Below are 72,089 nucleotides of genomic sequence, written 5' to 3'. Positions count from 1 at the left end.
CTCTGTGACCTCCTATGAGCCCAGGTTAGTTGATTCTGTGGGGGGGTTGTGATGTCCTTGACTCTTCGGATTCCTGTAATCCTTTCTCCCTTTCTTTAGCAAGATTCCCAGAGCTCGTTCTAATGATTGGCTCTGGGCTGTGTATCTTTTTCCATCAGTGGCTGGATGAAGCCTCTCTAATAACCATTTGGCTAGGCAACGATATATGAGCATTCACACAATATTGTTAGGCATCACTTCATCGACTTTTTGCTTTGTTTTGTTTGCTCCAACTGTATTTGTTTCTATTGTAGGTCTTTGAACCATCCAGCCTCTGTTTTCTGGCCCTTCAGGCACTGTCGAGAGTGGATTCACTCTCATGGCATGGATGTGAACCTGGACCAGTTATTGGTTGGCCACTCCCACAATCTCTGTCCACCGTTACTCCAGCACAACCCTTCATCAGGACAGACTGCAGGTTGAAGGTTATATGGCTGGGCTGGTGTTCCACTAAGGCTTCTGGAAGTCTTGCCTGGTAACAGTTCATGCTATGCATCTCATATTGCTAGGAGTTTTAACTGGGGCCCTCCTCACAGATTCCTGGGAGTTCCTCTTTCAGGGATCACATACTTCAATTTTGTCCCTCTATTCTTCCATTGCTTTGTACTTTATTTTTACTTTGTTTACTTTTATTTGTACTTTATTTTGTAATTATTTTTTCTTTGTATCTCATGTCAACTACTCTGTGTCAGTCCACTTCAACCATCAAAAATTCTGCTGTTTGCTTACTGTTCAGCTGATTCACATGAAGGGTTGGGTTGTAGTAAATCTGCTGGTGGTCCTCCCCAGCACATTCATTTCTTTTATTGCTTGCTTTTGCCAGAACATCATATTTAATCCCTCTCATAGTTTGATTTCTCAGCCTTGGCCGGTCATTTGTATTCATATGGCATCCATTTCCACCAACCAAGTCCTTCACACATTAATCACAGATATTTTGCATTCTTTGCTTATTTCTTATCTACGGTAAAATTTACATTGGTTCATGTAACTGTTTTTGTTCCATCAGGATATATTTTCCTTGCATTGGGAATGCTTTATGCATTTTTTAAATAAAAGCTGAACATGATGCAATAGAGAATAAAAGTGGAGTTGTACACTATATCATGATAATATCTGCTTCGTGGGTACAATGGATTTAATTCTGTGTTACTGAGGAAATAAAATGGCAATAAAATGATAAAGATAACTTTCAATTTCCTATTTATAAGTGAATCATTGTATTGCCTAATTTGGATATTTCACTATTTCTATTATTTTTAAGTACTTAATGTCCTGATTTCTCCTAGTTTCTTCTGAGCCATCAGAAGACAGAAGCAGAAGTCCTATTTAATAACCTTTCAAATTACATCTTCCACCTAAGTGGAACAAGTTAGAGCCTCCTATCAGAATACAGCACACATTGCTCATACATGGACTTGTCATCCTTGCAAATACCTCCAAGCATGCACTTACTTTATCCTTCTTATTTGGCAATAACAATATTTAGCTTGCTTCATATCATCTGTAGTGATTTTTTTATTCGGAGATACATTTAAGAATCTTTAAAATGAATCTGACAATGCTGATATGTGCTTTCTCTCTTGAAAGTTGCTGAGGTATGTAATTGGACTCACAGGAATGGAATTTTGCTAATTTATCTTGATATTCTCAGTAGCTCTCACTGTCTCTTCAATGGATGATAAAATAACTAGGAAAAATGTCTTTTAAATTGAGTAGAATATGAAATGACTACTATATGGCACTGTTTCAACAAATCTTATTCTAAAGACACAGATGAACATAGAACAGATTTTCTTTGAGTAGACGGCAGAGAGTGAACATGTATTGAAAAAGTATGTATGAAAAATATCCAAGTGCAAGCAAGAAGGAGTCACATCCAGGCAATAAAAGTCTTGTGTACATCTATTGAGAAAGTTAAAATCAATCTATAGTTTGAGAGGTATGAAACATAAATAGATGCTGTAAGATAAAAAGTCACACAAAATAAAGTAAAACAAACACTGAAGGAACACATATGGAGGGAGAGATAATTTTTTCCCCATTTGGAAAAGGTAGTTCTAGAGGAGATGATAAAAACAATTTTAAATTGAAAACAAAGCTTTAATAAAAACATTTAAGAATGCAGTTCAAAATTCATGGCAAGCAAAACTGTCACTTAAAAAACTAGTAAAAATGAAAGGCTTTGGCCGAGTATACTAAAGATTTCAATGTATTAAATGACAAAGGCAGCATACCAGACACCTCAGGGTTACAAAGCCTCAATGGCCCCTAGTAGAACATTTTCCCAATAATGCAATGTCTGAGGACTTTTGAGAGATGTCAACAGATCCTGTTTTGTAGTTTTCTTCAGGTGAAAAATACACATCCTCCATCATTGGGCTTGTTGCCAAGAAAGGCAGGCAGATCAGACTTTAACTGGGCTTCTGAGTTCTCTTCTGAACGAAGGCTCATCCTTGGCTTACTAAGTGCAAGCCTCATCACTCATCACTGGCATCTGTGAAAGGTCAATCCTGACAAATGAATTCACTCTCTGTTCCAGCCAGAACTTCCCTATGGATATTCCACCTTACCTCCCAGATACATTTACTTAGAAAAATATATAATTTTGACCACTTCCTCTGCTTTCTGTAGGTCAATCTTCTGTAGCACAAAACTCTTCTCAGGGACTTTCCCTAGATCCTTTTGAAAGATGTTTTTGCCTCCCAATCTCCCCTCCATGAAAAAAGGCCTTTATTTCTTTGTTTGCCTATTTCCAAGCTTGAAAATGTCCTCTTGTCCTGGAACTCAGAGAATCCTGTTTCTCTTCTAGGTAACATTGATCAAATGCTGATGGCATAATCTTGGAGAACAGCCTCCTTCCCACTCTTGGCATTATCCATTTTCCTGATGGCTTGAGCCCTCCTGGCCAACACACACACACACACTCTGCTCCCTCTAAAATGGCTGGACACCTCTGCAAGGATGAGAAGTGAGCTGAGTTCTTCTGAAGCTCTTTCCCACTGCAGCAGTGCTAAGTAGAACCACTCTTACTTGACAGCATTCAGCTTTGTTTCTCCATGACACTGGATGCCATGTCACTACTGTAATAGCCTCTCCCTCCCCAAATGCATAAAACACGAAACTTAGTCAGATATGGTGGCTCATATTTCCAATTCCGTCACAGCAGAGTCTGAGGGAACAGTGTGTAAAAAATTACCACAATATAGAAGGTTAGAATGATTCTATATGCAATAATGCGCAGTTTCTGAGATCACAATAGTTTGACAAACCTTTCAGTACAACCTACAGGGACAGTACATGTGTAGAAAAGGTGGGGCCAGCATGCATAGCCATAGCTGCCATCATTGTAATAGCCACAAGTCTGTAGCCATAGTCAGAACCAGAGCAAGCACCCAGGTCACCAACACTACTATGAAATGTCACCACAGAAATGACCTTAGTAATTCACTATATTAGGGCTTGAAGATTATGGTAATTAGTGAAGAAAATGTCCTAAGGATGAAAACTGCTCCAAACCAGAGTGTTTTTCTCTCATTTCCACTCAAAATGTGGGACCCATCAAACCACAATAGCTTCATTTGATTTAGAAATCAATATCTGGAGAAAATCAGGACCATTCATTAGTCCATGTTTTTGTTACTTAAGGGTAGTTTTAGCCATGCACAAAGTGAATGTCTTCTTTGAATTTGAATTATTTGATTGTTGCAAGTGTAGACTTCAGCATGGATAATTAAATCTTACTTTCAGAGCTAATGACTACAAATTTCTACATTTAAATGCAGTATTCAAATCCCTTGCAGCTTAGCTCTGGAGATGCCTAGGATTTTGATTAAACAACTGATATTTCTTCCAATTTAGCTAAAACAAAGTTTCAATCTTTGCCAATTATCATGTTTTGTTTCTTTTCAGTTTTCAATAAATTAACATAAAATCATGAAAATATTATGCATACTTCTCTAAGTTAGAAAAAAAGACCGAATTTATTCAGAAGAAACATGTTATCATTCTGTTGCGAGTTCTATTCGAGCACCTTCTATCTCCCTACAGGCTACCATGTCAAATTATGATGAATTGTACTCAAGAAATATTTTAACACAACCTAACTTCCTGTCCTCTACTTTCCATGAAGACTCTGTCCTATTCAGAAGGAGCAGCCCAGTGTTTGAGAAACTGCAGTTTGAATTTAAATTCCTATCCTGTGCTTCTAGGATCCTACTAAATGGTCTTACATTTCATAGATATAGAAAATATTTTCTCTGCATTATTTCTATAAAATATTCTAGAGTTCAGTCACTACTAACTGAATTTTTCTTGAATAACAGATGATTTGTCATGTCATACTTTATAATAAGAAATAAATTATAGGTTCCTGAAAGCCTACTGATTCATTGTAGTTGCAAGTGTGAATGTGTGTATACACTTGCATCACTTTGTGGTGTGTGTGTGTGTGTGTGTGTGTGTGTGTGTGTGTAGGAGCTAAATTACACACACAAGTTCAAAGTGAAAATAAGCTCAAACAATTTATTTAGTTTTAATATATCATTATTAGTTTTTATAAGAGGAAGATCTATATTCAATGTTATCCAAAAATAGAAGTTTTACATAGGAGAATATGTAAAGCCATAACTGTACCACAAATAGTGAAAATTCAAGAGAAAAGAGGAGAGACCACGGGGGTGTTTTAACTAATTTTAAAGTGTAAGAATAGGAAAGATGTAAGTAAATGGAGGACACAAAACCCTCTGGAGAGAATCCTGAAGATTAAATATGTTGTTTTATATCCCAGATGGCTTTTGGAGATATCCAGTTATGATGAAACATTCTATGACTCATCCAAGGTACTATTACTAGAGTGCACCATATTGGTTACTTTCCATTGCTATGACAAAGAGCCATGACCAACAGCAGTTTAAGGAATGAAGCATTTATTTTGACTTAGGGATCCAGAGGTTAGAAATCTATGATGGCTGGAAGGACATGACATGCTAGCAGAGCAAGAGGCAGGGCAATCACAGTTTATTACTACACAGGAAGAGGAGATACTGGGGAAAGGTGGGTTAAGCTATAAACCCTCAACGCCCCTTTCCAGTGACTTACTTCTTGCACCAAGGCTGCGCATCCTAAAGGTGCTATAACATCCTAAATCAACTCTACCAATGGGGACCAAGTGTTCTAATGTGAGCCTACTGGGGACATTTTTAATCAAATCTGTCATAAAGTTCCTCTTATTTTTGTTTAGCCATTTGGTCAACTAAGACTGGTTCTGTGTGACCTAGAACTCAGCACGTATATGAGGCAGGAAAGAATAACACCTTAACAGTATTATTGTTATCAATTCACCTTTTAATCATGTTAGCTTTGTTCCAGGGAGCCATAAACAGTAGTGTCTGTAACTGTCAGTTTACTTTTAATTTGGCTTGCTTTGGGCCAGTCTAAGGTCCTGTCACTGTCTTGTCTTCAACACTGTCACATGCTGTAAGCAGTTTGTGAGTTGCATCCCATACCGAGGATTATTTTCAGGTTAATTTTTACTTGTACTGGAGGGTTGGGTCTTGCAAATAAGCTACAGGCAGGTAAGGGATTTTCTATTAGAGTTTGCAACTTGCCTCCACTGACCACTGATCCTGTCATTTGTCTCAGAGGGAGTCATCATACTCACAATCACGTCTTTTCTGGTGCTTGTAAAGAAATGGGCAGGAAAAGGCCCTTTGTTTGCTCTTTTTCCTTCTTAGCAACCCAATCCCAACCATAAAAGACATTTTATTTTTGTCATTACTATTTGATATCAGGATAACCTGTGTATAACAATCTTTAAAAGAAGCCCATTTCTTTTAAGTCATTATAAGTCATTTCTACTCCTGTAAGTAACTCCTCACATGTATTTCTGTGAGTAAATTCTCACCCATGATTTTGCATATAACCCCTCACCCATTCTCCTGTGAGTAACCCTTCATCCATACTCCTGTAAATAAAACCCTAATAAAACTCATCATCCCTGGACTTTGGTGGGTCCCTATCTAGGGTGAGTAGATGTGTGTAGTGTCTCCCCAGGAAAAGTTTGCTCACACAAAATTTGTACAAATGGAGTTTAATTTCATCTCAGCGTCACCGTGAGTACATTAAAAGGCTTTCTGGCTGCAAATGTGTATTAATAAAATGAGTAATTTTAGTGTATCAACCATCAGTCAATGAAACTTGAAATCACCTGTATAACTCACATACTGCTGACGATACATGTATGAACCGCTAAAGGATACCACTGCCAAGTGAACCTGGAGCTTTGTGAACAATAACAAGTATTGTATGAAGCTTCCTAATGATTTGTTATCTTGCATTTTTTTTGATAATAGTTAACAAAGACATCCAAGTTAACTGAAACTAAATTATAGCATATAAGAACAAATATTAATTCCCTTTGTTTACCAAGCATAATCTCCTCAGTTTTAACATATCTGCATAATTCCATCATCTTCTTAGAGAGAATAGTATCTGGTTTCAAACAAAACAATCTATGAAAACTTTATTTTATGTAAAGCTGACAATTTGTGGTGGTCAGGTCATCCAGTCAGAAATAATCAAAAACCCTATGGCAAAGGGTTTCTGAAAGGAAAAAATAACCTTCATGTATCAAAATACTTCAATTTTGAATGTAAAAATGCTGTTTGAATATTATTAACATGTAAGTAATAATCACATGGAATTATAAATGTAAAGTCAATGTCTGCAGATGCTGTTTTGATTGGGATCTCATGGACAGTGCCAATATGAACTGAATGAACTTTTCACATTTTTACTAAAGCCTGTTTCCACTTCTCACATATAGTTACAGCAGTTGCATCTTTATTCATGGTTTCCTCACTTTCAAAGTTTGGAGTTACCAAGCATTTCCTGTCCTTGTGGCTGGTGGTGTCAGCTCTAAGTCAGTGTGACCTATGTTTTCTTAAAATTCAGTTATTTAAGTGACAATCCAATAAAGGACACAGAATAAGATTTGGGATGTTATGAAATGTCAAGAAAACTTTGATAATGGTTTGGGGAAGAAATTCAAACTTAAAAATATATTTTATTCTGTTATCGCTTTTCTTATATACATTTTGCAAATGTCCAATTGGAAGTGTTATTTGTCAATCATCTGTCACCCCTAACTGTACTAACCCTGACAACTAACAATGGGAATTGCACTTGACTCCTATCCATTTCCCTCAGTGTCAGCAAGCACCCTTTCCACCCGGAGTATACTTATTCTGCTCACCTCACTCCCTGTGCCTTTCTTTGACCAGTAAGTTCAAATCTCCATCTTTTTGTGTAAAGTTTAGGTGTTCGTTCAGAATTTCTGCCTACAGTCCTTAACTGTAAGTGTGCAAATTCACACAAACAGCTTTTATCTTTGCTGCTGACATCTGCACTTTGGCTTAGAAAATGACACAAGTAGGACAACTTCAACAGAGCATTGGCCTTAACCCATCTGCAGCCATGAATGTGCTCTGGCAGATATCTTACACACTAGAGCCACATTCAGACCCTGTTTTTGCTGCTTGGAAAACAAGCTAGATAATATGTCATTTTAGCTGAGGGGTACCATCTTTTATTTCAAACTTTTATTAAGTAAATTGGTTCTTTTTAGAATTTCATGCAAATAGATATAGATATAGATATAGATATAGATTGCATTTTCTTTATCTAGCACCAAAATAAATACCAAGGTACATATGTATCAAAATTAATAGAATTATTTATACCATTGTCTTTCTCTATGCAACTAGAAAAGTAGATGCCATTTGGTAGAATCACTTTTCTCTAGGTAAATATTCAATATGTATAGTGGTGGGCTGCATAAAGACCCAGCAATCTTGTTCATATACTCAATAAAGTAAGGTCCCTTGCAAGTCAGTGGATCACTGTATGAATACTTGTTAGTGAATTGTTAGAACTCGAAACTGTGTATGGCATAAATGTGAATACTTTCTATATGAACACCTACTTCCTTTGTTAGTCAAAGCACCCCACTAATGAGAAACAACAATCACTGAGTTTGATGCCATTTGTAAATTTATTATGAGTGAAATTAATACTTTGGGGTCACTTCCTAAAATTAGAGTTTCAAAGTTGCATGCAGATATTGTTTATTTGAATTTAATTCAGTTTCCTTTCCTAAGGAAGAAGCTAAGCATAAAATAGCTGTTGCCCAATTCTCTTGTTTCATAAGTATATAGATTGAGCAGCATACATGGGTGGCATCCTGGTGATGTCCATACAGTAACCATATCTAAAGAGCAGACATGCTGAAATATTACCTTTTATTAGACACTGAATTCAAATGATAGAACATGAGAACAATAGTTATGTAGATGAAGGGCTCAGGCATTCGTCGGAATTAATGATGGCTAAGCATATTTTTGTTTTTCAGAATACCAAAGAGAGAGAGAGAGAGAGAGAGAGCACTAAACATTTATGACATGAAAAGATGGAACTACTGGACAAGGTTATATAAGCTCAGACTTAAAACAGTATACTCACAATGGAAGAAACGATTCACAAAGAAATACTTTATGCAATATGACAAAGTTTGGAATGAAATGTCTAATGAGAAAAAGATCAATGAAACAATAGAACAATGCTCACAATAGACGTTTATTGAGGTAGCATGCTGAGAAATATCACTAAAAGAACAAAGGGGAAATCTTCAGGACAGTAGGGTAATAGGAGCCATCGATTCTGGATGAGATTAGGGGATTACTGCAGACAGCATGTTTTTAGTAAAATCCTGAGAACCCGTATCTGCTATAGAAAGAGGGACGGAAGCAGCCATAGCCACCATAGCCCCCAAGGCCATAGCGGGAACCATAGCCATAGCCACCATAGCCCCCAAGGCCATAGCGGGAACCATAGCCATAGCCACCATAACCCCCAAGGCCATAGCTGGAACCATAGCCATAGCCCAGGCCACCAAAGCCACCAAGGCCATAGCCAAGGCCACCATAGTAGTTGCTGGAGTAGTAGCTCATTGTGTCTGAGATTTAGGACTTGGTGTGCAGTTGAAGGTGAGTTTCTGGAGAATGAACGTCACCTTTAGTGCTTGGGCTTTTATAGTGTTCTGGGGAAGGTGTGGCAGGCCACAACAAAGGAATGGCCTTCTCTTTGAAAATACACCTTTGCTGAAAAACAATACCATCAAGCCACATTCCACATGTTAGAGATCCTCCCAAACTAAATGATGGCATTTTCCCTTTGAACTGAGTTTTATTTTTACCCTCAAAATTAGGCTCTTTTACTGAACATCCTGTCAGATCGTACTCTTACTGTTTGCACTTCTGTGTTGGATATCAAGCTCCTTTAGTTCAGAAACCCTGGACTGTTACCATTGCTATGTTATCTCCATCTTACCTCTGATTGCAGTCTTCTTAAAAATGGCCTCCTTCTTGAATTAACAAATAAATAACCATAAAGAAATGCAGTTAGTTTAAAATCATGGAAAAGTAGAATTTCAGGCAGGGCCTGAGAGTAGCACTAGGCTTTTTTTTTTCTAGTAAGTTTGCATGCTTAATGTGTTAATTTTTAAAAACTTTTTATTTAGATTTTTATACAATATATATTGATTATATTCTTCTTCCACTCCCTCCAGACCCTCCCCACTTTTTAAAAAATAAAAAGAAGGAACAAAAAAAACAAACTAACCAAAGGAACAAAGACAAAGGAAGAAAGCAATATTTATTATAGATGCAGCTACAGTCTAGGGCATATATTCAAAGGGCTCTACATCTTACTACAGAGATACTTGCTTATCTATATCTATGCTACACTATTAGTGACAGTGAGAAATTGGAAACAGTCAAGATGTCCATCATTTTTTATGACAAAATTATACACACCTTGTCAGCAAACATGGTAACAAATAAAAACTCAGTTTTCAAGTGTCTTTATACAATGATTTATATGATACAGCCATTCTTGGGTGAGTTCTCTCTAATTGGTCTGTTAGTTTTATTCCATCTTACTTCTGACTTGGTCTTCGCTTTGATATGTCTCATCCCTGCTCTCTATAAAGCCTCCTTTCCCCTTTCTAGTATATGAATATCATCCCCAAACTGTTACACTTTTAAATCCACCCTGACACCTGCAGAATTAGAGTCATGTTGTCTACTGTTTTCCACTAGTCAGACGATCTGGCGGATAAACAAGAAATGGAGCTGCAGTCATATTCTTGTGACATATTTTAGAAGCAGCAACATATTCACTGGATATTAAAAGTTCTTTGCAAAAAATGTCAAATTAATATTTTAGAAGAGCCGCATAAGAAAAAGTATACAAAGCAACTTTCCACACTGAAGAGTTTTAAAATAGATCACCATTATTAAGACTAACATTAATTACAATAATCATAGTAACGTAAAGGCCCTGTTGCAGACCTTAGGACAGAAAGATGACTGATGGTGAGGGAAGCTTGGATAGCTTCCTGTCCTACAATGGTGTGAAAACATGCAGACCTCTCACGGTCCCCTCACATTCAAGAATCTTGCTTCTTAACCCTCTCACCAACTGAATAAATGCATAGACTATAATTCATGGCCCACCCTGGTCATAATCCACTATAACACCCGGCCATACTTCTTCCAGCTCTCATGTTCGGCTCATTCAGCACATGAATTGTCTCCATTTGATTTTAATAATGAACTAGAGCTCTGTAATTAGCTCATACCCTGTATTTTCACTTCATAAAATTATTTGCTGCCATCTCAATGCAGTTTGTGTTACACCCTCAGAATTCACTTACTGCCTATTCCAAACATTGCGTTAGTCACAGATATTTACTAGACATTTCTGTGGCAAGTATCATGATTTTTTCAGTATCATTTTATTGTTTTCCAATGACTTCTTTCTTTTTAATTAATTAATTTTTTTAAATTGAACTATACATTTTCCCCAGTCCCCCCTCCTGCCCTCTCCCCATCCATTTACTCAGGAAATCTTGTCTTTTTCCCCTGCCTAGGTGGGTCCCAATAATTTTCTTTAAGCATATTTTATCTCCATGTAACTGTTTATCATGGTTCATATTACATATTAAAATACTGTTATTTTTAAATATTTTATCTTTGAAATGTTCAATTTCATCATCACCTCCTTTCATCTTCCCATAGTCTCCCCACCCTGATCTCCTTGCAACTTCATGTCCTCCAGTTTTCTGTTGTTTATAACCCTAAGACTCCAATTAGTGTGGTATTATGTGTAGTGCTCGTGCAATAAGAATAAGCCACCCGCTACCAGCCATGATCCAAAGGAGAGTGACTCTTTCTCCTTCTGCACTGCACTTTCTCCTGTGCCAAGGGTGGAAACCGAGGCTCCTGCCCCATACTTGAACCATGGGTGCGGTGAGTTGATGAGTGCAAAAGCCATGCCATGTCCAGACATAAGCATCCCACTGCTCTTCTCCTTATTTTCCAGATCCTAATGCCAGTAAGCACACCCTTTGGTGGTGTCCCTGAGGCTTGCATGGGAAGACGGTAGTATATATGATTCCGTTGTTGCTGAGCACTCACAGTTACATACACTTGGCACTTTGACTATTATGAATCCCTGCATTAAGCATTTCCCACTCAGAAAAGAAACACTTTTCACCAAAGTGGAGACCAATGTGCATATAGGGCTATACACATAAATGTTCAGAAGGTAGTTTGACAGCATGAGTATTTAGTGTAAAGTTTATTGTTTAACTAGATCTATACACTGTTCAGTATGGCAATTCAAAATTAGCCCAGAAACATGGCTGTTTTTACCCTGGGGCATAATGGTTTCTGTTTTGTTTTACATAACAACACACACACACACACACACACACACACACACACATGCTACCTTTTCTTTTGCTATGTCATTCTCTAGTTTGTTTACTTCAAGGCAATGACAATAGAATGTTGAGAACAGACCTATACTTCAAAAAGAAACCCGAAAAATTACAATAAGAATTTAAACAAATTAGAAAAAAAAGCATAGCAAAAAGGAGTGCAAATACATTCTAATGGAAATAAGAAATTATTATTTACCAAATAAAGAAGCTATTATAGTTTACAGTCAGTTTTGGATCACTTTCAACACAGACACAAAAGACCTTAACATACTCAGTAAAAATACATTTTTTATATAGGAGCTATTTAGTTTTTATTTTCCATTTTCTGTAATCCTTCATTAAAATAAAGTCTCAAAAACATAATAACTTTTCTATTAATTTTGGTACCATTTGTTTTTAAATTTATATATGGTAATTATACATACTTATAATATGCCCATATTATTCAATGTATGCATACAATGTGCGATAATTAAATCAATGTGACTAGTTTTTCTTACCTCAATCATCAGCTGTCTCGTTGTGGTGAGAAGCTTCTACTTCCTTAAAAAAATATGTGAAAACAAAGTTAAACTTGATAAACAATAAACTTTAGTTTCCCAGTTTATCTGTTAACATCTGAAATCACTGCTTGTGTCTAAGTGAATATTGTTTGGGATCTAACCTTGCCTTCTCTATCACACCACCCCACTACTCTTCCTTAAGGCACAGATTTCTTTAAAGTGCTTAAAAGAAAATAATTGAAAGCCAAACAAAACAGTGCTGCAAAAACCCTGATACACAACAAAGTTTTCCCCAGTGAAACTCTGTGCCCGAGCCTGGCACAGAGAAGAGAAATGAGTACTTAGTGAAGACTCTATCTAGGAATTTCATGCAAGCTGATCATATGAGGGCTACATCTTGGGGAATGTAAGCCGCATTGTATTTTCAAGGCAAATGGCCAGAAAATGTTGTTGCTACTATTACCTTAAAAAAACAAGTAATTGTTATGCCTCTGAGTGTGATTTTAATGAGTTTGACTTCATATAATTTGCCTCTCTATCTGTCCAGCGATTGTCAAATGAATACACCTTGTGTACTCACTGCTAGTGTGTTTTCCTGTAGCTACATTATGCTGTAATTTCTGCTTCAATATCAATTACAGATACCAAAGTCAGTTCTGTTTTTCCTTTGCATAACTAATTATTGCACTTAAATTCAGAGTGAATGTATCTGTTTTACTTGCATTCTCCCACTGGACCAAATCCTGATGGAAACAATCTAAGCAGGAGGCATTTTATTTAGTTCAAAGTTTCACAAAGTTCAATCCATGGTCACTTGCTTCTGTATTTCTGGACCCGTTGAAAAAACAACACTGGGAGAGTAGGAGGGGGTGCTGGAGGAACGTTTTCATGGTGCACTTCATATTGATAAAAGGCAATAGAGATGAAAGTCAAGGAAGATGTAACCCCTAGGGACACTCCTGCCCATGGAGTTCATATAAGCTCTACTCATTGCCTTGCATCAGCTCTGAGCAATGGCACCAGATGATGAACCTGTTAAGTAACTAATTAGTTCATGACTTTGAGCCTTCTGTTAGTATTCAGGCATCTGTACTGGGCTGTCCTTTCGGTTCTGACAGGATACGCCCCCAGCTGCAGCCACTAAGAGCACCACTTGTGCATATTCACTGTGATCCCTTTTAAAAGTCCCTGCCCACATCCCATCCTTCTCTCTCTCTCTTTCTCTCCCTCTCTCTGTTGCCCTCTCTCTCCTTCTTTTCTCTCTCTCCTCTCCTTTCCTCTCTCCTGCTACTTCTGTCCCTCAAGGCTTGTCTCCCCCCTCCTCTTTCCCCTTTTATGATCCCTTTCTCTAATTAAAAAACAAAACTGCTTGAACCCTGTCCCATGATATCTTTCTCTTTCGTGCTGCTTTTCTTAAACTACAACACCTTCATCACCTGACTTTCTTTGGAAATAGTTCTTCATGTGAAGAAGTAAGTTTCTCTAATCTAATCGTGTCTTAATTCAATAAAGTCACCAAGGTTAACCAAAATCATGCTAAATGAAAACAAAATAAAACAAAGCATCTCCACTAGGATCAGAAATAACATGGAGTTCCCAGTCTTTCCAACCTACTTGACACAGTATTTGAAGTTTGTGCTAGAGAAATAGGGCAATAGATTGAGATAACATATATACAAAAAGGAAAAGAAGTCAACATGTAATACCATGAAATTTTATAGTGAAAATCATACCATAAGCCAGGAATGGTGAAATACAACTGCAAGCGTAATACCAGAATGGTAGAGGTAGTATGATCATGAGCTATGTCTATCCTCAGCTATATAAAAAGCTGGGACTAGCCTGAGCTATGTCATATTCTGTCTCAAAACTAAATTAAACTCAATAAATGAATGAGTAATTCAACACGGTGACATATGTTATTTAAAAGCAATGAGAAGATTCCAGAACAGAATCTGTGTCTTGGTGAGCAGTCTAAGATTGGAAGGAACTATCAAAAAGAATTCTGCAAACTCATCTCAAGATTAAAATGAGGACCAAATAGCAATGTTACATTTATCTTGGGGGAAAAAAGTGTAGGAATTTTGACTGAAGAATCAATTCTCTATTCTTAGTGTAAAAAGAAAAGGTGCCTAGAAGGAAAATGGTGCCTATTCAAATAATGATGGATAAGAAAGCAAAGGTCATAGTCAATCCTCCCCCTCATTTATAAAATATGGTCATGCGTGGTGCACAGGAAGGAGCAGGGGCCACCATCAGTCATTGAACACCCTGCCATCATTTCATCAGGACACTCAACACACTAGAGCAATAACACATAAACCACTCTGTCCTGTGAAACTCATAAAATAACCCTGTGTGTATTCAAATATATTCCAATATCTTCCATTATCTCATAAACTAGTATCATGGTATATGTTTCCATTAATTTCTAAATAGACAAAGTGTTAAAACACTTTATGAAATAAGAATGTCTGAATATAGCAATACAATGATCTCTTGGATTTAAACCTAAAGCAACACATGAGAATATATCTCATGAAACAGAGTTACTAGGTGAAAGTCTATTATTTGTTTTGAAATGCATCATTTATGGCCATTAACAACATAAATATTTATGAGGTAAAATGTCATGTTCCGATTAACATATACAATGAATAGTGATCAAATTGGGACAAGTATTGCTTTTATCATAAAGTTTTATTTTCTTCTTGTACTGAAATATATGATTATTTTAAAAATATGTTGCAATGAAGCATATCACTCATGTATGTCAAAATTATGCATAAAATTTTATTTGGATATAGAAACATAAGCAAAAGCAATATTTAGAATGTTCATAAAGGAATTTATTGGAATAGCATGCCTAGAAACAACTGAAAAATATAGATCTTCATGCCCACAGCACAGCAGGGTGAGGAGAGTCAACTTTTGTGATCAATTCTGGAAGAAACACCCCTTCACAGATGGCCAAGCTTTCAGTAAAATCCTGAGAACTGGTATCTGCCATAGAAAGAGGGACGGAAGAAGCCATAGCCACCATAGCCTCCAAGGCCATAGCTGGAACCATAGCCATAGCCACCATAGCCCCCAAGGCCATAGCTGGAACCATAGCCATAGCCCAGGCCACCAAAGCCACCAAGGCCATAGCCAAGGCCACCATAGTAGTTGCCGTAGTAGTAGTTCATTGTGTCTGAGACTTAGGACTTGGTGTGCTGTTGTAGGTGAGTTTCTGGAGAATAAAGGCCACTCTCTGCTCCTGGACTTTATAGTGTTCCTGTGAGGTGTGGCAAACCACAACAAAGAGTGCACTCTCTTTGAAAGTATGTCTTTGGAGAAACACAGTATTTCTTTATCATGCCTCCCTTACTAAAGGTGTTTCCAAAGATACATAGAATGTTCAATTTTGTGTTTAAATATTTTTAATTTTTATTGTACTTTGACAATTATTCAAATTTCATACATCTCTATAATTAAAATGTAATTATCAATCTTTCTTGAAATTGTTGGAGAATATAATTAAAGCAGATATGTTTGGGTATTGTTTCAGCATCCCTGATCTTTTTTTTCACATGCTACAAATATCCTCATCATCTTTTATTGTTCTAAAGTTTAACCCACATTAAATACCATGTTTTCTTTTGTTTTCCCAAACTTTGTAAACAACATTAATGCAAGAAATGAAGTCAGAATTTCATTACAAAATAGTGGAAATAATATTCCTTATCTTCATTTCATGTGTGTGTGTGTGTGTGTGTGTGTGTGTGTGTGTGTGTGTACACTAACTTTTCATATTTTATTTAAAATACAAAATATTTGATATAATATAACCAATAATGTTTATTATTAATCTTTGTGATGCTGCAGCCATCAGGATTCCTTACCAACAGAAATTCATGTTCTCAAAATCCTGATGTGCCAGTTTGGTGGGATGCCACATAAAAAAAAAAGCATTAATTCAGAAAATGTAAATCATCACAATGGGTTGCTTATTTGTGTTTATTTAGGGTTCATTTATAAGGAAACTTGGGCTTGATGAATGTACTGTAAAGAAATATTTTTCAATGTGAAAATATGGCTAAAGCTTTTCAAAAGCATAAATTAAACATCATGTACTTTTAATCTTTTACTCATTAAAATGTTATTAAAGTTCATATTCACAAATAATAGAAATAGAAAATTATTCTTTTAATTATAGAAAAGGATGAAACATAGGTCAGAGTCTAGAAAGGTTGTCTATATAAACTCTTGAGGTTCTGATCAGAAATGTGAACATCTGCTCATCTGAGGTCCCTGAACATAGTGATGACTTCTTCAATGAGGAAAGTGTTAGATGAACAAAACCCAATAACTATTTGAACTTTCAAAGTAATGACTTTCCCCTTTCACTAAAATTCAAGGAACTAGTATTTTGTACACTGTGGAAGCCAAAACCCTAACGACTATAGTCCCCAGGGCTATAGCTGGAACAATAGCCAGAGCCCAGTCCATGGACGCCTCCACGGTTATAGCCAAGACGCCGTAGCAGTTGCTGTCTTAGCATCCTGTTGTATCAGGGGTTGAGGTTGGCTTTGATGCTGAAGATAAAATTCTTGAAATGAAAAAAAAATTATTGAAATGATGGCTGCCTTGGTACTTGGGTTTTTATGCTTTTGTTTTAGATTTAGCAAGCCACAAAAAGGACTATCAGCCTCTCTGAAAATCCATCTTAACAGGAAAGCGGTCTTCTCATCCACATCTTTCTAGTTAATGGTAGTTTCAGACATATGTGACTAAATTTCCTTTTATTTCATACTAATTTCTCAGAACCTGTTTCTTAGAACAAATTGCTATTTCTATGTTTAATGCAAAAATTGGCTGTTTATGTCCATATCTTCATATTCTGGCTGACTAGTTGACATGTTTTCAAGTTATATCTCTCTCATTTTGTGTTAGACTGGGTTTTGGTTAAGTACTATGTCTTTATCTCTGTATTCAATAGATTAATGTAATTATTATGGGAGAAATGTGTATCAATATTCTTAATTTGAAAGTGGAGGATATATTTATGATACAAAACCCTAGAAACTGCACACTGGAAACTTGTCTCAGAAATTAAGAACACTTGTTGCTCTTCCCAAGGATTTGGGTTTAATTCCCAGATCCCACATGGTGGCTCACGTGTAACTCCAGTCCCCTCATCTGGCCTCCATGAACACCAGACAAACACATGATATACAGACATGCTTATAAGCAAAACACTCATACACATAAAATAATAAAATAGGTAATTCTAAAATATTTTAAGATGAGAAACCATTACTGTCCCTTCTTGTCTATGGGCAAATTTGGTAGTCTTCTATGTGTCTCCATTTTAAGAATTGGAATTCAAGTCCCATGAAAACATAAAACAAACCTAAACTTCTGTTCCAGATAACACCTTACATTAATGTCCACTTTCCCTAGGCAGTCTTACCAATTTGTCTCATAAAATATCAGTTGGCTTTATCGCTGTAAACCTTCAGCTCAAAACATTTTACTCACATTGAGCTAATCTCAACCCTCTCTACCTTATAACTCTCTTCAACTATCTCCCTTCTTATATTCTTCATATCTTTCCTGATTAATCATTTTACCACTGTGAGAATTAAGTGTCCCAGTCTCTAAACTATTACTTACAAATTTGTTGAGTTGGAATGTTTAATCTTTATAGTCCTGTAGATTGATGGAAAACCTGATAAAACTACACAAAGTGGGTGTATGGTGATGCTGTTGAGCCTGTTAAACCTATACTGTTGTTCTCCAGAGGATAATGTACTTACCTGAGGGAATGTCAGATTTCAAGTTCAAAGGAGAGAAAGATGATGAAAATGACATTTGAACCATAGCACAAATCCCACATTGAATTATGATTATAGAAAAATTATTTTAATGGGCATTTGTGCCAGGAAATGGTCCATGGCAAATAATACTAATTACTAACACATGACTAAGGTGAGGCCACTATAATGCTGTATAAAAATATGTGAGTCTCTATGATCTGTGCTTGAGAATATTGATGTGTGTATATGTTTCTGTTTAAGCTCCGTAGGGTAGTACAAATGCAAAGTAATGGTATTTGCTTTAATTTTGGAAATTACAAGAGTAAACTCTTTTGATGGGACTTGATTATAACCACAAAGTAAGGGTGCACATGAAAAATATACTATTATGAGTAGAAATATGAGAGTGGGGGGGCATCTGACGTATTCAACGGTTTTTTGTTTGTTTATTGTTTGTTTTTGGTTTTTCGAGACACAGTTTCTCTGTGGCTTTGGAGGCTGTCCTGCAACTAACTCTTGTAGACCAGCCTGGTCTCGAACTCACAGAGATCTGCCTGGATCTGCCTCCCGAGTGCTGGGATTAAAGGCATGCACCACCACCGCTTGCTGTATTCAATGGGTTAAACCTACATGTACATGCCCCTTTGTCTCTTCCCGTTTTACTACAAGGACCATAATCCCCTGTCCTCTCTCTTCTGCACCACTTCCTGTAGTTTTAGTTACCTACAGTTTACGAAGGTGTGAAATACAATGCAGCACAATAGAATTTTTTGAAAGATAGATCCCACCCACATGCATGTAGCATAAGAAAACTTTACTCTAATTATTCTATATTAACTACTATTGATAAATGACTGTATCTAATTTTAAATGAAATTTTGTTGTTGTAGTAGTTGTTGCGTGTACAGAAAATCCTGTAGTCTACAGAGAGTTAAGTATTTCCCACAGCTTGGCATCCACTAAAGACTTTGGAATGTCTCATTAATCACTTAAAAGAGTAATCTCTCTTTTGAATTATTTCACCGAATATTAGCTGCAAGATGTGGACTTTCAACAGGCTCATATTTTAAAGTTTTGAGACATTCCTGTATGTTTAAAGAATGTCATTCAACAATATATGCTTTTCCTTATTTACAGGTTCAAAGATTATGGGAGTAAGTCCGCTACCTGCACCCTTGATGGTGCAGAAGACATCTGACACTAAGGCATTCAGAACAATGAGTGACAGCTTGCTCACGAAGTGTGGAAAGATGAGGGCAGCTGCAGGCACCTGGAGTGTGAAGAAAGGTATCTTCCATATGCATTGCTGGTGGGCTCTTAATAATTCATGGGGATGTTAAATGCAGAGGAGATGCGCCTTAAAACGTATACTCTAAGGGATGCTATTATAAGTATCCTTAAATAATATGAAGGATTTTTTTCTCATAAGCATCAGAAAGTTGGAATCTTATTATTTCTGTGGGAAAAAAATCTTATCAGAAAAGAACATCAGCTACATAGCAAATACAGTCTTTTGACCCTACCACTCCTTGGATTTCTAAGAAAATAATTCCATGAGGATAAAGTTATCATGAAGCAATTGTAAAACATAAAAATCTATTACACCCAGTCTGTAAAAAGGGAAACCATGTCCATTAGATTCAAGGGGAAATTTTATTTTAAAATAACTCAGAAATGTCATGGAAAAGTCAAAAGCCAACACATCATAATCAAGAGTGGATGACAAAATACAATTTTAGTAATCTGACCCCTGTTCAGGGACTGGAGTGTCCACTGACTCAAACAGGGACACAGCATGGTGGTACCTTCTTTAGAAAATCATATGACTAGACAACAAATATTCAAAAAGTATTTAGAGCGATGATAACTTCCTCAGTAAAATCCAGAGGACAAATATCCTCCATAGAAAGAGGGACGGAAGTAGCCATATCCATAACCACCATAGCCCCCAAGGCCATAGTTGGAACCATAGCCATAGCCCAGGCCACTGAAGCCACCAAGGCCATAGTAGTTGCCATAGTAGTAGCTCATGGTTAGTAGCTAGGGACCAGGTATGATGTTGAAGGTGGAGTTCCTTAGAATGTCATCTGCTACCCTGGACTTTTATACTTTCACAGTGCAGGCTTCACAAACCACATGAAAGGAATTTCCATATTTTTGTAGGTTACTGCTGAAAATCAGTAAAAATTCCATCACACTTTATTATTAAATATAATTCCAAAGAAGCATACAAACATATTTTTGAATATGTTAATAGGTAATGCCTAGAACTTAGATTTAGGTTTACTTTAATTATGACAATATCTTTATTATTACTGTGCTTCTACATTAAAATAATCATGCAAGCTCTCTTTTGTCAACATTTTAGATTTTGAAGAGTGATTTTGGTTTTATTATTACTATATTTTAGTTAGCTACAATAATGTGGCTCATCATATTACCATGCATGCATATCAATGTACTTAGCTCATCATCTCTCCACCACTGACTAATTTTTTTTTTATCCTGCCTACTGTTGACCTTCCTTCTCTAAAAGTCCCTCTTCTGATTTTAGGTATAAAACATATCTGTGAGATGGGTTGTCACACACACACACACACACACACACACACACACACACACACACACACACACACAGAACTAGGGAGCATATATCTGCATGTGTACACATGAATATTTTTTTGAGATTTTGTGTATCATGAACTACTAGCTAGTTTTTGTCTTTCAACTTAGAATTAGTTTTGATCTTTTCCAAACATTCTGTTTTCCTTCTTTCAAAATTATTCATTCATTAACTTACAGAATTATGGAAATGTTTTGTAATAAGTTTGAATACAAAGATCTATTTATGAATAAATGGTTAACTTTAGATCCTCATATTCCTTGGAGCTCTGTGCCTAGAACTTTTAACTACGTTTGTGTTGGTCAATATCAAATTTCACAGAGTAAATCTGCTCAAACACAAGATGAGGTCATTTTTTTCTTTCTGTTCTTATCTTACTAAGGCCATTCTTCCTGGAAAAGGAAAATGTTGTTATTGTTCTTATACAATGTTCATCCATCACAGTCTAAAATTCTACTCACCTAGCAGAATAGCTCCCTTTCCAATTAGAGATGGTCAAAGGGATAATTGAGACTAAAGATGGCTCTGGACCTTACTGACTGTGCTGGGCATATGTGTCTAGATAATGTTGATTTTATAAATAGAGAGGTGAGCAGTTGTAACAATACATCTTAATAGTAGTTATGTGGCTGTGGTGTTTTGCTCTTGAAATTACTGGTACTTTTAGACCATGGTTAATCATAGATGAGAACACTTCAGTGAAGGAGGGACACTAGTATTGGTCAATATTCTTTGCCCAGTTGACACTGATAACTAGCTTGTCAATCAAATACACTCAATCTGCTGTTTATCTATTATACCTCATTCAAATATCATATTTTGGCTTTCTAAGGAACACTTAAATGGTTTGATGAGTGAAACAGGAGCAACACCACAAAGAAGAAAGAAAATTACAGAAGGGAAAATGAAACCATGACAGCCTGAAGTTGTCCTCACTAACTCTGCTCAAGTGGAAAGGATCTAGAGAGGAAAGATTGCATTTGCTAGAGCCTCATTGGACAACAGTGAGTGATATTTGGCCTGTCATGGGCTAGTGACTGTTTTGAGAAAAAGAGAGATTAAGGCTCCAATGCTAATGCCTCTTTATCATCCTTGCTGGCAATGGCTATCTACTGAGGTAATCCAAGGCAGTGTTGGGTTAGGGGTCGCCATAGAAACTGTCTCTATATGCATCACATCCTTCAGTTTGAATCAAACTGAAAACCATCCAATGTACAAAGAAAAACTACTCATGCTACTAACATAATAAAATGAAAGCACACAGACAGTGATAATGTTCCGGATAAGGAAAGCCAATCCCCAATGTTTGGAGCATTGATCTGCATGGTCACACCCTCTTCAGCATTCCACAAAAGGCTCTCATATATGGCTTAGATGAGGAAACAAAAAATACCATGAAATGTTATTTTAAAAATGGATGTTACCAAGCAAGCTGTGTTTTCAGTAAAATCCAAATGCCAGTATCTCCCAAAGAAAGAAAACTGTAACTACCTACAGCCATAGCCACTAAGAGCATAGATGGTACCACAGCCATATCATGGACCATCAATTCCATAGCCAAGGCCACTGTATCAGTAGTTTAGTATTAGTTCTTTGTTTCAGAGGCTGATAATTGGCTTAATATTAGTGATGAATTAATTTCATTAGAATGGATATCAACCTCTGCTCTAAAACCTTTATACTCATGATGGGCAAATTTGGTACCCATCTGTCATCACTTCTCATTCTCAATTCCCTCAAAAATATGCAAAACAGCACAATTGAAGTTCTGTTTTCAGACCTGTGAAGTTCCAATGCCACCAATGCATAATGTCATTCACTTATTTGCTTCACCTGCATGTCTCAAAACAGACTCTTAATAAGCATAATTATGATCAAGTCTTCAAAGCCTTTGACCGTGCTAGCGGAGCTAAGCTGAATTACCAGGTGCAATCCACTGTCTTCTTGCATCATTCACGTTTTTTTCTTTGTATTGATGTTTCTCTTCTCAAAATTGTGATTATATTTTACCCTTGTTCACTATAATAAATCTGTGTTGGAAAGAATGTGTCAGTTGAAATATAATTGTGTACAGCCACAGCCCATGCATTTCATGTAGTTTCGAGTGTCTCTGAGTTTCATAAAAAAAAAAATGTTCACATGTGAGAAAAAAAATGATGAGAATGTTTGTGTCAACTTGATACATCACTATTAAGCACAACCCTTCCTTTTTTATTTACCCCCAAGATGTCACATTAAAAACATAAATAACTTTAGAAGTCGCACAGTCTACAAATTTAAACATTAAAATTTCAGTCCCTTTAAAATAGTCAATCTCTTAAAATCCAAAGTCTCTCAACTGTGGGCTCCAGTAAAATTCTTTCTTGCTTTATGAAGGAAAAATCAAAGCACAGTCACAATCAAATCAAATCAAAACAATATTCTAACTCTCCAGTGTCTGGGATCCACTTATGATTTTCTGGACTCCTCCAAGGGCTTGGGTCACTTCTCTGGCTCTGCCCTCTGCAGCACACACAGCTTGCCTGCCAGGCCCTGGATGGCTCCACTCACTGCTGCTGCTGTTCTTGGTGATTATCCTATGGCACTGGCATCTCCAAAACTGCTGGGATCCATTGCTGCAACTGGGCTGCACTTTCACCAGTAGCCTCTCCTAGGCTCTCCTCACAGTGCCAAGCCTCAACTTCTCTGCATGACCCCTTCAGTCCCGAGCCTTCAACTGCCACTGAGGCTGCACCTTCACCAACGGCCTCTCCTGGCCTCTCAATGCCAAGCCCCAGATGCTTGCCATGATCCCTTCAGGACTTCAAAACCAATGCCACCTGGGTGACTCTCATTACCAAGTCTAGCTGCAAACACAAGGTTCAACCATGGCTGCCTCTGGAACACAGCTTCTCTGTGCTCTCAGAAAACACTTCCCAGAAGATTTCACCTCAGTGATGCTGGTCTCGTCTCAATCACCATTAATTTCTGAGATCCAGCTGACCAGTATCAGTGGTCCCAGTAACACAAAAGTTTCACTTCAGTGGTCCTGGTCTCTTGTTAATAGTGGCTGATTCTTGAGTCCAGTTGACCAGAATGACAGACTCTCAATTCAAAATGGCAAATAGTCCTGATAGAGTTTTTAAATTTCCCTCTACAACTTCACAAGCCAGGTCTCCATCATCTATACTGCTCTCAATGTTCTTATCTTTCAAGTTCCCCAAAAACATCCCACTGAGCTCTTAACACCTAATGGCTCTTAAAGCACAAAGTTCCACAATCCTCCACAATCCTTCCCCAAATATGATCAGGTTTGTCCCAGCAATATCCTGACTGGGGGGGGGGGATTCTTCTGTGTATTTTCCATATTTATGTGGCTTTTCATTATTCTATTCCTTTTACTTTTATTTTTTCCTTTTATGAGGCAGGGTTTCTCTGTGTAACTTTGGCTGCCCTTGAATTTACTCTGTACACCATGCTGCCCTTGAACTCACAGAGATCTGCCTGCCTCTCCCTCCCAAATGCTGGGATTAAAGGCGTGCGCCGCCACCACCCAGCTACTCTATTTTTTTCTTCCTCTTTTTCTCTCACAAGCCTACTATATTTTTAAACACAGTGTAAACCTTTAGAGGTTTTTCTTCATCTGAATCTTTCTTTATTGTAAATCTTTACCCTTTTCTGACCACACAGTCTTTTAACTGTTAAACAACACTGCCAAAATTAAAGTGGAGGCTTTTGTAGCTGCTGTCTTCCAAGGAGCATGCTGCCAGCTTGGAGATGTGATCACTGCCACTGCCAGCTTCGTGGGGCACGAACCCACATCAAAAGTCTCAAGTTCTACCCACTGAGCTAGCCGGGCCTCTTAAAAGGGAGCCCCGGTGGGTTTTTCCACTTAGGCTGAGTCAGAAAACCTCTTTTAAAGGAACTGCTCAAGTCTCTGCTTGTCTCTAGCAAAACAAAGACCACCCAAGAAAATGCTGCTACCAAGAAGTCGTGCTTGTCTCTGTTTTTTTTGCTTCCAAAATCCTTTTTTAAGCTTTTGTGAAGTTTACATGGAAGTTCGTAACACTACCACCAGCTGTCTGGGTTCTGCTGCTGCTTAACTAGTCGCAGGAAGGCAACTGGCCACATCTGGAGGCTTGTGGTGGCCAGTTCCCCTCTTCTTCTATGAACCTCGGGACGTGGTCTTTGATGGAGTTGAAATTAGATAGTTATAGTTACAGTTTTTTTCAGTTATTATAAAAGATAAGTTACCCTTCTTTTTATTTAGACAGAAAAGAGGAGATGATGGGGGAGGTCCTTCTGTGTATATAATTGTCTTATTGGTTGAAAAATAAAGTACTGTTGGCCAATAGGAATACAAGATAGGTAAGACTAGAAATCAAGGAGGATTCTGGGAAAGGTAGGAGAAAGCACAGAGTTGCCATGTGAGCCCGAGAAGACAGGATGCTTCTGCTAGTGTCCTATAAGTCTTATAAAATATATAGATTTATGATAATTAAGACTGAGCTAGCAAATGAGAAATCCTAGTCATTGGCCAAGCAGCATTTGTACCTAATATAAGACTCTGTGTGTTACCCGGGACCATAATGTGGTGGTGGTGGGTGGAACTTGGGCGGCCTGGCGGAAAGTACCCACATGACAGCAGGGCTCAGGCAGATGAAGTAGAGACTTATTGTTACAATACCCCACTCCTGGTACCAACTTGCCTTAGTCAGGTTTTCTGTTGCTACAACAAAACACCATGACCAAAAATAGGTTGGAGAGGAAAGGGTTTATTCAGCTTACACTTCCACATTGCTGTTCATCACAAAGGGAAGTCAGGCCAGGAACTCAAGAAGGGCTAGAACCTGGAGGCCGGAGCTAATACAGAAGCCCCTGACTGGTGCTGTTATTGTCTTGCTTCCCCTGGCTTTCTCAGCCGGCTTTATTATAGAACCCAGGACAACCAACTCCAGGACAGCCCACCCGCTGTGAGCTGGGACCTCCCCCATTGATCACTAATTGAGAAAATGCCTTACACCTGGATCTCATGGAGGCATTTTTCTCAGCTGAGGCTTCTTCCTCTCTTATGACTCCAGCTTCTATCGAGATGACACAGAAAACCAGCCAGTACAAACATACAAGTGTTTTATTTCAAAATTTCCATTGACATATTTTTAAACAAATCTTAATAATAACTATAATTATATTGTTGACATAAAATTACACATATCAGAAAATTATGGCTTAGGCTTTGTAGTGATATCACAAAATCCTTTTCTAGAAACAAACAAAAAAGGAAAACAAGTTTATTATGCCAATGAAGACACTTTGTCAGGGAAAAGACACTGTGTTAACACAAGTGAATTAAATAGTGGCAACAATTCCAAACAGAAGCCACTGTGAAGGGACTGCCCTCCTTTCTCTCTGGTATTCTACTGAAAATGTTTTGTCTTTACCATTCTTGGTGGTGTTTTTTTTTGTCATGATATGTGACTGTAGAAGGCTCCTCAGCTAATTAAATTAACTATATGCTTGACTTTGAAAACAAGAAAGAAAAAGGGGGGAACTCTATACCTCTAGTGGGTTGCAAATTTATTCAGAAAAACTCAGAAAAAAAATCAAAATCTTCACTAGAACAGGAGAGAAAGCAGGTGACTGCTACAGCTGATTTAACCAGAAGCGACCTCAGCGGACACCTCTCAGGGTCTTGGCCATCAAGCTAAGGACAAGGAACCAGAGAAACTGGCATGAAATAGAATTTTAAAATCAAATTTCGGTTTCCTCTGAAAAGCGGAAGCTTTGGGCTGACTCCTTTGGTACTCAGCAGTGAGGAGGCCAGGGATTGTAAGATCTCTGGAACCTGACATCTGCATTTTGTAGTTCTCTGTGATCCGTCCTCCTCAACATGGCCTCACCTACCAATGAGAAGCTGAGTGACTCCGCCCCCTGCTGGTGGCTTGTCTTCACCACACAGCCCCAGTTTAAGGAGAAAACAACGGAGCATAGGACCAATTTTCACAAACCGAGTATAATACAGTTTCGCCATAAAACTGTAAAATTATTTCAAAATCCTCCTTTAAGCTCCCTTTAGCTGTTTTTATAAGGTAAATCCATCTTTGAGATTTATGGCAGTATGGATTGTAGTTAATGTGTTATTAATTACAGAGGAAAGAGGACACGAAATTGGAGTAGATTCGAAATTGGAAAGAGAGTGAATTTGACCGAGGTAAAGTACATGGAATTCTCAAACAATGAATGAAAATATATTTGTGAAACCAAATCTGTCATTATAATTTTTTTTTTTTTTTTTACTACATAACAGCAGGAAGTAGTGTAGTACCTCGAGTGTGGGTCATGCCTTGATTTCTTAAGAAGTTTAGTTCTGATTGGGTGTTGCAATGGGAGATCTTGTTGGATTTGCTTAGCAGTTCTGGAATTGTGTTGTTCTCTTTGCAGATTTCTGCAAGTACAGTCATTTCTTCCGCTATGCTCCCTCGCCTGCACCCCTTACTCCACTCTCCCTCTTGCATTATATTGCTTAGAAGCATTGAGGGTGAAAAATCTCTTCCTTGCTTTCTATCTTCTGGCGGAAATAACATTTCCTAAGTGGGTGCAGTAATCTTTGCAAAGCTCTTTGAAGATCCCTTCATCAGAATGAAGTGTTCTGTTTTTAATGTGACGAAACTATTTCTTAAGACATATCTCGAATATCTGTCAACTTATTTATGTTACTATTGAATGCTGGGGCATCTTTATTGGTTAATAGTTTGGACATCAACTGTATAAACTTGTGAACACAATAGTTGTACGTTTCAGCATTTTTTAATGGAGTAGTATTAGTATTTTATACATGACTGGACTTTGAATTTTTAAGACACTTATTGAAGAATTTTGGAATTATTTTCATCAAATATACTAGATACTGTCTTTCAAGGAGCAGTTTAGGCATCAAGATAATTTTAGCCCTAAAATCAGTGTTTTCTACTTCCATTTTAATGAATGTGAAGGCAATAGTGGTATTTTTAATCCTTTAAATTTTAATATTAGTGTTTTCTCTCTCTTTCTTTACATAGTATGCCAAAATGTTTATCAACTTAGCTGATTTATTTAAAAATAGGTTTTTGGTTTTACTGATTTTTAATTAACCTTGAGACTTCTTTCACTATGGCTTAATCAGTAGTATGTTGCTTAATTTTGAATGCTCATTCTCCAGTTGTCTTCCTGCTACTTATTTCTATTTCTTGATTCTGTTAGGGTTTAAGAACATATTTTGTATGATTTACATACTTTTAAACAAGACATTTTAGCAGTCAATATCATCCTCTGTCTTCTTGAACATGAATTGTGCATACAACTCACTGAATATAACATTTGACAACTATTAGGTCAATTTGATCAGTATGTCCTCAGCAATTCTCTGACAACTTAATTGATCTATCGACAGCTGGGAGAGGGTGCTGGTATTCCAAGCTCTGTGTTTGTAAAACTCTAAATTCAGATGAACTGAGTTGTGCCTCATGTATTTTGAATCTCTTTCTAGATCTACACATTGTCAAAGAGAAGAATTGGGACAGTGGTGTTTTACAAATATGGGGCATGAATAGTACTTTTTCCATTGCCCGATGTCTTCCTTCTGGATTGCATCCTCCTTCAACCCAGAATTAACACAGCCAGTGTGATTTAATGTGGTCAGTGTATACATTTCACCCCCCAAATCATTTTACTTTGTATTTCTCTAAATGTAATTAATTTTTGGACAAATTTTGATATAATCAGACCATTCCTTTTTAGAAGTTATTACAGGTTTTACAGTAATAACCATCTTGCTATTTTATGTTGGTTGCTTTCTAATTTTTATTCTTGTTCACTAGTTTTGAGCATCTATTATAATGACTCCATTTATCTTATGTGTTGATTGATAATTTGTACTTCTCAAAATATTTCTATTGTCTCTTAGAGTTTATATTATTTGTGATTAACAGCTTTGACTCCAAATCAAATAAAATGTAAGGCTTTATATAAAGTAAGTCTCTAAAACACATATTTTTTTCCTCTACACCAAATGTCACATATCAAATGTTTTTTTTTTTTTTCATTTTAAGCAAAGGTATATCCACTGTATCACTAATATTGATCTGGGGATACAGTTTATAAAAAATAAATTAAAATTAAAATAGTGCTTCTTACCTTTTCCCCAATTTACATTATTATTTTAATAAGACCAAAGTTCAAACATAACTTCCTCTACTTTTGGCACAAAGCATTCTTTTAACAGTTGTACTGAGTAGATTTTGTGGTAGTTGCTTCCCTCGATTTGTTGTCATTTTCTTTTCGTATGATTTTTAAAGTACATATAATTTTAAAGGGATATTCTTGCTAATCACAATTTTTTAAGTTATTCGTTGAATTTGTATTTCAAAGTTTTAAAGAGGCCACATAATTATGGCCTTGTTTTCTTGATTTCTGATTAGAAATGAGTTACAAATCTGTTTTAAAATCTTTGAGTGACTTCAACGTTCAGTCATTTTGTTTCAACACCTCTCTATTTCTCTGATGTTCAGAGGGTTGAGTATGGAGTTTGGGTGCACTTAGATTTGGGGAGGTTGGTTCATTTTTCTTTGTTTAATGTAATTTTGCATACTTTTTAATTGCCTCACATATTCTTAGAACTACAGTTTGGGCCCTTGATTAACTTTTGAAAAAAGTGTTCAGTATTTCTTTTCATATTGAGTCTGTCTTACTTTCAACATCTGATACATACATACGCAGATAGATAATAGATACAGATTTAGGTATAATCGCATATCTATTGATGTTTCTTCATAGCTTATGAATTCTGGATTGTTTTTGTTCTAATTTTATTTCTGTGTTACTAGATTTTTTTTTTTTTTACTTTTGACTCTTCATTGACATTTTTTGAACTTCCTTGCTGTTACTGACATGGATGCCAAAGGCTACCATTTCTACATTTGTAATGTTTTCAGGGCTTACCATTTCTAGTTGATTCCTTCACATTTTTCTGTTTCTGTCTTACATACTGTTACTATCCGATCTTCTGTTTTATCTGTCATCATCACTATAGCTTTTATATTAATGGGTAGCATTGTCTGATTTTTCTTTCAGATAACCATTTTCTGTGGCATTGCTCTCTCTTACTCTGACATTTTGTTTCCCTCTACCACAGTAATTTTTGTTTCCTTTTGATATTCCTGTCTGTTGCTTCTTTTATTCTTCTAAAGTTGAACATACGGCATAGTATTGGTAAAGTTATAGTAAAACTTGATTTGCTTAGAAATGGCATTCATGCCTTCTCGCTTGGTGTGGATTTATGCTAATCTGTGTATGGGTTAGGTTATGTTTTGCCTTTACTGTTGCCATAATTGCAGGAGTGGGGATTCTTATTGCCAATTGTAACTAACTTCAAATTGCTCCTTTACAGGGATGCCCCAGCTTGTGCTCCACAGAGCATCTGTCTTTTGCAGTTCTCCCAATGGCACTCCACCGTTAGTTGCACTAACAGTGTATTAGTATATCGAAGTGAGTAATGGGTGTCGACGATGCTGAAGTTTTGATGTTTAGCGCCATTTGATGTTAGGGTGTTAGAGAACTGCTTTCATCAGAGACCCTCATTGTTGTTCAGAGGGGAAGATTTGTGTCTTAAATTCCTCCTCTTTTCTTCTCCTGCATAGCTATTTACAAATTTTCCTTGAGCTATAATTTTGAAGCCATTTTCTCTGCATTTTAAAGCATTTTCTTTTAGCTAGTAAAGAGAGGAACAATGCAATTGGGTAAGATTCTGATAGCTGCCCTAATTCTTTTCTGCCATGGTCACTTCAGCGTTCCCCCAGTGTGTCCCTAGGACAGACCTTTGCCTTGTTTTCAGAGCTGAAACTACATTTCCAGAGATTGAGTCTTCTCTATAAATCATCCACTATTTTTGTGAGGTCATCTTGACATTCTTTCAAAGAAAAACAGGCAGTATTGTGGGAACGCTCATATCTGCCTTCTGCTGTTATAAATTTTGGAGGAGAGAAGTGAATAAACTTGCAACAGAAATGGCATTCATGACAGAAAAAAAAAGAAAGAAAGAAAGAAAAGAAACAATCCCATAGACTCCAGGGTAATGAGCCAATTAGCTTATCAGAATTACTTAACAAAACATGGGTGACTCAAAAGCAGCTGCATCACCTAAAAGGTCCCCTCCCCTGAGTGATACCTTAGAAAGGCTGCATCCCTGAACTCCCTGCTTACTTTCATGGAGCTCCAACAAAGACCTTCTTCTCAGCAGCTGGGTACTGCTTTTACAATGTTAGAATGTCCTTCTGAGTCTTGTAGCTTTCTGTGAGTTCTTAGTCTTGTAAATTTCAGAAAATTATTCAGTCTTATGAGACACTCTGCTCCATCCAAGAGGTAGGAGGGGACAAGTTAATTTGAAGGAAACAGATAAACAGCAACATTTAGCACAATTATCTAATTTAATCTTGTTGACTTTATGGTAACTTATGGCTTTTAGCCAAGGGAACAATGTGTTGTAAGTCATTTTCTTCCTGGAAACACATATCTGTAACAATAAATCTTTCCACCAAGCTGCCCGAGCCCTGCTGCCATGTGAGCACTTTCCACCAGGCCACCCAAGTTCTGCCCACCACCATGTTAAGGTCCCAAGTAACACACAGAGACTTATATTAGGTACAAATGCTGTTTGGCCAATGACTAGGATTTCTCATCTGCTAGCTCAGTCTTAATTATCATAAATCTATATATTTTATAAGACTGATAAGACACCAGCGGCAAGCACCCTGTCTTCCCGGGCTCACATGGTGACTCTACGCTTTCTCTTACCTTTCCCAGAATCCTCCTTGACCCCTAGCCCCACCTATCTTGTTTTCCTATTGGCCAACAGTACTTTATTTATCATCCACAAGACAATCACATACACGGAAGCACTTCCCCCAACATCTCCTTGTCTGTCTAGATGATGGGGCAAGTCCTTCTGTGTATGTTTATCTTACTGATTATTGAATAAAGTACTACTTGGCGAATGAGGCAGCAAGATAGGTGGGACCTGGAGTCATGAAGAAATCTGGGAAATGTAGTAAAAGGAAGTCTTGTGATGCAGGCAGGAAGTGACATAGCAGGCAGACTCACATATAAGCAAAGGCAAGAAGGAAGTCATCCCTTTTATTCTTCCTCTTGCTCTCTGCTCTGGAGCTGTCATGTGATCCCAGCAAGAGAAGCCGCCAGCAGCTAGCATCCGGTAAGTCTTTATGGTGAATACTTAAGACTGAGCTAGCAGATAAGAAATCCCAGTCATTGGCCAAGCAGCATTTGTAACTAATAAATCTCTGTGTATTATTTGGGGCCATAATGCAGTAGGCAGAACTTGGGCAGCTTGGCAGAAAGACTTATTGTTACACATATCCTCAGGTTTCAGGACACCTTTTTGTTCTTTAATTTTCTGATTTTTCTTTAGAAACAATTGAGGAGCTGGAGAGATGGCTCAGAGGTTTTGAGTACTTGTGGCTCAAACAAAACCAGGGCTTGGGTCCCAGAGCCCATGTGGCAGTATATTGTAATCTATAACTCCAGTTTCAGGTGACCCGACACATACCCTGGCCTCTGCAGGTGCTAGGCATGCATGCAATGCAATTATAGAAATATAGGTGAAGCCCTGACACACATAAAATAAAAATTAATAAATCTTTTAAATAGTCACCCAACAAAATAACTGACACTTTTCCTGCTATTGTCTTTATAAAAACTTTTAAATTCCTTCAACTGTTAACATCACATTCCCTTCATTATTAATAAATATCATGGGATTTATCATGAGAATCACATCACTTCATAACCATGTCTTTTCTTTATAAAAATTGATAATGATTTCTTTTGGGATCATTACCAGTTTCTAAGACTTACAGGCTAAAATTTTCACAAATCATTTCAAATATTTAGAAAATTAATGGTTTCACTCTATGTAAATGAATGTAGCTTATAAAAAGGAAATACTCCGAGTTATTTAGAAATTTACTTTTCAAAATAAAAGACACCCAAATTATACTAGCATCATTTGGCAGAATCAACTTCTCTTAATTACAGAAAAGTTTGAAAAAATATCTATCCATTTGAACTCAACTTTCTCAAATAAACAAGAATTGCTTTTAAATATAATGTTACAAAATTCTACTTCTATAAATATTTGGTCATTTAAGAGCTTAATGCAAAAAATGATATATCTATAGGAACACTAACTATACTTACTGAAAAAAAGTATTGAAGGAGTGACAATCAGAAGTAACAATGGCCCTGTACATGGGAAGTTAGACAATGTTCATGTTTAATTAAAAGATAGGGAAGATGGTTTTGCAATGGTTCATCAATCAACCAAGTACATCCAATAAGAAATTTTTCAAAACAAATTGAGTTAGTCTAGCATGAGACAAAGCTATCGTGCTGGAGAATTTAGCCTTTCAAATCCTGAAAAGATTGTTTTTCTTAGTTTTCTAATCCCTTGAATTCTGTTGAAGGATGGTATGAAGTAGTTGAGATGAAGCACAATAATGAACTATTCTTCTGTTTTAGCTTATAAGTCTTATTAAGTGGCATTCAAGTGTGAAAGATTAAGAAAATATCTTCCTCAAAGACCCTAATATGTCCTTCCTGGATTGTTTACTGTTGTAAAATTAAAGCACAATTTGATAAGTAATTTTGGAGATAAGCAAAGTGTAGGAGTGACTATCTCTCTCTCTCTCTCTCTCTCTCTCTCTCTATATATATATATATATATATATATATATATATAGTTTTTCACTGAGTAAGTATTTGGAGTCATATTTTATTATGCTTTTGGAGAAAATAGATTTGCCCAAGAGGTAAATGAAAAATGTAAAGGAAATCACAAAATACTTAAGACCATGAAGAATATCTAAAGTAATGAACATTTGAAGAAAGTTTGTGTTTGAACAGTCAGTTTGTATAGAGAGTAAAAATCACAGCTTTTTGAAATCTATTATAAGTTGCTGTAGGATAATGCCTCTGTTTGTGATGATATGACTATTTGTTCATGCACATTTGTGAGAGGATATGACTTAGAAAAACAAGCTCTATAGATGATATGAACAAATTACCCTTTAAACATCAAATTTAAAACCACCTATTCTATATGTAGTCATTACTTTCTCTTTAGAATTCATTTCATTTGCAGAAAGACATATTTGGGATTGTAGAAATAAATTCATGACACAAAAAATTTTATATTGCATGCCCTGTTTCATATATATATATTACATTAATATATATATGTATATGTATATATATATATATTAGAACAGATTTACACATATAGATCACTAATTAATTGTGCCTTTTACAAAACAATATGTGGAAGTTGCAATTACCCTGATGTGTGTGAGACCATACATAGAAATATCTTGCTTACAGATTTAAACTTTATTTGTTCCTTTTCTATTGATTTAAGATAACATGTGACTTTTGTTCTTATATGTTGGTAGAAGATGGGTATAGGAAAAGAAACACCAGGAAAGATGATATTGTGGCAGACAGGAGAATTCAGTCATGAGAGGGACAGACATTGACATGCTATGGCAGCAGATCACAGACTCAAAGGTCACCAGCCAGCTACTGAAAGCTGAGAAATGGGAAAAATTTGAAGACAGGTACCTGATGGGCAGGGCCTCTTAAACATGATTTAATCTTGGACTTCTGAATTCCAGTATTGAGCTGTAACATGAGCTTTCTCTGGCCAGACTAGGTCCCGCTGCCCTTCTATGCCCCAAAGAAACATGTAGATGCCATATTAGTTATAAGCTGTTGGCTGGCAACTTGGGCTTCTTATTGTTAACCCATAACTACTAATCTACATATTTTCTTGTGGCCTTATCTTACCAAACAAAGGTCCAGGGATTTGTTACGCGTCCTACATGTCAACTGCTCAGCATGTCCACAGAGAAGAGAAGAGAAGAGAAGAGCAAGAAAGGGACTTCCTGTTTGTCCCTGCTTATATTCTGATTCTTCCCAGCTATGTCACTTCCAGCCTGGCCAATCAGCCAATCAGTGTTTTATTCATTAACCAATAAGAGAAACATATACACAGAAGGACTTCCCCCATCATTGAACCAACAAGTTTCTTTTGTGTTGCCACTTAGTTGGTGGTACTCTTTTAGCTGGAGAAAGCTAGAGCAATCTGTCTTTACTCCACAGCATACACTTGAGTGCACTTATGTGCACACATGTTGGGAGAGTAGGGTTATTTTATAACAGTACTTGCAAAGAGTACAAGTCACCAGTTTTAACTGATTTAAAACAAACAAATAAACAAAAACTAATACTACAGTACCAGCAAGTAGTACTGAAGAAATGTAATCCTGGTATCTGCTTCTAAAACACTGTATATTCCCTGCTATTGTAACTGCCTCTTGCCATTTTTTCAGGATTTAAAATATTTGCTTAATAAGTTATTCTTATGTTTCCTTGTATTATAAACATCAAATGAATGTGTGTGTGTGTCTGTGTGTGTGTGTGTGTGTGTGTACCTGACTAAAAGCATTAAAAAATAATATTTAATCACCTTCCTTTTCCTCAGGATTTCAGCTTCTTCAAGAAATATTTGCTGAGCTCATGCTAAGTGGCAGGCATAATTCTAGGAGCTCATATATCATTCATTCAGGACTGCTTATCCACAAAGCCCAAGTGGTTTTGGAGCATTTAAATTAAATCATACTTCAAGTTGCTTCATGTAACTCTCTAAACAGTGAAGCATTCCGTATATTGCTCCTACCTATTTTTATTATGAATTAGAGAGAGAGAAGAGAGTGCTAATTAAAATTATGCCTACCTATTCTCTTTCAAATTGGTATTCTCCCTTTGTGTTCAACTCTTACTTCCCTTCTCTTATCACATAGTGCTGATTATTAGAAATTTTCTCACCAGGTCTGCAAAAAATTGCTTCTCCCATGTAAACAAAAAGCCTTTTAAAAAATAAGTTTTAAGTAGATGTACACATTTCAAAGAAAATACATAAGGACTTTGCAGCTGAAGAAAATACTTTGAGGGCATCCAGTCTGGATATGAGTGTTTGTGCCTAGTCTTATAGAATCTTGTTACGCTCTGTTCAGTTGATATTACTGAAAGACCTGCTCTTTTCTGAAAGGAAATGGAGGATCAGTGCATCTGGGGGAGAAGGCAGGTGGGGAGGATCGGAGGGAGTGCAGGGATGGAAGGCTGAGGAAGAATAAATAAAAAGAAGTTAATTCTGTGAAAGAGGTTCTGCTCTAGATTAATATTGTAACATACATCATAAAAATACATCACAAAGCAAATAACCAGCCAGATTTGGTAACATATAAATTAATATATATTAGCATACTAGAAGGTGTGGACTTTGCCATTCAGAGAAAATCACTTCTTTGAAAACTGGTCACAGATGTGATACAATTTGTGAACTAAGCTGGTACTTCATGTGGAGTTTCTACTAGTTTAAAAAAAATTAGTCATAGGCTGACTTATCTCCCTTCCAATGGAACCTGTGAATTCATTTCCTCTAGAGTGTGATGGGTACCTAAAGCCAGTTTAGAAGCCTCCAGAGATCGAGACATGGTCATGGCCACAGCATCCTTCTCTTGGTCACTGTAACTCCACAAAGTCCCAGTCATTGCCAAAGTCCCAGGGGCCACAGCAGGTTTCACAGTAGCCTATAGTGTCAGAAGCTAAGGATTTTGTGTGACAAGGAAAGGGTTCCAGTGTGAGTATTGTCACCTGCTTAAGGCTCAAATGTCTCATAAATGAGTGTGACAGCAACATATATATCCATGGACCTCATGTCATGTCTTCATCTGCTGGAGAGACAACTTCAGCTTCTGGCTCCTACTTAGGATAATTGTCCAAATTCCAGTGGATCACACTGTGTCTATGCTGACTCTGACTGTGAGATCTTACCAGAGTGCACCTGGGGTAAGAGCCTATGAGTTCCTATAGATAAGCATCATAATCATTACTATTCACAACAGTGGATACATTGTTTGTTCATTTAAGTCAATGTCATATGAAACTATCTTATTTCATATTAAGAACAAAAATATTGGCCACTGTTTTTTAGAATACGTAAATATAACACTTGTCTGATTTATTTCATTGGGATTTTAAGTGATTTAATTATTTTTTACTGAAATTGTCTTGCTTAAAACTTTCAGTTTATTGAAGTTCTGCCCTTAGTAAGATGTGTTATTCTCTCTCAAAATACACATAAATTAGACTCTTCCCAAATAATTGCTCTAAGATTAATTTTATAAAAGTATTGAGAATAAAAGGACCTGAATAATCATCTGTGAATAATAATCTTTATTTTTTAGTAAAAGATACTATCAAATTGAATTTATATTACTGATGAGTCAAAAGATTTCCTTTTTGCAGTCAAACCATTAACTAAAAAAATGATTTTTTAGCAATTTTTTTCACAAATGCAGTAAGTGCTCTTTGTTCATTGGAGGTGGCACTTTCACAAACCTTCATCTCTCTAAAACATCCATAAACAAGCCTTCAAGCACTTGGCCACCCCACCTCTAACATCTCATGTCTTAAGCCATAATTATGCTACTTCCTGCAGGGATTCTCACACACAACATTAACCCACGTGAAATAAAATATGTGAAATAGCTAAATATTTTTGACCTGGAGTAGAGATTCAAAGAAAGGTCAGACTGGCCAATTCTAATGGTAGCAATTTAATTTGAAAGACATATTTCAACAAAATCTTCTGTGTGCATGACTATATTTGTGTTCGAGTGTGTATTGCCAGGAATTAAAGTGAAAGATTTATGTGTTCTGAGCTATACTGAATTGCATGATCAGTCTACTGTTTTTTTTTTTAATGTTAAAAAATGTATTTTTTCCAACTAGTAATCACAAAATTATAAATCATGGTAATAATTTCTTCACAATGAAATCAATAATTTAAAAACACTTCAATATGCATTTCCTTCTCTAGTCTTATCTTCTAAATATTTGCTGAGAATTCCAATACTCTTCATTTTGCAAACCTACTTTGCATTGATGGAATTAAAGATAGCATCAGAAAGTAAAATCATGTTCTATACTCAGAAAATATGTTTTTTAAAGATTATATAAACAAATGAGTTTCTGTGTGAATCACCACTTCATTTTTCATTCAGGCCTTCTGGGAAACCTATTAAAACTCAACTTTCAGACTCATAAGCATGACACTTAAAAGCACAATTGACCCCCATAAATGATTTGGAAATGACTGTGACAATAATCTCCCCATTGTTCAGTTAATAATTGAACAGTTATTGAAGATTCAGTTTGTTCTAACCAATAACATTTAGATCAAAAAAATCAAGTACATTTTTTTCTTACCCAGCATATGTGAAGCATCTTGGCTGTGGCAGGCACTCTGTGAATCTAAAGGATGTGTGAATATGCTGCAATTCAAGGCCTGTGCAATCTGCTACAAAAACACCCCATCTCCTCTGCTAACCTAAAAGCCATCGCTATTGTGATACTAATAAATCCATTGCGAATTTCTTCAACCAGCAGACAATCACAGATAACTCATTTTAGAACTGAATTATTTTCCACAGCAAGACATTTAATTTAGTGCCACAACACTTTGACACACTCACCCGCATCTTAAAGGCACAGCAAGTGTATTTTACTCAATGTGCTTCCTCTACTTTTGTGCATAAGAGGACATGATCAGCAATAACAAGACTGACTGATGAATGAGAAATTCATTTGCCACTTTTTCTCCATTGTGTAAAATTTTTAAAAAGTACATGATTACAAGTTTTCCTGCAGCCCATTTTTTTTTCAAGAAACAATGTGTTACATACAAAGTACCAAACCAGATGTGGTGGCTCACACCTATAATCTCAGTGCTTGGCAGACTGAGATCCGAGAATTTCTGTGATTCGGAGGCCAGACTGAGCTACATTCACCTCCCGACAGCAAGAATGAAGTGATTGCAATGCCATACCAAGTTCTGGTGCTGCTGGGGATACAACCCAGGGTTTTGTGCATGCTAGGCAAGCACCCTATCAACCAAGCTACATCCCCACCCCCTGAAATGTTTTAAATTGCTTCTTTCATTGTTAACATTGCAATGTAATTAAATCATTTTTCTCTGTTGTGGGATATTCTGACCGAACTCAATACACTCAGACACTCTAGAGGCTGACAGTAAAGTTACCTTGAATCAGAGGGCTGATTTAACTGGCCAGAATTAACCATAGAGTTTTTGGCGGACTCAGATTAGGATAGAGAGACACAAGAAGGAATAGGGAGGAGCTTAGAAAGATTAAGGGGCCTTTTCAATCTGGAAATGGGGAGCATCGGGGTCAGCTGATCATTCCTCCATAGTTCTTTGGATCTATCAGGTTTTTACCCCAATTCTGACTCCCTAGTTTTACTTAATAATAGACTAATGTAAGTAATTGCTTTAACACTCCCTCCCCTCATCCCTCTGAATACCATATGACACCACTTGCTCTCTTTCAAATCCATGGCCTCTCTTTGCATTGTCATATACATGTATATATGTGTGTACATATATTCCTAAATATAATTTTGAAGTCATGTATACATGATATAAATTAGAAGTATAATATGTACCAAAAATGCCTATATCAAACATCAAAATTAGCAGCAATAATGTAAATCTTAAAGAAAAGCATCAAAGAGTACTAAATGATAAGTACAGTAAGTGATGGATTTATTAACTAGCCTTATTCAGTCATTCCATGCTATACAAGATACCAAAACATGCATGAGACACATATGGTACCGTTTTTAAAGCAGAGGGAACATTTTAGAAGATGGGTAGAAGGACTGGAAGAACCTAAACAAGAAACAAACCATAACAGCATGTAGCAATGGGAGGGAAATTTACTTAATATTATTAAATAAATATTATCTGAACATTCCAGTGGGAAAGTAATGTTGCAGTCCATTGTTTTGTTATTTGATGCTATTCTCTTGTAAATTTTCTCAGTTTACAAAGCCTTTATGCTTTCTCAGGTGGCATTCTGTTGAGAGTAAAAGTTACCTGAGTGCTAGGACACAGCTGTTGCTCCCCAGGAAGAAGGTGAGAGGAGAAAGGATTTTAAGAAAAGTTATAATTCAGGCAGGGATATATTTCAGTTGGTAAACTCATTGACTAACATGAAGCCCTGGGTTTGTTCTCCAGTATTCTGTGTACCTGGTAGGGCAGTATTTCCCATATCCCAGCATGCAGAAGGTGGTGGCAAAGGGATGAGAAGTTCAAACCCATCCTGGGCTAGAGACCTCATCCATAAAAGAGAGGAGGGGAGAGAGGAAGGAGAGGTTGTAACCAAAAAACACTAAGACATTCAGTTAAAACAGAGTTTTCCCTAACAGATTTTTGAATAATATAAAATTTGTAGTCCTAGTATATACAAAATAATTACCTAAGCCTGCACCTCAGAAAACTAAACTGGAAAATGCATCCCATGTATTTTTAGTTCAGAGATTTCCAGGGCTTGTATTAGATGAACAGCGACTTTGGGGCAGCAGGAGCCTCACACTACAAAACTGAAGAATGAATTAAGTGAACTCTCTTCTTAAGAGGCAGAGCTGGGTCTGATTGTTCAGTGTTCAAAACTGAATTGACTATATGTAAAAGACATCATGAAACTGAAACTTCAATGTGATGTTCATGGAATTTGTATAGTACCCTTTGAATGCAATACAATTTTTCACGAACGAATATTTTTAATACTTATTTGTATAAACCAAGTCTTAAACATAAGAGTGCACAGAGCCGGATCATGAAACTAATGTTTTTTGCACTTTTTCTTCGGCTCATTTTCTTTTGTTTGTTTTGCCCTACTCTGTTAGTTTTGTTTTTATCTTTTATTATTGTGATCATTATTATTTATGTTTTAGATGCCTGTTTGTTTTCTAATGAGGAGAGAAAGAATTGGTTTGGATTTCAATGGGTAGGAAGGTAGGAAGTATTTGGGTGGAACTAGGGGCAGGAAAACCATAATCAGAATATTCTGTATGACAAAAATGCATTTTCAACAAAAATGAAAATAAGTTAAAAGAACTACTGAAAACAGAAGACACATGAAAGTAGACATGTTTCAACCCATCATATACCTCCATATCCTCAATGTTTAGAATAGTGTCCAACACAGGGAACCAAAAATCAGATATAATTTGAATTAAATTTATTATTAAATATAGTATTGTTGAAGCAAAACATTAACTCTGCTACAAAAGTCTGACATCCTCACTCCAAGCCCATATTCTAGTTTACAATGGAGTTAAACAAAATGATAGATTCGTGTTTGCTAGATCAGTTAAACAGGTTTATTTATGAGAAACTTAAATTTTAGACCTTGTAAAAACACAACAAATGTTAGTGACTGGATATAATAGATGAATCCATTAATTCAATGGGGAAGAATCTAGATTTTCCCGGAGTAATTGAAGAGAAGTTCCTTTCAGAGCAAGAAGTCAATAACGCATAGATGTCTTCTCTATACCAAAGGGAACATTATGCTCTCTGAAGATGGAGAAAATCAGGAAGACAGTTTAAGACCTGCACTTCGCTCAGTAGAAGCTGGAGAACCCATACCCTCCACAGCATGAAGGGCGGCAGCAGCCATATCCGTAGCCTCCACAGCCAGAGCCATATCCATAGCCTCCATAGCCAGAGCCATATCCATAGCCTCCATAGCCACAGCCACAGCCCAGTCTGCGGATGCTGTTACATCCACAGCCATAGCCTCCATAGCCATAGCCCAGGCCTCCAAAGCCTCCAGAGCCATAGCCCAGGCCTCCGTAGTAGCTGCTGTAGTAGCTCATGGTGTCGGGAGAGACGAACTGTTTTGCACAGGAGATGAGTTGAGTGGTGTGTATGTGCCTGGCTTTCCTGAAAGCTTTTATACCCAGTGTGGAATACAGTAAACAGGGACATGTGATCCCATCTCCTTGCAACAGAATAATTTCAAGTCTATAAATTCATTTAAATAGTTTCTTTGTTACTTAACAAAAGGTCCACACTTCTATTAAGGAATTGTTAGTGATCATTATTTTTTTTAATGAGTTTGCATTCCAGTAAAGGAAATGCCTCCAAGATGAAAAATGAAGTTACCCCCTTCAAAGGCCATGCCGATGTTCCAATTAAAATCTTCTAATCTGGTTGATAGCTTCCAGGAACCTTGTAATTATGCAACTTTGGAGTGCTTTTCTTTTTAATTTACATTCCATTGTTTTAGCCAGCCATCATTCCTTTTAGCTCAGAGTTTTTCCCCCCAGGTACTTGGGCATCACCACGAAGTCCTTAGTGCTTGCCAAGTAGCCAAATGTAAAGGAAATACCATTTCTTGACCCATGAGAATTTTTGGCATCACCCCATCAATTCTTTGTTGACCTTCTTTCTCTTAATTCTATAATAAACATTTAGCTAGCTCTCCCTGCTCATTTGCTTAGCCTTTCCCTAATTCTTACTCATCCATTAACTCTTGACAGTATACCCATTCTTTCTCAATCAAGTGATAGCTTTATCAAATGGGATTTCATTAAATACCATCTTTTTAATTTATTGTGCTCTTTGACAATTTCACAATGGATATAACATATTCCGTTACTCTTACTCCCACCCTTTTTATCTCCTACCTGCTGCTGTCAAAGCACCCTCCTCTCTACAAATCCCTTTTCTGCATCAACTATTATTCTTCTTAGAAAATAGAATTACACTGTGAGTTTAAAACATTGTGTAGGGTATCAATACCATCTACCTGGCTACTTATTGGCTCAGATCCATTTGAACTAGGCTTACTTTCCATTTACAACAGTGATAGACGAATGAATCTTTTCTCACAAAACTGCTCTCTCTGAGTCAATCTAACGCTTGCTTCTTACATGGTCTTGAAATCTCCTGTAAGATTTTAGTGCTTTACCTATTTTGTTCATGGATATGCACTCTGTTTGTGAAGTGAACCTTCTAAGTGAAACCCACTAGTTCTCCTCCTTAAGCCTGCTATTTGTCATTCCTTGCTTACCATTTTTAGATTAGTGAACAATGTCCCTCCAGATCTCCCTGCCCCAGGGAGATTTCCCCTCCGATTTGTCCTATTATTATTAATATTCTAAAAGACCAATATTCTATATTGGCCATTGGGAAAATGGTTAAACTCTTTAAATTCACCAGCAATTTTATGCCTCACCAATAAAATACTTCTCTATCTCTGTACTTTGTAATCCACATTGTCTCTTCAGCTCAAAGGTAAGCAATTGTCGACAATGAGAGACATCAACCTTCTGTGACATCACAGACATGTTTCTTGTGACTTCCTCTGGAGTCAACTTTTGTATGTCAGATACTGCTGACAGGAATTCTAGTCTATCCCTACCTTCTAAACACAGCCCAAAAGTTGTCTTTCTGAAAAAGATCTCAATTTTGTTGTGTGTGTTGTGGCAGGGGGGGTGGGGGGGGGAAGTTCCACCGCAGTCTCTTTAGAATAACCTATGGAGTGTTAACAGATACAGATATGCAGGACACAGTCCTTTCTCATTAGATTTCAGAGTGGCATTTGGATGTTTCCCTGCTTTAGCTACTAAATGTCTGGTCTGTAATATTTGAAGTAAAGAAGGTTCATATCACCACATTCTATAATTAATTGCTCAGAGTGTATGGTAGTTTCTGCTTGATCGATTAAAATGCATGGAAGTCCATAAAAGATATAAATTCTGTGATCTCTGATCTTTGTGTGGCATGGAACTGCATCTTCTGCTCTTCACACTGCTTGTACCAGTAGATGTGTTGAGGATAATATACTTACATATGCTTTATTTTGCATAACCAGAGTAGAATACAACCTTACAACCTAGCAGAGGAAATAAGGAATGATATTGAAAACTGGCTTTTGCTATTAATGGAATCTTCATCTTCTTGCATAGGAGTTTGGGTGGCAGCTGTGCAATCCTAATTTTCCAACTAATTCCCAATACAAACCACAAATATTCTATGCTTCCAAAATGATCCTATCATGGAGGGTGCTACAAACTTCAAATTAAAAGAATGTCAGACAAAACCCACCATGAATTTCCAGTGGAGAGTTTTCTTGAGTTCCTTCCTAGCACTGTGTGAATTTGAGTAAGGCATCGACAGAGACAAATTGCATCAGAACATGAAAACTGAGTATCTTAAGACCAAATAAAAATAATCTACAGACAGTGTCATAATGAATGTCTAACAACCCACTCCATTCAAAAAATCCAGAAATACAAGTAATGTCCATCTACACAAAGTATTAAGATTAAAACAAATACAAAAGGTCATTATTTAGCTCATAATTCCAGAGAGAGAAAGAAAAGCATTCCATGAATCAAAAACTCAAAGAGATGTGCTGAAGAGATGAGAAGGCTCAGCTGTTAAGAATACTTGTAGCTCTGTCAGGAGACCAGGGTTTAATTCCCATTATCCATGACAAGTGGCTCTCAATCATATTTAGCTCCATTTCTAGGGGACCTAACTTACCTCTTCTGGATTCCTTGGTACCTGCATACACATGCTCTTGCACACACACACAGATAATGCCCCACATACACATAAAATAAGAAAGAGAACAAATCTTTTACATATTCAACGTATACAAGTCAAAATGAATACAAAAGAAGAAAGTTAATTGGAAAATCTGGGAAACAAGTAAAAGGGTGAAAATCACATCTGTAGGATCACCAAATTCCAGTCAACTGAAGAAGAGTGGAATAGGAGTAGAGTCAAATAGGAATATAATGCATGACATTGGATAAAATCAGAGAATAATCAGATGAATAGCCTTGTGTCTAAGAAAGAAAATAAAATAAACAGATATAAACATTAGTGAAGTGGAAGCCAGAGAAAGATTTGTTTGACATCTAAGTGGAGTTCATAGTGAGAAGAATTAGTCCAAGCAAACTTGCAGCCTAAACAGAGCTTCTAAAATGAAGAGATGTCTTCACTCTGCATATTGACATGGCCATTGATAATATAGGAATATGATTAATAGCTAACAAACTCAAGTCATTGTCCAAAGTTCTTGAGAAAATTAAAGCTGGGATGGCTGCAAGGCAATGTGAATGTGTTTTGCTAGTTTTCAGGCATCTGTACTGACCTGTCCATGGGGTTCTGACAGGACACACCCTCAGCTGAAACCACCAAGAGTACTAGCTGTGCAATACACTATGTTCCCTTTGAAAAAGGCCCTCACCTCCTCCCATCCTTCTCTCTCTCTCTCTCTCTCTCTCTCTCTCTCTCTCTCTCTCTCTCTCTCTCTCTCTCCCTCTCTCTCTCCGTTCTGCTTTCTCCCTCTTCTTCTCTCCCTCTTTTTCCTCTCTCTCTTCTCCTCTTTTCTCTGTCTCCCCCCCTTTCCTCTCTCCTGTTACTCCTGTCTCCAGAGGCTGGTCTCCCTCCTCCTTTCCCCCTTTATGATCCCTTTCCGAAAAAATTTAAAAAATACCCTCTGTTTGAACCCTGTCTCATGGCATCTTTCTCTCAAGTGCTGCTTTTCTTAAATTATAACATATTTAATGTGAGATAAAAACTACAAATTTTATGTTAAAATTGTTACCTATCTTGATTTAATTTTGGTATGTGTCATCTATCCAGAAAACTGTCCATTTCCTTTAAATTTTCCAATTTTGTTGCATACAGCTTTTTGAAGTATAATCTAATGATTTTCTGGATTTCCTCAGTGTCTATTACTCTGTCTCCCTTTTCATTTCTTATTTTCTTAATTTCATATTCTCTCTCTGCCTTTTGGTTAGTTTGGATAAAGGTTTGTCTATCTTGTTAATTTCCTCAAAGAACAAACTCTTTGTTTCATTGATTCTTTGCATTGTTTTCTTTGTTTCTGTTTTATTGATTTCAGCCCTCAATTGGATTATTTGCTGGCATCTGCTCCTCCCGGGTGAGTCTGCTTCTTTTTGTTCTAGAGTTTTCAGGTGTGCTGTTAAGTCACTAGTTTGGGAATTCTTCACTTTCCTTATGTAGGCCCTTAGTGCTATGAACTTTCCTCCTAGCACTGCTTCCAAAGTGTCCCGTAAGTTTGGGTATGCTGTGCTTTCATTTTTGTTGAATTCTAGGAAGCTGACTTTGGTGCGCATTAGTACTCAGCTGGAGAAATGGCTCCACAATTAGGAGCAGCTGCTGCTTTTGCAGAGAGTCAAGTTTAGTTCCCAGGCCCTCCATCAGGACCACCTGTAACTCAGGCCTGGGGTGGGGATCCGGCACACTCTTCTAGCCTCCACGGGTACCCATGTATATGTACCATAACCATACAGACACACAAACATATACACAAATACAAAAGTAAATCTCAAGAAGAAAACAGAGTACAATAAAAATGTGTATGCTATTCAACTTTGATTTAAGAAGTCTGATGAAAAAAAGTATCCACTCACCAAGCTATTTTCAGAAGAAGAATAGCAGAATCAAATCCCACAAACCAATCATCCCAGTCATTCAAAGAAGGGAGGGGTTAAAATGAAAAGGTGAGTATTGGCAAAACTGATGGAATGAATTTAAAACAATACTATAACAAATGTGCATTCTTTTGCTCTTTCTTGAAGGTTTTATTCACAAGACCACACAGTGGTTATTCTCGAAGCACAGGTGTGGTTTGTCCTATTGTTCCATATAGTGATACAATGCTCCTAATGGCAGCAGTGGGAAAATATACCACAAGATTTACATTCCAATTATGTGATAGCTATCCTGAAAATTTGGCTTTTTTCCAGTCTGGGCTGGCTGTAAATAAAACTAGCATGAATATCTTTACACATTTGTTTTCATGATTATATACACTCATATCTGTTGGATGCATTCCCAGGAGTGAAATTACCGTGTCATAGGAAATATGAATTCGCTGCCTTAATAGCTGTGGCATGCTTCCTAAAGTGCTTTTATTATTGTGTGTTTTAAGTGATACTGTGGGAAAAGTCTCTGCTGATTTGCATTCTTACATATAGTAACAAATACTGAGGATTTTGACATATTAGTGGTTGAGTGGTACTAACCCTAACTCAAATTTGAGTGTACATTTTGGGGGATCACTAGTGCTGTTGACTTGGCATGTTTATTGTAGTAATTGGCTACTTAAACATCTTTTTATTTTTAAGTTTCTTACTTGTATGTAATGTGTTGACCTATTTTTGACCCACTCTGTTCTCCTGCCTCCCACTTTTGATGACAGACACCCTTCCTCTTCTCACCTATTCTACCTCTGTTCTGCAGATCTCAAGCAGGTGACCACAGCTGCCGTGACATCATGGTTGCAAGACTGTATTTTATAGCATATCATCTCAGAGTTAGGTTTGGAACAGGGTTTTCCTTTTATTTTTCCAGGAGAATAAAAGTATTCAACTAAGGAATCCAGACAACACTGGATAGATGAGACATCTGACGAAAAAGAACAGATCATCAAGAGAAAATATCCCAAGAAAAAGAGTAAATTGTCCAAGTGGTATTGCCCACCTCCAGTTGACTGGCCTGAAATCCCGGCTCAGAGGCCCAGATTAGCACCAGCACCCATGCCACATCTTGCCTGAGCAGTTGTCCCTTCCTTCCAAGCAACCATCCAGTATGGACAGGAGGTACGACAGCCTGGGTGAGTTGCTCCTTTCTTTCTTCCCACCACAAGGTTGGCTCTCCTATGGCAGATTCCCAAATACTTGTCTCTGGTGCCCCCTACAGATTTACGTGGCAAGTGCTCTTTATGTAGCCTCAATTCAATAAAAAATTAAAGCTTGCTTTGGGATTGAAGCAAGGCTCTGTCCTTCTCTAAACCCATGTGTGGTTGTTAAAGGAAAATCCATAATCTCTGTCTTGTATCAGAAGAGCCTCTTGGTTTGGGACAGAGGAAAACTAAGGTACTATTCCTTTGCCACTAATCTCATAATCTTTTGGTTTTTCATTTGACTCTCTAAAATCTTTCCTTTCTATTAAGACAGAGAGAGAGAGAGAGAGAGAGAGAGAGAGAGAGAGAGAGAGAGAGAGAGAGAGAAATAAGAAATACTGCAGGATATTTGATCACATGTTGAACCTGGAGATTTCATTATTTACTGAAAAAAAAAAAAAACTGTTTCTAGCTGTGGTATAGCTCAGTACTAACACACACCTTTAATCCAGGAGCTTTTTGCTAATTGTAAACAGGAATAAATAAAATCTACCATAGGTCAAGAGGTGGAGTAAGCAACTGGTTGACAGGAAGTAAACACAGAAAAACCATAGAATAAGAGAAAATGAGGAGTACAAACAGAGAGGCACACAGGAAGTAGAAAGGAGGGTCATTCAGTTTAAGGTGGTCTTATCTGAATGACATAGAGGAAGAAGATTAGCTGAGTGCTTTCTCTGCCTTTCACCACAGCACCTGGCTCCCAAGGCTTTATTGATGGAATCAAACAATTGAGATTTAGTCAAAAACAACATATTGTCATGTTTATATTTAAAGATTTTATTCAACTTAAAATATATTGGGTATTCCACATTTTATTTATCACCCAAAAGCAAGCAAACAAACAAACAAACAAAAGCTCCTGGAATTGACCAGTGAAAGAATTTGAACTTAAAATTATATTTTGGAGAAATTTCTAATGGTAGACTCAATTTCTATATGAAATTTAAATTATTCAAATTACTTAATCTTCAGTCGAGTAATAAACTTCACTTAATAGAATCATACATATTTAAAGCTGGAATAAAATGGTATCTACTTTTAGGAAAAACTTTTACTTTCATATGTTTGTTTTTTCTCTACTTTGAAGTATTTTTAAGACTGTAAAAAGAATAAAGGGAAACAGCTTTGTCTATCTCCTAGTCTACAAATTTATCATCTATTTAAAATATAAAGATATATTGGACTGTTTCAGTAAATGCTTCTTGAATCCTTGGACATAGAAATATTATATTTTGAAGGAAATAAAGTACCAGGATTTGTGGAAAAGGGTGATAAAGAGGATGAAGACAATTGATAGGCAAAAGGGAACAAATAAAGAAGGATCAGTGAAAACAGAGGTGGAAAAGATAAAAACAGGAAGAGGACAAGGTCATTAAATCAACATTTGTTGAATTTCTTACCTATAATCAAAAAACACATAGCCAGTTATTACATTAATAAATCCAACTAAACTATTTTTGTTAAAGAATTGAAGTTCAAGGCAAATGAACTGTGTCAGAAAAAGTTTATTGTTAAAGTCTGTGAGAAAGTAATAACATTCCAACCAGTATAGAAGTAGATCCCTGGAGATCAACACTCAAAAATTCAGACTTCATCTAGTATTCTTCACATTATTTACAGAAACCAAGTGATCCAAAAGGAAGCAAAATTCTGGAGACAGAATAAGAAAAAACATGCATATCACAGAAAAAGAGATCCTTGGGGAAATCATGGTATCACAAAACACTAATTCATGGGTTGTAGATTCAAATATTTATTCAGTAGAAGCTGGAGTACCCATACCCTCCACAGCATGAAGGGCGGCAGCAGCCATATCCGTAGCCTCCACAGCCAGAGCCATATCCATAGCCTCCATAGCCAGAGCCATATCCGTAGCCTCCATAACCACAGCCACAGCCCAGTCTGCGGATGCTGTTACATCCACAGCCATAGCCTCCATAGCCATAGCCCAGGCCCCCAAAGCCTCCATAGCCATAGCCCAGGCCTCCGTAGTAGCCACTGTAGTAACTCATGGTGTCAAGAGTGATAGGTTTTGTTTGCAGCTGAAAGACAATTTTGTCAGTTCAACTGCACAAGGCCATTTATATATACTTGGAGAAACCACGCCTCTAAATGTAATTCATTAAAAACTATTCATCAAAACAGAAAACTATGTGAACAATCTTGTTTCTTAGGACTCAACCCCATCCTCTTGTTTGTATGAGTAGTGATTTAAAGGCAATTCAACATGTTTGATGTTTTGGATGCCTAGAAAAATGCTTTGCCTCTAATAAAAAAATACTATGCTGTTTATAGTTTCCATGCATGCTTGAGTGGCTGAGTTTAAAACTCTATAATAAAATCCTGAGCTTCAAATGCTGGAATGGTATCTCATAAGGTTGCATTTATCCTCTAACTTCATCCTTCTTTGGGCATTCCATAGGTGAAGAATTTTCCTAAGCCAAGTAGGTGTGCCATCATTATTTTGCCACATGCACTGAATCATAACTGTTGAAATCTTAGTCCCAATTAAAAGATGGCAATAAACTATGATGTGAATCTTAATGCCATGCATTCTAAAGTCAGCTGAGAATCATGTTGTATAGTGCAATGATACCCATACATAGAAGTCAATGGGACTTCTGAAGTGTCATCTCTCCAATATAGTCTGCTTGGTAGATATCACTAAACAGAGAAACCCCTGCTAGTCCTATTTAAATAGGTACCTCCAAATTTATAAATAAGTACCTTCATTTAGGTTGTAAATTTCAGGCATCCATAGACTCTACAACTATACTCTTAAGAAACCCAATACAATTTATTTCAATCTCTCTGTGTGTCTCTATCTCTGTCCCTCTCTCTCTCTCTCTCTCTCTCTCTCTCTCTCTCTCTCTCTCTCTCTCTCTCTGTGTGTGTGTGTGTGTGTGTGTGTGTGTGTGTAATTCAAGGAGAAAACTGTGATTCAGGAACATGTAGAATCATGCTGTCATCTTTTTTGTTTGTTTCTTTTTCAAGACAAGGTTTCTCTGTGTAGCTTTGGAGGCTGTCCTGGAACTAGCTCTTGTAGACCAGGCTGGACTCGAACTCACAGAGATCTGCCTGCCTCTGCCTCCCGAGTGTGGGGATTAAAGGCATGCACCACCAATGCCTGCCTCACGCTGTCATCTTTAAAGGCATATATTTAAGGAATGATATATTTAAGTGTTTCATCTCTTGAATATATCTCAAAAGTAGAATTTGAATCTAAATTATTATGTTTTTCTCCTATTTTATTAATCTGCCTATCTCTAATAATCACATAAGAACATATATATCACTCAATCTATTAATTAGGTTGTAGCTCAGAACACTTGAATACCACAAAAAGTACAAAAAATGTGATTTATTGACAAGAAGTTGAGGTTAAAGTGCAATTGGTTGAATATATATGTCTATATTAGTGGTCCTCTGCAGACTGCAAATTTAATGGACTTAGTCTTCAGTGTGAATTATTTTGTTTTAGTATCCTTCTATCAGAAGAATTTTGACTTAATCTAATTTAAAATGAAAAGGATTCATGTCTAATATTTGTCATGATACAGGTAAATATTTCCTGAGAAGGAGCTATTATTCTCAATAATTGAGAATCTTACAAGAACCAGCCAAAGAATGTTCTCCTCAGCTTTGTGTATGCTCTAAATTTAGCCTGCACATGGATCATCTCTGTCCCATTCACAACCTCCTCCCCAGGACAGAACACACATCCTTAGTCACAGTAGAACTCACCTTGGTTTCAAAAGGAATTTCATACAGTCCTTTATCTTCTGAGGTACCAGGGCATTTACATTGCAAAAAATTTTTAGAAATAAAAGTACTATTTGACCAATATTTTATATTCCTCTAACTTTTTCCTATTTAATTTGTTCACCCTTCAAAAATATCACATGAAGTCAAAATTTTTCTGTGGTTACAAAACAGTTATGGAGAGTGCCTGTTATCAGAAAATCAATAAAATAATAAACACAGATGTACAGACAGGGAAACCCTTGAACAATGTTGTTGGGGGTGTTAGTGTAAAGAGTATACATACTTCTTTAAAAACTAAAACCAAAACTATGATCTGGTGATGAACTGACCAGAATTTGAAGGCTATGCAATCATTTTCTAAAGACATGCCTGAAATCCAAACATGGATAGAATTGGAGGTCACTGTGTTACCTGTAATAATCAACCAGAAATTTATCTCACAAAAAAACTAGTGTGAAACAGAAATCATTATCAATGGAGAGGGGGGAGGAAAAGTGAAGGTGAAAAATGACAGATGAAGGACACTAAATAGAGCGAAAATGAACTGATTTTTTCATGTCACAGTCGGGTAGATACATGGAATTAGTAGACTATAAGAGCATAGAAGTTCATAAAACATAAAGGTGATTAATGCTTAAGAAGATGGAAATGCTAATTAACCTTATTTAATCATTGTACATATGTATATGAATACTGAATATCCATAAAGAAATGCAAATAACATGCTTTTATAAGAATTTTTAAAATCAAACAGAAAAGATTGAGTTCATTCACAGTTTCTTTCAGGTAAACAGTCTGGGTGCCATGCATTCTGATAAAGCAACAGTATGTACACTTTACTGACAATTACTAGGTTTCAAATAACTAGAATCACTAGAATGAGGTGCATCAATGTTAAACAATTTGGAAATTAGAAATGGACAAAAATGTCTTTGGGAGATGTGTCTCTGTTGACATGATACCTAAAAGGGAAGTACCTACTGCCAGAGTATTGCATAGAATGACATAGCCCACACCTACACAATTTTATCTCATAAATAAACAAAAGCAGTCATCATAGCATCTTCTATGGGGTGCTTGAACTTTTTGCCACCCTCTCCATGTATTAAACTCAAAACTCTCAACAATTCTTTTTTTTTTTTTTGTATTATCACTATCTGCTTAAAGTCAAAGTCCCACCACCAACTTGTAGAAAAGATGAGCCTCTAAGTTAGTTTCTATGTCCCAGTACTTAGGTAACACTGTTTCAGTGTCAGGAAGCCTATAAGTAGCTTTCTCTTGAGAATGAAGAGGATGTCACAGAATATACACCTCAGCGTGCATATGGGTTGTTACATTTATCAGCATTATCATTGCACACACACAGAACAAAACACACAGATTTTTTGTGACACTCCATCTAAGCATACAGTGTACTTTCCTCATGGTCACAGCTTCAATTACTCTTCATCATGTCTTCTCCCTCCTCCCTTTTCCTCTTGCTCACCCACAATTCCCTTCATCTCCATTCCCCCTTTGCTTCCATGTTCCTTCCTCTAGCTTCCTCTAGAAGAGAAAATCTGTAGGACTTGCTCTGTGGGGCTAACTCCCTTAAACGATTATTTTCAGTTCTCTTAATCAACACAAAATATTTAATAAAATAAATAATTACCTAAACATGAAACTAAACATAATTTCAACTGTTCTTAACCTTGGTTGTATAATTGTATTGGTCGTTTTAATTAAGCCAAGCAATGCTCTCCTAATTGAACCTGTCTTATTTTTAAGCAGTCTCATTATAAGTATCAATGAATGTATTAGATGTTACTTAAAATATCCATGTGAGCTATTCATCCACAACAGTGGTTAGAATATCCAGTGTAGAATCAATTAATTCATTTATTGTTATCAGATGTTTAATGCTTGCTTCTGTATTTTATAAATCAATACATTAAAAAAACTAGTCAGTGAATTTGATGAAAGCTACATTCTGGTATATGAGCAATATATAACTAAGAAGCATGAATGAAGAGTTCATTGAAAACAGGATGAACCAGAAGTGCTTTTGGAGGTCGCTAGTGATTTCCTCAAGATTCAAATTTTCTAGCAGTATAGTTACCTTTGTGGATTGTGGACTAATACATACATTTTTTGTAAGCTTATAAGAACCTTGATATTAAGTTCTTGAATTTATACTGTGTAAGGTCTCTATATCTTATAACCAATAAATATTATTGATACTTGTTCTTGGCATTTTGTTGGTCAGGAATTGTAGGTACACATTACTAATATTTTCAGTATTGCCAGCAATTTTTTTCTTCTTTTGTCATGAACATCCTATTTTTGGTGGAAATTAAATATGCCTTCTTCAATGAATGACTGATATTTGTACAGATTCTTCAGGTTTCTGTTTTGGTTGGTTTTCCTTACAGAATCCAATATTCAGGATAGCACTGTCAAGAATTAATATGTAAGTAGGTCAAATGCTAACATAATTGAATTCAAATTTGAACAGAATTGTCTTTTAAAACCCATCATTCCATTTAAAAGGATGGTAAGAACATTCCTTTGGACAACCAGAAAAATCAAGCCCTCAGAGATGACAATAGAGTTCTATAAAACTTCATATATGCATAAATATATCAATGAAGCAAGTAATTATGAATAAAAGTTGAATAAAAGGAAAAGGATTGAAGGATTCTACAAAGAGATACAAATAGTAGGGAAGTGAAGAACAGAGAAGAACAGTACAGTCATTTTGGAGGTCTAGACACAGAAATGACAGTCAATCAGAAAGTATATGCCATAGCCAAGGGTCTGTATTCTCTAAATGACTCATAAACTGAGTTAAATAAACACAGTTAGCATGATCATTGAGATTAAAACTAATCGTGGGAACAGAAAGTCTTTTAGGGCATGTTAAAAACAAGCATAACCATGACCAACCGCTGTGGGGACATTGGGAGCTAGCCACCTTTCTAAATCCCGAAGTAGAACTCTGTCATCTGGAAATGGCAGGAAGCTGACAGACTTTCTGAAGTCAACCTCTGCTCCTTCAATGATCATTTAAGTAGGGTGAAAAGTGCAGTTGCAGAGGAAGAAATCCATTAAGAGCAAGGCTCCAAACCACACTGCAGCATGGTTTTCAACATAGAAACAGCAAGGTACAGCAGAGCTTGAGTATACAGAGTGAAATGGTGCAGTAACAAGGTGTAATGATCCCATTGTGAAACTATGAAACTGGCAAGGGTTGCTGCAGCTGCATCACTGCACTCTTACTTTAGTATGAAAGAATTGCTACTCATTGTTCCACCCCTCATGGACTCCTAGTTTTTGAGAGAGAAGATCATTCACTGAAAATTCCAACAAAGCACTCAGACATACTGCAGGCAAAGGCATGCAAGCATTCATATATAATGCTTGCATACGTAAAAGGCCTATGGGAGCATAGAAGAGATAATTAGAACACTGTGGAAAAAATCAAGCAAATTAAGTTTAATCTAAAGTGACTTTTTACATTTTTCACATGAGCAATTTGAAATATATATCCCAAAGGAGAATGGCTTCCCAAACTATAAATCCCCTCAACTTAAAATTGCAAGAGCAGATGGTTTTTTATCAAGTCAGCTCTGGCATGCTGAAATCTGAAGATCTATCACTGTAGTCCCAGATTGGTAGAGGGGTGAAGAATGAGCAACAGGGAAATTAGCCGAAAGTAGTTGCCATGGTAATAGCTCAAGGTGTCAAGATTAAGGATTTACTTGAGGCCAAAGTGTTTGATGTGATTGTGAGCTCCTTTGCTTCCACAGGGCTTTTTGCACACCCTCCGTAGTTGTGTGGCAACCCACAAGCCTCCCAATTCATCCAGTAATGTGAATGAAAAACCTCTCATACATATGTGGTTCATGTGGAGAACAGCATCCCTACCTATTAATTTTGACTCCTCTTCACAGGTACTTCTAAAATTCTTTTAGCTGTCTCTTATACCTTTAACAATGCTTCAACAATTTATACTGCCATGTTACATTTTCATAACAAAACTTCACGAGTTTGCATAGCACTGAAGCTTCACATTAATTTAAGGTTAGTTTCATGTTACTTAAGTTTACCTTAAACTAATATCCCCATTCCTCTAAATATGTAAAACACAGAGGCTATAGCTTCTAATAAGCAATAGTTGAAGGTTTATTGCATTATTGGCATTGATTTTTTTGTTTCTTTTTCTTGGGTCCAAATGGATACTGGTTTTATTTGTTTTCATGTTATGTTCGACAGGACTGACTTTAAAATTTTATGGCAAACAATGGCTTTAGCTTAATATTAAAATTCCAAATTCTTATTAGTTTATTCATGTGGTTTTATAGTAATTGGTTTTACATGTACCTGTATCTTGACTGTATCTAAGGTATAGTGGTCAGCACAAAAAGACCTATGTACACCATTTTTGTTTATGTTCCATACTATATATGTTCTATTTTTGTATAATATATGTATATATTCAATGAGTATAACAAAAATAGATACTGATTTATATACTAACATATAAAATATACAGATCTTGTGTTGATTAATTGTTCCTCATGTACTGGTTAACTGACTTCCTAGTTAGTTATTACAAAATAGTCTAAGTTCAGGAAAAGCCACTCCAAAGGGAATTCACCAAACTCAGTGGCCAACATGACACACACCAAAAGTGCCACATGAGTAGTCAGTGACATTTTAACTTCTAAAGAATGAACATCTATGCCCATAATAAACAATGCTGCATTGTTATAGAGACTTCACATGACAAAATAGTCCAAGAAGTGCTTTTTACAGTTTTACATTCTGTTTTTCTACGACTAACACAACATTCAGTTACATTGATATTTTCATTAACAAAATACATTTTACTTCTTTCTAATCATTTCTGAAGCTGTTGCATCAGGCAAGAATGGGTTAGAGAGTTTATGAAATACAGTCATTAAAAGCAAGACACATTAATTTCCTATGGATGGAGATTATAAAATCATCATTTATTAAGTATATAGACAATTTTCTTTGCACAATTTCATTGGTAATAATAATAAACTCTAAAATAGCTTTATACTATTTAATAACTTTACAACTCTGTTTCTGTGGGAAAGGGTTCATTATTTCTATGTTATCCAAGATGATGATTTTAACTTAAGAAACCTGTTAAATATTTACAATATTACCTTCACAGGTCTTGTCATGAATGTATAAAACATGTGTATGTGTGCTTTATCAATGAACATTGAAACAAGGAAAAAGATTTGACAATCACATGTTGCTGATAACCTTCACTGCATGTAGAGATGTCAGAAGATGTATAGCTCAAATAGTGGAAATCACATGCCACAGAATCAAGGGACATCCAGATACAACCCCAGCAATGGGAAGGCCAAGCCTGCAGGACCATAAGTTTAAGGTCTCCCTACACAGTCAGATCTTGTCAAATAAGGAAGAAAACAGGAGAAAAAAATTAGAAACAGGAATTTGTATTAAATAATAACAAAAATCTCAAGAAGACAAGTTCGACTATCTGAAAGGATTTTTTTAAAAATGTACATAATTATACAGATGAGTGTGAATGTAGTGAACAATACCTGGCTAAATGCTTTATTCATGTAATATCAAAAGTACTTTAGAAGTGTCACTGAATAGTTGCTTATTTCAATTTCAAAATCTTGTCAGACAGAACAAAATGTAACAAGAGATGTCAATGACATTGGTGAAAAATGAAATTTTGAGTAATGAGCAAAGATAACCTATTTTATTGCATTAGATATTACAATATGAAATAATACTATTCCTCATGATTTCACTCATAGACCCCATCAATATCACAATATGAATTTATACACATTTTTAAACATCAGCTTTTTACAAGAAACAGTTCAGTGCATGATCTTCTAACGTGTAATAAATGAAAATAGTGTAGTAGAAAAATTGTCAAAAAATGGGTTATTTTAATATAATGTCCCAATTTATGATTGTTTTTTTTCATAGTTTTACTTGTAAATTTTACCAGAGTATGGAAGGGGATTGGAGATGTGTTTGTCTTATTATTTCCACTTTTTAATGCTCAAATAAAAGAATGAAACTAACTCTAGGAAAATGTATTTCTGTAGTGCTTGATCATCTATAAAACACAGTGTCAATATGCTAATGTATAATAAATCATTGCTGCAGGAGTTACAACATTTGTGTTCGCATGATTAATAATCTAGCACTATATTTAACTTACAGGATAATTTAAATTATAATTAGATTATTGTATTAATTTCTACAGACAAATTGCTTCACCGGGAAATGGAAACACTCAGTCTACTTTCTCAGTGTCTCATCTCTTTTGATATGGAAAATGAAATAATAATCAGAGACTAGTTTGTCAATTTACCCTGAGAAATCACTTTGCAGCGTGATCAAAGGGCTGGAACTCATTGTAATCAGCTTATTCTGTTCATGTATGGAAAGTGAGATGCTTAATTAGAAAGTTGTGTTGAAGGCAAGAATCAAAACAGGATTTACATAAACTCATTGTTTTCTGATAGAAGATCATGACAACTTACTTCCAGTGTTAACAGAATATATCAGAGCATCCTGACCAACTGATAAAAACTGTTTGAAGCCTCGGGTTACGGCCACTTTTGTCCTAAAAAGCATTGTGTCCATCGATGTAATGTCAACATCCCCAGATCCCCAGACCTTAATAAGGAAATAACACTGTAGGTGAATATTTTATCTCTCTAGATTAACTATTTATATTACATGTCCAAGGAAGGATCTGGTTAAGACTTTTCACTAGTGAAAAATATTAAGTCTAAGCCTTAATCTCATCAAAACTTAAAGCAAACAGTAAAAGACTGCTAATAATGACTCTGTTTCCAATGGCTTATATGCTGTACTTAAACTAAAAGTTGAGTGTTGAAACAAGAATAACTCCATAATTATATAAATGCTGAATAATTAGGCAAAATGCAAGATAAGCATGTGTTTGTGCCAATCTGTCATTTAAAGCAAATCTCTAGATTCTTACTCTAGAAAAGTATGTGTTCCATACTAGACATTAAGAGGCCAGCCTACCTATTAGTTATTCTCTCAAAATCGATGGTAATCCCTGTGGCTGAAGACAACAGCTACACAACCCATTGAACATGGAGAGGTCAAGCTTGAGCCTCCTCAGAGCCTTCAAGCCTACTGACGAATGTTCAGGACACTGGAAGGTACTCTGCAGGTTACCAAAGGAGAAACCTAAATACCAACCCAGTACAAACTCTTCAATATACAATAGTGACCTGCCTGCAAGGCGTCCTAGTGCAATAGTGTCACAAAGTGTGGGGGACTAATCAGCCAATATCTGATTGGATTTAAGGCCTGTTCCATGTAATAGAACCCATCTCCAACAATGCTTGGGTGGCCAAAAACCTGAGGCTAGATAGGCCAGGGAACTAGGGAAAAGCAAAAACTACTGTACTGCTCAAGGAATGTAAGAATATAATGACTCCTAAGGACATTGTGCTACACTCACAGATCGGTGCCTTATCAAGCCATCATCAGAGAAGCTTCCTCTAGCATCAGATGGGACTAAACACAGAGACCAACAGCCATAAAACATGCAGAAAGTGAGAGACTTTGGAACACTCAGTCCTGAATGGAATGTCTCCATCAGTTCTCCTTCCTCAATACTCAGAACTCTGCCAAAGAGAAGGCAGGAAGATTGTAAGAAGGGGTGGAGGAAACTGAGATAATAAGACTTTATAAATACAGCAGGACCTACATACATGAGCTCACAGGGACTCTGGCAGCATGTACAGTTCTTGCACATGTCTAGGGTAAATGAGGTCCAAACTCCAACAGGAGAACAAGAAAAAAAAAAAACAAAAAAACACAGCCCTCACCCAGAAGCTGTCTCTAATAGATAACCAGTCACAAATGAAAACTTAGTTTTCTCCAATGGAGTCTCACTGAATATACAAACTACTCTTCAGGTCACCATCCATGTCCAGCAACAGACAGACAGACAGACAGACAGACAGACAGACAGACAGACAGACACACACACACACACACACACACAAAAAAAAAACATTCAGTGAGCCGGGCATTGGTGGCACACGCCTTTAATCCCAGCACTCGGGAGGCAGAGGTAGGTGGATCTCTGTGAGTTCGAGGCCAGTCTGGTCTCCAGAGCGAGTGCCAGGATTGGCTCCAAAGCTACATAGTGAAACCCTGTCTCGAAAAACCAAAAAAAAAAAAAAAAAAGAAAAAATTCAGTGACAGTGACATTTTAAAGGTTCTTTGTCTCATAATGCTTTGTCGGGGCTTTGGTTTGTTGTTTTGGTTTTGGTTTTGGTTTTTTGCTCATGTGGTTACTTTGCATATACATTATAGTTTCCATGTTTGTAATTTTATGGAATTCCTGTCTGTGTGAACAATGTGTCTCTTGTGTCTGTATGTGTTTCTTTTATCTTTTCTTTGGATCTTTTGCTTATGCTTGTTTGCTTATTTTGTTGTTTTGGTTTGTTTATTCTTATTTTAGCTTTATTACTATTTATTATTATTATTATTAATTGTTATTGTTATTATTATCCTAATGAAAGAAAAAGAAAGGCTGTGAATTTCGGTGGGCAGAAGTGGGGATGATCTGTGAGGAGGGAAAACCATAATCATAATACAATGTATGAAAAAATCAAATTTCAATTAAAAAGGAGGCCAGCCTATGACGGCATCAGCTCCTGATATCCACATCCATTCTCTCACCCCCTCTGCCTCCCACATCCCCACTCTGCCTCCCTTCTGTACCATAGCTCCTCAGGTCTGTTTATATTACAAGTTTTCAGTTACTTCAGCTGGTGTTTTCTCGTTTATATATTGTCTCCCACCCAGATCTACAACATACCTTCCTTCTTTTCTTCCAGATTAGTATATGCATGGCAATATTTCTGTGCGTGTGTAATCACGCACACATAGAATTCAAGTTCTTTATCTACCAAACTTCCAAGCAACTACTTAGCTCTTCACATCACTTCTCCTAGGAAGATACATCCTCTTACAGCCCATGGCACTGCTCAAAGAATAGCAACTGTCAACTTGTATTATAATTATCAAATAGAGTGATATATTTTCCCAGTAAGACAATATTCACCTTATGGGTGTGTGTGTGTGTGTGTGTGTGTGTGTGTGTGTGTGTGTGTGTGTGTGTATCATATATATATATATTATATATATATATATATATATATATATGTATATATATATATATCATATATAAAAACATTTCACAAATATGTATCTGATTTTTAAAATTGACATTGAGGAGTTTATACTATTACTAATCATACAGATTAACACATAAAAACAAGAAGGGAAATTATTATACCAAAGCCATACTTGTAAAGTTGTGTTTCTTAAAGAAACTTCCCCACATAAATAGTGTTTAGCTTGGTTTGCTTTTTGAGACATAGTCTCTATATCTCAAGCTGACCTCACATTTGCTGTATAGCTAGGAATAACCTTGAAATTTTAATCATCCTGCCTCCACTTCCAGAGTGCTTGGATTATGGCATGTACTATCATGACTGGTTTAAATTTTATGGCAGATGAAACCTACAGCTCTGTCAATGTTAAACAAGTCCTCTACAAACTAAATTATATCCCATGACACTTGCATAAATAATTTTAATTGGAAAAATCAGGATTATGACAAGCATACAACTTCACACAGATAATAAAAATGCTGGGATATTTTGCTTGATTTTGAGTCTGTAAATTGTGTTATAAGATGATTTAACTGCAAGGTGTCCACTTCTGATAATGCATATGGGTACTAAACAATGAAAACTACTGGAACAAATAGGAAACATTAGATTGTTACAGGGAGCTGGAGCTCTTCAGTAGTATCAGTAAGACCAGTGTCACTGAGAGTGAGGAGGATAGCCATCGTAACAGCACCACTACAGCATGGTCACCAGACTGCTGCTCCAATGGCACATGGCCTCAGGAAGCAACACTTCCTTCAGCCAGTATGAATGATTTTCCTTAATTTAAGGACCACCCTTAATGTAATGGATAAAGTGATACATAGACTCACTTCCTTCAGCATCTTGTGACTTCAGTACCCATTGCTTCATTCTTTTGCAAGATCTAGCATGTCTACAATGTGACACTGTGACACCTTTCTCGAATTACACTATTTTCTCACATTAGGAACTATGAGCTTCAGGAAATAGATCATTTCCTGCTCATCATATTGCATCACCATGCCAAGTGTCTGGAACAAATATTTAATATTTAATTAAATATTTGTTGGCTAAATTTGATGGATAGATGGATAGATGGATGGTTGACGATTTAATGAAATTTCACATGAAATTAAATAATTTGTCACAACATTTCAAACAAAGGAGTACTTATATTGGATAAGTCCTTGTTACCTAATTACTATAGCAAAATTCTGCCAGTAAATTCATATGCCTAAAATGATAGAATTATTCTGTGTAAAAGTTGTGGTCATATCCTCCAAATCCATTACTCTTCCAAACCTATGTTATGTGGGCTGTTAAGATAAAAACTGAGATCAAAGAAGTATTTTACTGTGGGAATGCAAAGTATAATCTCACAAAAATTAGATGCACTGGGACCAAAACTTTCCTCAACCAGCAAGTTATTCTTCACCCTCACCTGTTAACAAGTATTAGTTACTTGGCATGGATTCCACCAATGTGACCTAAATATGTGGCATTTAAAGACTGATCAAAGTCATAGGCACCAGGATTCTGGATGACATAGTGATGGGCACACATAATTGATATTTAGGTTTCCAGTAATGCTGACAATGCTTTGTCCCTCAAAGACATCCAAAAGGCTATGAATGTGTTGTGGTCATTTTTATTTGCATAATTGCACGTTTAGATAAGAGCATTACCTCATGCTCCTGGACCTCAACATCAAGGAGAAAGTGCGGCACAGGTGTTTGGATAGCTATGATTAAACAGCTTGTGTTCTTCAGTAAACTTTAAGTATATTTACATAAAGCAACTTGAAGAAAGGTTATTGGAAGGGTTTTTATAAAGAAGATGACTTAGTTTTAAGTAAAGATACTGTTGTTTGTTCATTTTAAATTTATTTTAAGCTATATTGTTTTTTTTAAAAATGGTTGCAAGAAAACCAAAACTTGACAAACTGAAATTAACCAGACCTGAACTAAGAGTATATAACTCACTGGATTTCTGTAGATTTAGAGTAGCCAATCAGAAGCTTCACAGTCACATTAGATTTACACTTTCACGTGAAATATGTTTCTATATATTATCCACCACCTAAACTGAAAAATCCATGGCAGGATTGATATTTGGGGTTACTCCAGATGCTATTGATGTTCTATTCAAAGAGGCCTTTCCTATCCCAATACCTTGAAGGGTATCCCTGTGGTTTTCTAGAAACTGTACTGTTTCACCTTTTAAATTAAGGGCTTTGATCTATTTTGAATTGATTTTTATACAAGGTGAAACTTAAGAATCTAATTTCATCCTCTTGCAGTACAAATCCAGCTTTTGCCAATACCATTTGTTGAATAGGCTATCTTTTTCAAATGTATGTTTTTGCCTCCTTTTTCAAAATTAAGCTTTTTAAATAGAGCATCAATATTGTGGGAAGTAACCAAAGTGTCAAGAAATAGGACTAAATGAAAATGAAATTTTTCTGTACAGTAAAGGAAGCAATCAGCAGAGAAAACAGACCTCTTTCTCTTTTAATGTTACATAAATAACATTAGAGGGAAGTGCTCAGGGGAAAATAGATTCAATTATTAAATATCTACCCCACAATTTTATTGCAGTGTAATTTCTACTGATGTCTTTAAAATATCCCTTCACATTCTCACAATCTGACATGAAAAAAGAACTGTCTCTTTCTAACCTAGTTACTATTTTTACAACCCCAAATTTGACCAAGAATAGCTCTTTCTGGCAAGTTATGGTCTCTCTAGAGGTCCCCACACTATAGACCTTGATGGAAATTATTCATAGTATTCTTTCAGTCAGTCATCACTTTCTAAGTAGCCTCATTCTGGGAAAAATGAAATTGGTCTTTGATTTAAGAAGTAGGACACTCAAAACACCATATACTTATGTTTACATTACTATTGCTTAATGATACCATATAAAATTTGCAGTGTGACTACACATGCATCTCATCTTCCCCATGGACATAGCGTTACATCGACATGTATCTGTCACTCAACATGGAGGTTATAGTAGAAACGATGTGTCAGGTGTAATATAAGCCTTATTGTCCCACTGGCTCTGAATTTATTAAAGTTATTTATCAATGTTCAAGAACACAGGACAAATAACATGCTAGGAACACTGTTTTCTTTTTATCTCATTAAATAATCTGAAGTATAAGATATAGATATAGCTCCAATTTTGCAGATTGAACAATTCAGATAATGATCATTTAAATAACGGGTTTCATCACAAAAACAGAGAAATCAAGTCTGCCCAGCTATATGATGTTGGATTTATGTTCTGTTATTTTTCATTGTATGTGTAGATACATTTGACTCCAAAAACATACCTCCTATCATTGATCTACTTCTCTGGATAAATGAAGAGTTCAAATACTTAATTTTTCTCAACATATTTAAGTGACTAGGGATATTCATAAGGGGTCCTGTAAAAACTTCACTAACCAAATATAAATGTTGAATTTGATTCACTGACAGATTTTTTCAAAGATATTCTGTAAAAATAAAGCCACCTTGTAATAAGGAATAAAAGTATAAGCATGAGTAAGAAGAATTACAAGCAACTAAGGCCTGAGGCATGCTTTTTTTTTCCTCTTTGAGATCTTCTGGTAATAAGTAGAAGAACAACACTGGCTGGTTGTGGAGTAGAAGATGCAAACTATGGGCACAGAGAAGGTCGAAATTCTGTGACACAGAGGAGCTGTAGTTGGAGAAAAAGAGCTCAAAGACAAGGTGTGCCGGGGGAGCTAGGCTTTCAGACTGTAGCAAGAGCATCAACCGAGCCATAAGTAAATGAGGATACAAATTGATACAAGATTGGAGGCAACTGGTGTCAATTATTGTAGCTCCACCACATACAACACTGATTTTAACAAAACACAGTCTGTGGAAATAACTACTTATATTTGTGTTGGCATTTATTTTATTAATTGGCTAATCATTTTGTTAGGAGTAAGACTTCTTCTGTAGGAGCCCTGATAAGTGCTGAAGTCATGGCTGCTATTTATACTACCCATGTGTTTGTATGCCTTCTTACATCTTATAATGGTAGATATTCAACTTACAAATATATAAATTAATGGCGAATTCTTAGTCATTGTTCTTTATGGAGAAGAGAAACCATCACCAAGGAGACTCTGATAAAAAAGAAAGCATTTGAAGGGGTCTTACTTACAGTTTCAGAGGTTTAGTACATTTTCACTGTGGAGGGAATCATGGAGGAATGCAGGTGGACACAATACTGAGAAGTAGTTGTGAGTTCTACATCTGAATCAGCAAGCAGCAAAAAGAGAGAGACCCTGGGCTTAGTATGAGCTTTTAAAACCGCAAAGCCCACCTTCAGTGATACACTTATTCCAACAAGCCCGCATCTCTTAATCCCTCTCATGTAGTGCCACTTGCTAATGACTAAGTGTTCAAATGTATGAGCCCATGGGGGTCATTCTTAATCAACTATTACAATGAATAAACATATAAATGCAATTTGCGAGTCTATTTAGTATTCTGCACCATATATGTAAATATACATAGTTACTACTGATCACCTGATAGCCACTTAGGGGACTCATTGTTGGATAAGACTAATTCTTTACCTCTCTGCAGTTATTAATTGCTTACAGCTTTCCATCTAGGGTCCCTATGAGATTTCTCCCATTCACATAAATATGTCAACTGATATTGGAATTGTTAAAGTATTTTTAAGTAGCCAAATTGTTCAAATTTCATGGTTCTAACTTCCTGTCATGTCTATCTAAGAGGCATTCTCCCAGTAGACAACTTTGGCTCTTAAATCCTTTTATCCTTTCTGCTGTGATGTTATATATAGGGGGTCATGTTATATAGATGGACATTCCACAGTTAGTTGCTCTCTGCATTTTGACCAGCGTGGCTGTCTATAATGTTCTCTATTTACTATCAAAAGAAGTTTGCTTTTCTTATGAGGAGTAAGAGCTACACTTACCTGTGGGTGTAAGGGTATTTAGAATCTGTTAGGAATTATGCTGGTTTAGGAAAGTGGCAATAGTAGGTTCTCCTCTACTTTCCATGATCTCACAGTAGTTGGCTGGGTTTATAGTACCAGGCATGATCTCCCTTCTGTGAAGGACTTCATCTAAATTAGAGAAGCACTGTTGACAGCCAAGTTATAAGTGTCATTATTTGTCCTTTAGGAATATTTTACCATACTGGTTATTGTTGTGCTTTATAGGTATCACTGCTGGAGAAGATATCTAAGATTGGAGAAAATATAATAATATGGCTCTTATCAGATGAGACAGTAGCATAAATAGTCACTGACTCAGGGAATATATCATGAAGAAATTTTAGTTACTGCCTATGAGATCAGATTTTCCATATTAAATGATGGACATGAAAACTAAAGACTGACCTCTAGCTGAAGAACAAAGACTAAATTTACAAGGGAACTGTGCTGGTGGTTTTTTTTCAACTTGACATAATCTTGATCTCAATTGAGGAACTGCCTCTATCAGAATGGCATGTAGGCAATTTTGATGGATATTTTGTTAATTAATAATTGATGTGGGAGGGTCCAGTTCACTGTGGGAGCCACACTTTCTGGGCTGGCAAGTGATCCTGGGTATAATATGAGGGTAAACTAGGCAAGCCATCGTGAGCAAGCCAGTAACCAGCATGATTCCCTGACTTCTGCATCAGTTCCTGTCTCCAGGTATCTGCCTTGACTCCTCCACAGACTGTGACCTAGGATAGGTAAACCAATTAAACATTTTCTTCCTAAGTTGATTTTGGTCATGGTATTTATCTCACCAATAGAAACAAGAATGAGAGAGAAACTGACTGGAAACATAATAAAAGCAAAGAAACAATACTGAAGATAGTGGTCACCGGGACCAAAGGCCATACAAAGGACAGTGAGACAAGTCAAAGTAGTTTCTCAGTCATTGGAGAACTCAGGAAATTTGTTAAGTTACAATGAGAGCAAGAGACAAGAAAATAAAACAAAATTAAACAAAAAAATGCCCCAATAGTAGCAATGTGAAAAAGTAAAGTCTCAGATTTAAAGTTGGACAAACCTAGCAACAAGTCATCAGGTGTTGAAAAGGATTTCAAATGACGAAAGTCTTGAGCATGCTTACAGACTAAAGGGAAAGTGTCAATAGAGAAAAAACAGATGAAAAATATTGTAGACAGAGTATAATTCATCAAGCAAGGTGTTGAAGGAGTTGGCATTGAAAGAAAATTGTAGGGATTATTTTTTGAATAGGAAAGGGTATGTCGTTTCCACTGAGACTGAGGTAAATTGCCAAAAGACAAGTGCAAATATAGATAAGTGTGAGGGGAAAACTGATAAGATTTTCCCTAGGTAGATTTAATATCCTTCACAGAATAAGAGGCAAGTGTTGCAAACAGAGGAGGATGAACGTCTCCAACAAGGAGACTGAAGGGTGGTGGTGAGGGGAGAGGAAAGTCACAATGAAAGTGGCCAGACAGAAATAAAAGGTGCATCAGGAGTCCTGAAGACTCAGTTCAAATGTTCAAAGGACAATACTGCAGATGTGCGGAGGTGTTACTCCACAGTCCTGAAACTCTCTCTGGAAACAGCTAAGAGGAGCCTGAGGATAGAATACTCTAATAAAATGTACAAATTACAGCTGATGGTATTAAATTATAGAAGTAGAAAAGAGTTCGGTAAACTAAATGTGATTGATAAGACAAACAGTATATATAGAAAGAATGCAGATTACTTACCAAAGGTGACACTGTTAATGGTAATATTAGAACACTTAGATATAAACTTTGAGCATGTAAAAGAGTGAAGAACATGGCAGACTTTTAAAGAGGATGGAATCAGGGAAGGAACAATAAATCCTGATTATGTAGGAGAAATGACTTTGCTGCAATAAGAGTGTGAAGAACTAGAAGATTGGAGGTTTAGGGATCTGGGCATTAGCTTCAGGGAATTGCACTATTTCATGTTAAGCCTGGATTAGAATGACATGTTAAAGGAGAGCAGAGTTGATGAGGTGATGGGGGAGTTTTGAAGCTCTAGTGTTTAAATTGGTTGTCTACATGATGAATGTAAGGATATGAAACCCGGTACCATAGCTTTCAAAGATTTTGAGTTAGGGATCATGTTGGTGGCAAGTGACAGGTATCAGAAAATATGACTAGTTGCTAGATGATGGAAATAAATATGAGACACAGAAGTGCGTTAGTGTCCAGTGGAGGCCAAGTTGTCTATACCATCTATCAGAAGATGTGAGCATAGAATTAGCTTTGCCCATCAGCCAAGAACTGACATACGGACCAATATGATTACTCTAGGTCATTGTTCATTAAATTTGACCCTGAATTTCCTTGTTTGTGTAATAAAAATGATATTTAAAGTTGTTCCTGTGCTGTGAGAAAAAAGAAGTAAACAAGTTTATATTGGTCAGGGACGTTGAAGAGAAATTTTCATGTGACAAGTACTCTGTGTCAGTATCGTTTCAATCATTTCATCATTTCTCAATTAGCACAGAGAAAACCTCCATTTGTCTTTCTTAGTCTTTAGCCTGGAGTTTTCCATGGAATACTCCCTTAGGGAACTGTGCTTAAACAATCCGTGAAGACACTAGCAATACTAACGACTGGGGCAGAGAAGGTAGCAGAAGTAAATGGAGTTGATGATAAGCCAAGAGCAGAACGGAGTTCACCAGATGCTCAGATGACAGAAGGTAGGCTGCTTAAGTGGACTTCAGTGAAGCTGCTGTGCACAGAGTACTTCCTGTATCACAAGTGTCTCGAGAGGAAACAATCACCAGATCAGCAACTACCTCTGTATAGGAAGCTACAGCATAATAGCTTATTTATTGTTCCCAAGTGTTTCCATTTCCTTCTTTCCCTTGCAGATACTTTACATTCTCAGATCCACTGATAGTACATTTGCTTGAAGTATGTGAGCAGTTGTGATGTGTAAGACTTCCAGGGAGATGCATGTGAGGTGTCAGATGTTTCCCGGCTTATCCAGCTTCAAGAGTGGCCTTTGTAAGTAAGAAGACAGACAAGAACCACCCACAGTCACATACTTAATAAATTATCATTTGTCTGGAGTCATCTGTGCTGTTTTTGAAATTTTACCTCAGCAATACTGTCCACATTGAAATTATTGCAAAAGGTACATATTAATACCTAAGTATTATATTGGTTTTAAGTTGAAATGATAGGGTAACTCTCAGTGGAGGATAGGAAAAAGATTCAGATTATATTGTGCCAAATATTTGGTAAAATTATTTTTTACAATAGTTTAGGAAAAAGCAGTCAACTTCTGGATTCAGAGGAACAGATTGTGGAGAAAAAATTCTTTATTGTACATCATTATCATTTTTCCGAATTAGTTGACCTTGTGATTTTTCAAGTTAATATTGGGAGATAGCAGGTCAATACCTAATAAGATGGAAGGAGGGGATAAAATGACAACATGTTTGAGCAAGCCGTAGGAATCATATCATTATTTATTCATCCAAATTGACATACAGCACATGGAAGTTTGTGTGTGTACATATACACATTTAGTTTAAGTGATGTAACTCAACTTGGCTGGACAATAATGCCCCCCAAAAGTCACAGATGATCTAACAAAGTCCTAAAATACCAGGCATAAGAAACTCCCTTTAGAGTTGTTGATGAGAGGAATCTAAGATATTCCTCAAACAATATAGATTATTGTTCTTGTTCTTGGTTACCTCTTAGAAGTTGAGGGTCAGTCCCTTTGGTTAATGACACCATGAACGTAGGGCACAGGACTCAGAGAATCTATGCTTGCTCTGACTTGAAAGACTCTTCCATGAAGAATAGCTTTCTTTCTTAGTACATGAAGGTGATATAGAAGCTGCCAAGAAAGGAAAACAACCAATAGTCCTACCCAGAAGTGACACCTATGAACCGTGACAATTATTAGCATGGCATATAAGCTTTAGAGCTCCAGAGTAGCACTGATATCTTGACATTTTCAGCAACTGTCTAATTGGACTTAAGCACACTTAACAGGAGTACTGGAAACCTAGTCAACTAGTGAGGTCAGGCATCTTAAAAGAGAACCCACGACAGCCACTTAATAAACCAAAGTAATTCCTAACTGCATTCAAAATATCCTTATACTCACTGAGAAGTGTAGCTCTTAGTTCTCACCATAGAAACTTCTTTTTGCAACAGATGGAGACTGTTACAGAAAACCACAGCTGGTCAAAATGTAAAAACAACTTCCCAGACACAATGGGTATATGTGCAACTCCTATACCAGAGGCTCAGGGAAGAGGCAAGGGCCCAGAAGAGAGGCAAAAACCATTGTAAAAGCCAAAGAACCAAGGAATATGTTGTGAGATTGTGTCTCCTACAAACGACCAGGAAACTTCACCCATGATACCGTAATATGGCTGCCTAGAGAAGACCTGATCAAAAAGAACACCAATGAAAATGCTAACATGGAAGGGGGGATCTCACAGGGTCATACCTCTAGACAAAGATCTGTAGCTAATAAATGAGCGCTATGAACACAACAGTCTTTCCTGAGATAAGACCCCTAATAGGTTACCCTACCAAGTGATCAGACCTGAATTCATATTTGTATAAAAATATCACTAAACAAATTCATCCTGTTATATTTATGTGTGTATAAAATAAAGAAAAACAGGCCATGCACTTTGAGAGGGATAGAGTTGAGAGTAATGTCAGGGGTTGGGGGGAAGTAACAGCAAACACCTAGTGCCTGTATTAAACAATGCTTCCGTTTATTTTTTAACATTTTTTAAACATCAGTGAAACTCTCTGCTACTGATTACAAGGCTGATTTAAGACCTTCGCCTCCTTCTTGGGAAGACAGGAAGTTTCCATGAGGAGAAGGTGGAACACCTGCAGACCCTCTTTGTTTTCTACAGAGAATTTCTTAAATGCTCGTCAGAATAAAAATGAGGGAGGAAAGTTAAAATTGGATGTCAACAAGGGCACGCAACATCTGTTCTGAAAGAAGGTAATGAGCAGAGCCTGAAAACCATCTTCTCTTTAGGATGGGAACTCACTTAACTTCCAGGGCCTCAGCCATACAATGAGGAGATCTTACTGGGGATGCCTCTAACGTGCAAAGAATAAATCTTGCTTCTGCTCTCATCTGCTTAGAAAAGCCTGTCTTTATGTTGGGAGTTCAGAGCTCAAAGAAAAGTGGATATTAGTAAGAAATGTGTTGTCAGTGAGAGAGAAAAGCATTACTAACTTCACTTTTACACTCTTGTTCTGAAAATTACATCTCATTGTGATTAAAGGTTATCTGTTCACCACATTGATATATTTATAAATACTAAATATTACATTTTTATAAAAGAATGAGAATTGTATACACTGTTCTTTCTTTGTTATTGAAAATTACTCCTTTTTGGAGCTGGAGAGATGGCTTAGTTGTTAAGGGCACTTACTACTCGCTCTCCCAGAGGACCCGAGTTCAGTTCCCAGCCCCACAGTGGCTGGCTCATGAGCACTTGTAGCCCCAGCTGCAGGGGATTGAGCACTCTTTCAGCTTCCACAGATGGTATACATACACAGACACATGTCAGTTAAAAGAAAGTCTTTAAAGCACACTTTAGTTTTTTAAAGGACACAGATGTTATGCATTCGCTTTCAGCCATGTTAGAGTATGTAGTCACATGCTTACTTCCACCTACACTAACTGCACAGGTTATGCAAATTAATTCAAGATAGAAATTTTATGAAGGCTCAGGACCACACTTGAACAGGGGAAATAAAACATCCAAACCCTGCAAGTTCAGTCATACCTTCCTGCAAGTAAGTCTCTCAGGCTCCTGTTTGAAGGAGGGTCAGAACAACCACAGCCCTAGAGTGGATTCAAGACCAGGGATTGGCTCCCTCTCTAAGTGTCTATTTTGCCATAGCATTTAATAAAGTACACAAGGATAACTCTCTCTCTCTCTCTCTCTCTCTCTCTCTCTCTCTCTCTCTCACACACACACACACACACACACACACACACTCACAAGTTTACACAAATAACAGACAGGAATGAAAACATCCCACAAACAAGCAATAATGTGAAAGAAATTTAGTTTTATTGAAAAGTAAAATTTTCAAATTTCCCTACATGCTGGTGCTCTGGGATTTTATAAGAAAATGACCCAAATGGGCCAGCTAGCTTAAATTATTAGTAGAAGCCAGAAATTCTTCCATAGCAGCATGGACGATAGGTACTGTATGCATATCGAGAGCCACAGCCACAACCATAGCCACAGCCTAGGCCACCATAGCCATAGCCTAGGCCGCCATAGCCATAACCCAGGCCTCCATAGCCATAGCCCAGGCCACCATAGCCATAACCCAGGCCACCATAGCCGTAGCCCAGACCACCAAAGTAGTTTCCGTAGCACATGTTGTCAGGAATGGGAGTTTTCCTCGAGGCAGACAAGGAGGTTCTGGAGTGTGAGTCTGCTAGGCAGGTGTGGGTCCTTTTATATGGCCTGAATGGCATGTGAGGCAAACCACAGAGTCCTCCAAACTCATTACCACGAAAATATAAAACAAGAACGCCTTCAGCAAACATCCTAGCCATGTGTCCCAGACAAGATTGTCATTGTGTC

General features: G+C 36.8%; 4 protein-coding genes across 6 annotated transcripts; all 4 read right to left on the bottom strand.

Annotated features, from left to right (window-relative positions):
• Positions 1 to 15,365: 15,365 nt before the first annotated feature.
• On the bottom strand, positions 15,366 to 15,575 carry LOC113835368 (keratin-associated protein 19-9b-like). Its single transcript, XM_027413233.1, has one exon. It carries the CDS (start codon positions 15,573 to 15,575, stop codon positions 15,366 to 15,368), a length of 210 nt encoding a protein of 69 aa, XP_027269034.1.
• A 25,810-nt stretch (positions 15,576 to 41,385) lies between these two features.
• On the bottom strand, positions 41,386 to 41,640 carry LOC113835383 (keratin-associated protein 19-3-like). Of its 2 annotated transcripts, XM_027413294.1 has the most exons (2): positions 41,505 to 41,640; positions 41,386 to 41,450 (listed from the first exon to the last, which is right to left on the bottom strand). In XM_027413294.1, the coding sequence occupies exons 1-2, from the start codon at positions 41,638 to 41,640 to the stop codon at positions 41,386 to 41,388; spliced, it is 201 nt and encodes a 66-aa protein (XP_027269095.1). The 2 variants fall into 2 exon arrangements, with proteins under 2 accessions (XP_027269095.1, XP_027269094.1); XM_027413293.1 differs by having other exon boundaries at positions 41,386 to 41,640.
• A 7,612-nt stretch (positions 41,641 to 49,252) lies between these two features.
• On the bottom strand, positions 49,253 to 49,507 carry LOC113835382 (keratin-associated protein 19-3-like). 2 transcript variants are annotated; one of them, XM_027413292.1, is made up of 2 exons: positions 49,372 to 49,507; positions 49,253 to 49,317 (listed from the first exon to the last, which is right to left on the bottom strand). In XM_027413292.1, the coding sequence occupies exons 1-2, from the start codon at positions 49,505 to 49,507 to the stop codon at positions 49,253 to 49,255; spliced, it is 201 nt and encodes a 66-aa protein (XP_027269093.1). The 2 variants fall into 2 exon arrangements, with proteins under 2 accessions (XP_027269093.1, XP_027269092.1); XM_027413291.1 differs by having other exon boundaries at positions 49,253 to 49,507.
• A 22,149-nt stretch (positions 49,508 to 71,656) lies between these two features.
• On the bottom strand, positions 71,657 to 71,881 carry LOC100751981 (keratin-associated protein 6-3-like). The gene has a single exon (XM_027413290.1). The coding sequence runs from the start codon at positions 71,879 to 71,881 to the stop codon at positions 71,657 to 71,659; it is 225 nt and encodes a 74-aa protein (XP_027269091.1).
• Between the last annotated feature and the right edge of the window lie 208 nt (positions 71,882 to 72,089).

The sequence above is a fragment of the Cricetulus griseus genome, chromosome 4 (assembly GCF_003668045.3).
Source record: "Cricetulus griseus strain 17A/GY chromosome 4, alternate assembly CriGri-PICRH-1.0, whole genome shotgun sequence".
NCBI lineage: Eukaryota > Metazoa > Chordata > Mammalia > Rodentia > Cricetidae > Cricetulus > Cricetulus griseus.
The sequence above is the reverse complement of the archived record's forward strand: the minus strand, read 5'-3'. Positions and strand labels throughout refer to the sequence as shown.

What these genes read in the sequence shown, in the direction of transcription:
- LOC113835368 (XM_027413233.1), bottom strand. Translation starts at nt 15,575, where the DNA reads ATGAACTACTACTACGGCAACTACTATGGTGGCCTTGGCTATGGCCTT.
- LOC113835383 (XM_027413293.1), bottom strand. Translation starts at nt 41,640, where the DNA reads ATGAGCTACTACAGCAGCTACTACGGAGGCCTGGGCTATGGCTCTGGA.
- LOC113835382 (XM_027413291.1), bottom strand. Translation starts at nt 49,507, where the DNA reads ATGAGTTACTACAGTGGCTACTACGGAGGCCTGGGCTATGGCTATGGA.
- LOC100751981 (XM_027413290.1), bottom strand. Translation starts at nt 71,881, where the DNA reads ATGTGCTACGGAAACTACTTTGGTGGTCTGGGCTACGGCTATGGTGGC.